The 52776-nt window shown below is 43.7% G+C and overlaps 1 long non-coding RNA gene across 1 annotated transcript; it reads left to right on the top strand.

The window, feature by feature from the left end:
• The first annotated feature begins 351 nt into the window (after nt 1-351).
• On the top strand, nt 352-47624 carry LOC138923512 (uncharacterized). The gene is made up of 3 exons (XR_011437196.1): nt 352-462; nt 46376-46433; nt 46548-47624. It is a non-coding gene; the product is annotated as an uncharacterized lncRNA (long non-coding RNA).
• The last annotated feature ends 5152 nt before the right edge of the window (nt 47625-52776 follow it).

Below are 52776 nucleotides of genomic sequence, written 5' to 3'. Positions count from 1 at the left end.
GGGGGCTTTGGGGAGAAAAAGGAAAAACATAAAATCTTTAAAAAAAAAGAATGTATTTTGAATAAACATTGAATAAACATTTGTATTTGAATAAACATTTGAAAAAAATTAATGGATATAATATTTGGATGACAGATTGGGGATTGGACTGATAAAGAATACCAGTTCTTTTCAGGGTTGGTTCCAAACTCTCAAATGTGGGCTCTGTTTTTCTTGATGTCAATGGTGTCTTTGTCCAAGACTCAATGCTGGGAAAACTTTATATTCCTTTTGTAACGTAATCTGAGGTCAGCGGGAAGTACCTAAGAGTTCCCTTTTCTCAGCTTCAAAATGCAAATGATTCAGAAAACACTCAGGCTGTTTATTTCAGTAAAAGAGAATTAATGACAACTCTGCATATCCCACATCCTGAAATTCAAGACTTGCTCTTCAACTTCTGTTGGATTGACACATTTTATTTTGGTAAGTCTTGGGCTTTTCAGAGAGTGGAAGAAGAATTTAGGGTTACAAGTAATATAAAAATTATAACAATTTTTTTTTTTTTTGAGGAAGATTAGCCTTGAGCTAACTGCTGCCAATCCTCCTCTTTTTGCTGAGGAAGCATGGCCCTGAGCTAACATCAGTGCCCATCCTCCTCTACTTTATATGTGGGACGCCTACCACAGCATGGCGTGCCAAGCGGTGCCCTGTCCGCACCCAGGATCCGAACCGGCAAACCCCGGGCCGCTCAGAAGCAAAACGTAAGAACTTACCCTCTGCGCCACTGGGCCGGCCACAATATAACAAATGTTTATTAAAATGCTCGATAAAATGAAAATTTAGTTATCTAAGGTTGACATATAAAATAGTGTTTATAACTTTGTATCTAATTACAAAACAAAATTTGGGAAATATCATAAAAAAAAGAAAATAAAAATCACTTCTAATTCCATCACCCAAAGATAATTGCCATTTTCATATTTTTGGTGTAATGGCAAACTTAATGCCTAACAAAAAGAAGGTACTCAAAAAGTATTAGTTCATTGACTATGTCCTCAAGTCTTTATTATTATGAATTGTATGTATTTATTATCTTTTTAATGGCAAGCAGAGCATGTGAACTGTTTTGCAATCTGTTTGTTAACATATACCTCAAAATAACAAGACAAAATGAGTTTTCTGTTTAAAAACAGTGCCCTTGGAAGTACTTCCATGACTGAAGCTGATAGATGATCCCCTTTGAACCAGCTGAAGGTGTCTGTGTGTTGTAGGTCAGGTTCTCTGGGTAATAGGCTCTGAGAAGGAGATTTGAGAGCAGGAAGTTTATTGAGGTGCTCTTGGGATCAACACTTCAGAAGGGGAGACAAAAGAGAAAAGAAAAGAACCTGTTTGGGCAAATGGAGAAAGGATGATGCTATGCAGTTTCAGCAAAGAGCTCAGCTGGTCCCAAAGGGAGCTGGGATGGCCCTCGGGTGGTCTTTCCTTGAGGCAAGGGTGGGAGCCAGTGACCAGTCAATAGCTGTAGGTTGTCCTGACTTTGTGTGAGCTCGATCTCCTAGCCAAGAGCAATTCTGGAGGGGACTCAGCTGAGAGCCATTAGCTGCCACCACTCCCAGCAGCTTGGGGAATGAGTAAGGAGTGCCTGGGGGCTGCAGAGCATCTGAGCAGCCCACGGCAGCATCCACTGTGCTTTGCCATGTACACCAGGAGTGCTGTGGCTCCACCTTATTTTTTATTTCTTTGGACCTTCTATTCATAAATACCCTCAGGATTCTGTCAATATATCCCAGCAAGTGGGTTGTGAATTGGTTAGTACTTTCTTTCCCTTCAAATTATCTTCTATTTGTTACTGTAGCCCAAATGCTACTGGCTCATTCTTTTGAATATCTTTTATGAACCTGATTTTTGTAAGTTGTTTCACTCCCAGTTTGCTAAAGAAAGGCAATCACATTGGGCTCAAAGAAACAGAAAAATGAGACACAACTCTAAAGGAATATGAATGGCTGACTATAATGGCCAAAAATCTAGATCCCAATGGCATTCTGAGAAAGAACTTCTAGAAATCATTCTAGATTATAAAGCACCATTGGCACAATGTGCATGGCCCTCCAGTCACTCTATTTGCTTTAAATGGATCGTCATAATTTAAACAGATAAAGGTGAGAACCTGTGTCCATTTTACCACCAGTGGCTAAGATGAATGCTTTTGGGTCCACTCATCCAAAGGCTGCTTGGCTGTAAAGATTACCAAGCATTTGTTTTCCACTGTCCTCTTCAGATACGGATGTTGGCTTCCTAAATATTAAATAAAAGTATGTTCAGGGAAAAATATTAAATTTAACGGGAATTCAGTGGGATGAGAAGGTACAAAGAGGGCTTTATGGTCTGGAAAACTATAGGAATGATTGAGCAGGACTGAGAAGACAAAGACCTACACCAAGTTGACAGACGTCCCCTTCAGCCCCGACCCAAGCAGAGTTAGAGGATTGAAGTGCTCATCTTCCAACAGTAAGACACACACACTCCCATCAGTTAGGCAATCCCAGATCTACAGCAAATCATGATTTCCAGAAACCTGGAGAAAATTCTAGTTTCCCCTTGGAGTGTACTCTGGAAACTACCCAGGCTTCCTTTACACACATTTTTATTCCGTAATTTCATTTTCGCTCTAGGATATTAACAATCATTTATGAAAATTACTAATTAGTCACACTAGCAAGAAATTCCATTTGACATTCTTGGTTTTCTCAATGCTAAATATTGTGAGTTGTCACTTAGCAACAAATTGGAACAACTCTTTGATAACACTAATGGGAAGAATCAATATTTCCTGGGTGTTTCCCTGGATATTTAGGACTAAAAGATCCCAAAGGCTGTGTCACACCTCAGCAACTGATTCTAAGTGCACATTTGGAGGGCCCTCACAGCACCAAGTGGAATGTACGTTTGACAGATTTCCAGTTAATTTGATTGAGCTAGCCAACACAGAAATGTGATTTTTGGAGCAAGTGATCAGACATAGTGTTTACCAATTACAAGTGTGATATTTTATTCTTCATTTGCCTTAACTCTTTGTCTATTTCTCGAGCACTTAAAGCCCCAAAACATGTTTATTAGAGGAAATTCAGAAATTTTAGAGAAGCACAAGAAGAAATAACATCCACAGTTTCACCACCCAAGAACTATAGTTTGGTATATTTCCTTCTGCTTATTTTTCTTTTTTAGAATAAAGAAAAAAAAATAAACTTATTTTCTTCTTTAGAAACTAGGTACCCACCTCAAACAATTTTGAAAAGTCCAGAAATAGATAACAAGGAAAATAAAACTCACCATAAACTTACTCCTGTTGATCCTTAGTAATTTTTCCATGAATTTGTTTTATTGGTTTCAAATAATTGAGGTCACACCATAGACATAATTTTCTGGCTTGATTTTTCCCTTCAGTTTTTATTTTTATCAGATTTCATAGATACACATAGTTAGAATCAAAATGTTTTGAAAGACGTAAAAATCAGTCTCTTGACTTCACCAACTTCCCTTTCCTCTTTTCCAGAAGCAAATTTCTTCAGCTCTTTTACTGTCTCTTACAATGGATGGTGTTTTGGATTTGATGAATTGGGGTATATATCAAGAAAATCTTAAAGAGTTAATGGTCTTGACTAAGATATTTACTGTAGTGTTATTTCCATTGAAAACTTTGAAACACAACCATAGATCAAACAGTTAGAGCATGAGACCCTCCATTGGAATATGTGGTTATGTGACCATAAAAATGAGCTTTAGGAAGATTTCCTAATAATTTGGAAAATTCTTATGTTGCCATGTTAAGAGATATAAAGTGGGCTAGAGACTTCTGGTGAAAGATGATGGATAGAAGACACGTATTTACTTTTGCTGACTTCCCAAACTACACCAAATTCTTATTTTTTGTTTGTTTGTTTTTTGGGGGGAAGATTAGCCCTGAGCTAACTACTGCCAATCCTCCTCATTTTTTTTGCTGAGGAAGACTGGCCCTGAGCCAACGTCCATGCCCATCTTCCTCCACTTTATATGTGGGATGCCTACCACATGATGGTGTGCCAAGCAGTGCCATGTCCACACCCGGGATTCGAACTGGCGAACCCTGGGCCTCCAAGAAGTGGAACGTGCAAACTTAACCGCTGCGCCACTGGACCGGCCCTAATTTTTCCTTGTAAATCAAAGAAAATGATGTACATGGTATTAGTTTCTTAGAGCTGCCATAACGAGGGTCAGCCCAGTGGTGCAGTGGTTAAGTTCACGAGTTCCACTTTGGCAGCCCGGGGTTCGCCTGTTTGGATCCCAGGTGCGACATGGCACCACTTGGCAAGCCATGCTGTGGTAGGCATCCCTCATATAAAGTAGAGGAAGATGGGCACAGATGTTAGCTCAGGGCCAGTCTTCCTCAGCAAAAAAAGAGGAGGATTGGCAGTAGATGTTAGCTCAGGGCTAATCTTCCTCAAAAAAAAAGAAAAAACCACACACACAAACACAAAAACAAAGCAAAAAAACCCAAACAAACAAAAAAGAACTGCCATAACAGATAACCATAAACTAGTTGGCTCAAAACAACAGAAATCTGTTCTCTCACAGTTCTGCAGGGTAGAAGTCCAAGATCAAGGTGTCCGCGGGGCCGTACTCCCTCTGAGACTCTGGGTAGAACCCTTCCTTGCCTCTTCTAGCTTCTGGGGGTACTCCAGCTTCTAGCTGTTGATCCTTGGCATTCCTTGGCTTACAGCTTCAGCACTCTAATCTCTGCCTCTGTCATCACATAATGTTTTCCTCTTCTCATAAGCCCATCTTATACACTGCACAAATCTCATTTTTTCAAGTTGTGTCAAAATTTAAGAAAATCCAACTCAAAAATCTCAGCTTCCCGGACAGAAAATGAGCCTGTAGCGCTTCAGTATCTTAAAAATGATTCACGCTGTATTGAAAAGTTCACTGTTGATTTTCTTTAAACAGAAACTTCCATTTCATTAAAATATGATTAGATTTGCATAGGTTTTTTTACATACAACTTTTAAAAGACTAGTTCTATTGTGAAAAGTAAGGCTTACCTATAATAAATCTAATGAATATATTTCAAAATACAGTCAGGAAGCACATTCTGTTTTGCTGACTTCTAAGAAATTATGAGTTGAAATCTGTCTGATCAAGTAATTAGAGAGCAAAGTGAGTCAGTATATAATTGAGAGCTGAAATGTTTGGTACCATCTAAACATGCTCATCCTTTGAAGCCTATCATTCTATAATTACAATCTTGAAATTCAAGTTCTTTATGGAGCGAGAATGAAGTGTGAGGAGGAAGAATAAGAATTTCATCAATGACGGGGAGCCTAGACTTGTATTCTAACTTCAGCTCTGCTATTCAGTCTTTTTGTGACTTTGGGTAAGATAATGAAGTCATCGGAGCTTCAGTTTTCTCAAAATTTAGTGGCTTAGAACAATAATCTTTTTATTGTGCACAATTCTCTGGGCTGAGGATCTGAGCAGAGTCCAGCTGCAACAGCTCATGCCTGCCCCCATGCGGTCTCAGCTGGAGGGGCTCTCCTGGGACTGGAGGATTCAAGATGGCCTCACTCACTTTGGGGCCCACCCAGTGGCACAGCAGTTAAGTTTGCACGTTCCTCTTGGGTGGTCCAGGGTTAGCTGGTTCGGATCCTTGGTGCGGACATGGCACTGCTCAGAAAGCTATGCTATGGCAGGCATCCCACGTATAGAGTAGAGGAAGATGGGCACGGATGTTAGCTCAGGGCCAGTCTTCCCCAGCAAAAGGAGGACGATTGGCAGCAGATGTTAGCTCAGGGCTAATCTTTACCAAAAAACAAGATGGCCTCGCTCACATTGTCTGGTGCCTTGGCTGGAGACACTTGAATGGCTGGGGACTGGCTGGGATGACTGGGTCTCACTTTTCTTGTGGTGTTGGCTGAAATCACTTACGTGTTTGGAAATTAGATTCTCCTCCACGTGGTCTCTTCTGTCCACATGATTGGCTGGATTACCTCTGAGTAAAAGAAGAATCTATGCAGCTCCTTAGGGTCTAGGCCCAGAAATCCCAGGACATCACATTGGCTGTATTCTGTGCATCGAACCAAGTCCCAAGGCTAGCCCTGATTTCAGGGATGGGGAAACTGACCCCTCTCCTGACTGGAGGAGGGGCATAGTGATCATCCTTGCAGACGATCCACCACAAAAACCAATCAGGAAAGTCAGCCTTTGCCACACTTCTCTACCAACTTGTCTTCTCTCAGTGTTAGTAGAAGTTAAAGATTGAAGAGGACTCAAAGCCTATTTGGGGAGAGGAGAGGGTCTTTAAGGGAGAGAAAGGGGATAGTAAAAGAAAAAGGAATGAAATGGAACTAAAAAATCATCGGACAGACTTGTACACATTTAAACCTGGGACTGCAAACTCAGAGCCACAGCTGCCTCTCACCAATCCTGTATTCGTTGCAGAAAGCGTTAATCAACCACCAAACTTCCTAACGCAGTCCATTCGTGTCCCTAGGAGACCATCACCAATTTAATAGCTTGAAAAAGAGAAGAAACTTATCTACTCCCCTGGCTGGACCTCTGCGGGGCAGGGATGTGACTATTTTGAATACACTCCGCAGGTGGATCCTGACATATGCTGCCCTCTCCTGGTTACTCCCTTAGCGTGGAATAGCAAAGTACCCTTAATAGAGTAGTTTCCTAATAGGATTGTATTTGGTTCTCACAACTCAGCTGAAAAATGAGGAAACTGAAACTCAAAGAAGTTGAACAATTTGCCCAAATTCCACAGTGGGATAGTGGTGGCCCCAGTGAATCTCTTTCTACTGCCTGTAAAGCTTAACACCATCTTAAACTCTCAGAATCATAGACCCTGGAAGCTGAAGTGATGGCATCAGGTCCAAGCCCTTTGTTTTACAGATAAGGAAACGGCCCAGAAAGTTAAGGTCTTTCAATGGTCAACTCCAATAGAACAAGTTGGCCTCAGGGCTAGAGCTCAGGGTTCCTAATTCCTAGGGAATTGCCCCTTAGCTCAATTTCAGCAGAGTTAATCAATGCAACTTGGCTGCCTTCAAACTTTTGGCTCATCCATTTGGCCGATCTCTTGTTATGAAATCAAGTAGAGAAGAAGGTAGTTTCTCACAGATTCTGACCCACAGAACTGAAGCAACTCTTGTACCTTAATTTTGCCATAAGGGCTGTGGAACATTTAAATAAATCTTCAGGTTTTTCTACTGCTTTATCAGATTTTGTTATTGCCCTTGATTTAATATTTTAATAGGAGGCATTTCAAGCAGTGTCCTGAAGCATTTTATTGAGTGGGATATTCTAAAAAGCTGATGTGTTGTTTACGGATAAACCTAACCTCACTACCTTTTTGAATTTATCTAATAGACACACAACCTCTCAATAGAGAGATTTCCAGAGCTGGAAATTGTGACTTACGGACAAGGAGACAAGTCAGGCGTTGTCGATTTTTTTTTTTTTTTTTTTTTTTAGCAAGATTAGCCCTGAGCTAACATCTGCTGCCAATCCTCCTCTTTTTGCTGAGGAAGACTGGGCCTGAGCTAACATCCGTGCCCATCTCCCTCCACTCTACACTTGGGACGCCTACCACAGCATGGCTTGTCAAGCAGTGCCGTGTCCGAACCCGGGATCTGAACTAGTGAACCCTGGGCCACCAAAGCAGAACGTGCCCACTTAACCACTGTGCCACCGGCCGGCCCCTTCCTTGGCGTCTGACACATTTGACCACTGCATCCTCAGTAATACCCTTCTTCACTTGTCTCCCGGGGGACAATACTCTCTTGCTTGATGTCCTACCTTATTGCCTACTCCTTCTTTGTCTGCTTTGCTGCTTCCTACTTTTCACCCAGATCTACTTGTGCTGGAGGCCTGGCTCTCAGTCCTTAGATTCCATCTACTCCCTTGCTTGCCTCTAATCTCATGGTCCACTAGTCAAAACAATTTAGAAAGATCAACATAGAAAAGCCTTGTTTCTTCTCTGCCCCCTCCCGGTCACCATTTTTATTAGTCTGGTTTATTTAGATATTTGTGGGCACTCAATGCTCATGGAACTGCTGCTAGTACTAATATCTTCCTTGTAAGCTTACGCTGTGTCCTCCTATTCATAGTGTTTTATATGGCAGTTTTTAAATGTGATAGAAAACTGCCAAATTATCCACATATTGTAACAAACAACCTTTCAATTATGAAAAAATTACATTTCCCTTTTCTAGGATGTAGATCTTTTTTAATGCAAGAAAATGATTTATAAGAAAGTTGAGGAGCGAAACTATGAGGAGCGAATGCCCGATCTTTAACTCACATCATTTGGGGGTGAGCTCCATGGGAGATTTGTTTGTAGTGTGCTTGTATACGTGGTCAGCACCCTCAATGAGATGTTTGGACCCCTCAGTCCTTGGTTTCATGCTCCATGGTACGGTATCAGGAGTCCATGGGAAGGTAACCCATTATTGCCCAAAAACATTTGTCTTCTGCTGGAAGGGAACATGAAACCTTGGTCTCAGGACAGAATAGGCAGCATGTGGTTTAGGGCATGGATTTCGCAGGTGGCAGACTCAGATTTAAGTCTTAGCTGCTCTGTTCTCTTGGGCATATTTGGCCACTCAGAGCCTATTTCATCTGCAAAGTGGGGATGAAAATGCCTGTCTCATATAGTTGTTGATGGATTGAACGAGAAAACTTATGTAAGGTGCCCGGCTTGGTGCTGTTACAGTATATGTCTTCCATAAGTAACAGCAATTTAAACCATTTCAACATGGCTTCTACCATTTGGGTGCCCCTATATTCTATCAGGCTTTCTTCTCTGGATCCAAACCATCTAAATGTACCTGGTAGAATAAAAGAAGTACAGACCAACTGAGATGGATTGGGCTTTTGTCAGATGCAAGGAATTCAAGAGTGTTCTCCTAGGCTATCCTGCGTGAGCAATGTAGCAAGGAAGGGAGCGTTAGACCCATAGAATCGTTCCTCCAAATCCTCTTGGCTGGTGTTGCATGAAGGAAAGTGGAAATGAGGCCAGGAATTTAAGAAAAAAAAGATCTGCAAGTTGGAAAAGGATTTCAGGGTATTATCTGATCTAGTTCCTTGCCTTTAGGTAAGCAGGATATTCGTTAACTCCTTTTTACAAATAAGGCATCTGTGGTCCACTTGGCCGAATGACTTGGCCTTGTAGTGGTGAAGACACTGCAAAGGAGATAAAACTCAGGTTTCTGTGAATCCTCAAAGCAGCAGATCCATTGTCACAAATTCAGATGCCTATAGGGGTGGATGGTATGAGCGTGTGAAGCAGGCGGTGGGGACTGGGGCAAAATGTGGGCAGCAATACTCAGTTCTAGGAGATTCATGCCCTGTGGCCTGTGGTGTTTCTAGATCTTCAAGGATTTTTAGAAAAGCAAGGAAGGAAGGGCATTTAGATTTTTATGTAAAAATTTTAGAATGTTGGTGACTAATTCACATGTTAAAAATACTGTGTAGGACTCCGAAACCCACAAGGCAGCTGGCCCCCTTTTGTTACCTTTGCACTAGCTGGCCTCCCTGCAGAGAAGGCTGTTCTGGTCTCTCACTAGACTCAAGTTTCAATGCACGCATGTGTTGGTAGCTTTAGTCTTCTTTTCTTCTTCTTATTTTGTGTGTATGCGTGTGTGTGTGTGTGTTTGGGGAAGGGGAGTGACTTTTTATTGCAACATAACACACATACAGAAAGAACACAAATCATAAATATACACTTTGATGAGTTTTCCCAAGATGAACACACCCATGGAACAAGCCCTCAGGTCAAGAAACAACATTGTAACCACCCCAGAGGCTTCCCACATGCCCTTTCCATTAACTACCCGCCAAGGAGAGCCACATCCTGTCCTCCTACACCACTGGGTAGTTTTACCTCTTTTTGAACTTCATATAAATGCAGTCACAGAACATGTGCTCTTTTGTGTTTGGCTTCATGAGCTCAGCATTGTATTTGTGAAATTCATCCCTGTTGCTTTACGTTGTATAATTTTCTCATGCTTATTACTGTATGGTGTTTTATTATGGGAAGATACCATAATTTATTTACATATTCTACTCTTGATGAGCTGTTGGGGAATTTCCAGTTTTTGGTTATTAGGGATAATGCTACATTCTCGTCCATGCCTCTTGGGGGACCTATGTACACCTTTCTGTTGGGTATATATTTAAGGAGTGGATTGCTGAGTCATAGGTTATGCATACGTTGCTAGCATTAGGAGTTGCTACCAACAAAGGTTTCCAAAGTGGTTGTCACGATATGCTTTCCCAGTGCGTGAGTTCCGGGTGCTCCAGGTCCTTGCCCACGCTTGGCATTGTTTATCTTTTCCATTGTAGTCTTTCCCGGGGGTGTGAGGAGATATTGCATTGTAGTTTTAGATCTGTTTTTCCTTTAAATTGGTGCAAGATGGCTCGTATTGCTAGTGGTACCACTACAACTTCATCTATTTAATACTTAAGGAATCAATTTATTGTAAATCCTCAAATGGTTCTCCACTGCTTTTAGGATAGACCTAAAACTCTATGAATTTTCTCGCACCATCCCCCTCAGGTGCCTTCATTCAAGTCACATTGAGCATCTGGCCTTCCTGCTTTCTTCCCAGGGTTTTCCTCTTTCATGCTCTTACCCAGATTTGGTCCTCCCGTGTGCTGCTCTCTCTGCCTGGAACTGCATTTTCTGACATCACCACCTGACTGACATGTATTCAGCCCTCAGGACTCAGCCCAAATGTTGCCTCTTCCAGGAAGCCTCTCCTGACCTTCATGACTTAGCTGCTTATACTGTGCCAAAATGGTCAATGTGCTTATTAAAATCCATCAGATCTTCAAGGGTAATTTATGTGGTTATCATAGCTTATGAACAGCAAATGTTTCTTGAATGAATGAATGAACAAATGAGTGCATGAATGTGGGAGATTGGAAATGGGACTAAGCAGAGATTTGACTGTGGTATTTATTGAAGAGGGATTTTTAACCACGATGACAATAATAATAATGATGATAAGGTCCTGTCTCTCCTTTTGCTCAACTGGCTTAACCAAAGGGTTGGTTCTGGAAAGCATAACAATACATTCTTCATTCAGTTAAATTCCAGTGTTGAAAGGATATTGAAAGATGATCCAGTTTTATGCAAAAATGAATTTCTTTAATCATAGCAGTTACTCAGTAGGCCACGGGAAAGTGATTAAAGCAGATGATTCATTATTAGGTTCAGGAAGAAGTTGTTTCAACCCCGCCCTGAAGGCCTGGTAGGTGGAAGGGTTTGATGTCCTTCCAGCTATCTTCAGGCTCAAACATGGTCAATACAAGTTTGATCACTTAGTATTTCCCTCCGGATTTCCTAAATAGGGAGGCTCTTATAATCCAAGAATCTTCTGTGGGACAATGGGCCACCAATGAGTCATCTGATTCATCTTTAAATGACATAGCACTGCGATTCTTATTGAACAGTAATACATTGATTGGCTTCAGACTTAAAGGTATTGGTGGATGAGTCTATCAACCAGACTTATGGAACACTGCTCTGAAGCAGTTACCAAGGTATGTTGGTGAAATCGGGCTAAAATAGAAAGAAGAAATCTTGAACCCATAACCCAGATGGGGCTGCCAGATTATTTCTCCAACTTCAATCAGGATTCATTGAGAGAAAATCACCTGCTAGCAATACTCATTTGCTACAGTTGTTTTAAAAACACAATCGTATTTTAAAATTATTTTCTTACTCTAAAAAGTAACAGGATGGAGAATTCAGTGCAAAACTCCATAACAGGAGGGACTGTGTCTACTTCATCTCTGCATGCCCAAGGCTTGGTCAGGTGCCTGGGTCTAAGGGACGTCCAACAATCATTTGATTGAAAAGGCATTTATATCCCATACTTTGTCTCTGACAGCAGATTTTGTTTCTGTTATGCAACTCTGAAGCACAACTTGCACTTTTTTACATTCATAAAGAATGAGTTGCATTAGCATACAATGTAAATTTGACAGAGACATTTTTAGGGAAAATAGAGAAAATGTTCACCTTACAGAGAATGTAGCACGTCATCCTCCAATTCCCCATCAAGCATGTACTTCCAGTCTCTCTCTTTCTCCCTTTTTTTTGGCTTTAGACACTGATTCTGTCTCTTCAGAAGTAGAGCTTCTCTTGGGGCTGGCCTGGTGGCACAGTGGTTAAGTGTGCACATTCCCCTCCCATGGCCCGGGGTTCGCTGGTTCGAATCCCGGGTGCAGACATGGCACTGCTTGGCAAGCCATGCTGTGGTAGGCGTCCCACATATAAAGTAGAGAAAGATGGGCACAGATGTTAGCTCAGGGCCAGTCTTCCTCAGGCAAAAGAGGACAATTGGCAGCAGATGTTAGCTCAGGGCTAATCTTCCTCCAAAAAAAAAAAAAAAAGAATTCAAATTCAGAATTAAGTCAATTTAGAAACAAATACTAATTGATAAATGATAAAATTAAAAAATAGAAAATGGTAGTATTTGGGATTTGGAAAATGACAAGATCAAGTTGGACTTCCTGTTATTGGTGTTGCTAAAAACAGAAAGTGTAGTATTGCGTAAGGGCTAATGTTTTGTGTCAGCTTGGTTAGGCCATGGTACCCAGATAGTTGGTCAAATATTATTTTAGATGTTGCTGTGAATGTATCTGAAAAGATATGATTAACATTTAAGTCAGTGGACTTTGAGTAAAGCAGATGACCCTCCCTAATATGGGTGGGCCTCATCCAATCAGTTGAAGGCCTTAAGAGAACAAGGATTGACCTCCCCCAAGCAAGAAGAAATTCTGTCAGCAGACTGCCTTTGGACTCAAACTGCAACTCTTCCTTGGGTCTCTAGACTGCTATCCTACGCTGAAGATTTCGGATCTGAGCCTCCACAACCATGTGAGCCAATTCCTTAAAATTAATCAATCTCTCTCTCTCTCTCTTCCATTTATATATATATATATATATATATATAAATAACCTATGGTTCTGGTTCTCTGCAGAAGCATGAGTGAAACATAGTGTTACCAGCATTTTAAATATGCGGCAAAAGTTAAGTGACATTCCCTAAACCACCGTATTTAGTGAGCAGCAGGGCAAGGACACAACTGTGGTTCCAAGTCTGTCCGCAATACCATGTGGCTTTTGCAATTACAGAAGAAAAAGAAGACAAACACATTTTCAAACTTCAGCGATGGCCTAAGAAAAAAAGCCATAATGACAGCAGTCAAGAGATAAAAAGATAAAAAGGATGTGAAACCCATGTGGCCAAAGAAGGACTTGGCACTTGAATGTCACTTTTCAGAAAGTCCCTAACAGCACGTGCGCAAGCACGTGCATACGTGCACACATACACACTCACAGAGCCCAGGTGTAGGATCAGTTACTTGTATTTATTCTCAAATGCTTGTGCCCTGAAAATACCACTGAAACAACTGGTTGATCGGTTCATCCGAGTTAACTGCCACCTTTGACAGAGTCTTAATAGAGTGTCAGAGTGGGGAGGGCAAAGTCAGGATATTTAGATATTTATGGGGTTGTGGGGCAGGTTTAAGGTAAGTCTTTCAATGCAGGGGCTTGATTAGGACTGGCTAAGGATCGTGACGTAATTGTTTATCACTGCTGGGCACAGCAGGGCAGTGATTCCCGGGGAAAGTTTCGAAGAGTCTTGAGGAATAAACAGTGATTTGATGCTATAAATGGGAATATTGAGCAGTCTGATGTTGGCTTAAATCAGTTTGATCTCAGGAAATTCCTGACACAAACAATAATCCACTTGCAACTTTTAGTCTTCTCCCGTTGGTTTCCTGGAATAGTAAAGTCAGGTTGCTAAAGACAGAGATGGCACAATTTGTTTTTGCCCCTCAGCAGCTTCGAAGGGTGACTCGGCAGTTTTTCACATACATAAAGAACTCACTGCATTGCTGCTGCTGGGGCTCAGGGCAGGCTGCCCCAAGATGTGCCACAGTGGCGTGCTGATTATTTTGAATTGAAGTTACTTGAGAAACAGCTGGTGCAAGCAGCATACTTTGACCCTCCTCTCTCTCCCTGAATGCAGGAAACAACTCTCCCCTGTGAAGGTGCCCTCCTTGCACCAGAGGGTGGAGAGATATCCTTAGCTCCAAAGACAGCGGCTTCAGGGCCCCCAGGCTCTGTACACAACCTCTGCTTAGATTCTTTACTAGTTAAGCATTCAAAGCCCAATCTTCTTTGTCTTGTCAATTCCTCACAAATTTATTGTTTCTTTGTCTAAGAAGTATAAAAGCTGTTTGTTTTAGTCATTTCTTCAGGTCTGCTCCCGTATGTGCAAGTTATTTTGTTTTCTCCTGTTATTCTGTCTTGTGTCAATTTGATTATTAGAACAGCCAAAAGAACTCAAGAGAGGTGGGGAGGAGTTTCCCTCTCCCTATCACTGTACAATGTTGATTTTACTGGGAGTTTTTTTAAGGGATAATAGAGAAAAAGGTTTGCCTTGCAAAGGCATGTTGATGAAGACAGTGATACTAAAGTCACGTCAAGGTAGACAGCATGGAGGCATAGATAGGTTTAGTTGTCATAATCAGCTCTTGGTTACAAGTGGCAGAAAACACAACTCAGACGGGGTTTTCAGAAAAAAGATTCTGTTGGCTCACGATACTGCAAAAATCCAAGTCCAGGCATGGGTAGAACCAGGGGTCACATGATTACATCATTTATTATGGACATATGACTAGAGAAAGATCTTGTATCTGCCTCCATTTCTCAACTCTGCTGTCCTCTATGTTGGCCCCATTCTCAAGGCAACTCTCCCTACTCATGAGGAATGTGGAAAATGAGGGTGGGGTGTTATTTTAGAGGGATCAAGAATGTCTCTAGGAAGACGTGAGTTAAATCAGCCGTGTGAATATCTCGGGCAGGCCTTTTTGGCAGAGGGAAAAGTAGTGATCAAAGACCTCCAAGTTAGCAATGCGTTTAGGATATGTGAAAACTATAAGAAGCCCAGCGTGATTAGAATGGAGTGAGCAAAGCAGAGAAATGAGTTAGAGATGTCAAAAATTAGAAATGAGTCCAGAGAGAGGCAGGGGTCAGATTATACAGGCACTAACAAGCCGTGGAGAAGAGCTGGGATTTTGTTCCACACGTGACAGGAAGAATTGGCGGGTATTGGGCAGGGGAATGACAGGTCTGTTTTATATTTTCTATAGCTCTCTCTGGCCACTAGGTGGAGAGTTACCTGTAGAGGATGGAGGAAAGACGCCCAGAGAGGAGACAAGGTGGGAGGTGACGGTGGTTTGACAGTAGAACCAGCAAGACGTGCTAAGGGGTCAGAGGTGAGGCAGAAAGGAAATACAGGAGTCAAGGATGGGTTCTAGGTTTATGCCCCGAATAAATGAGAAATGTGAGTGCCATTACAAAGGTGGGGGCACCTGAGGAAGGAACAGTTAAGAATCAAGAGTTCTGGACATGGTTACTTGAAATGCCTACCAGACATGCATGCAATATGTCTGATAGGAACTTGGACGTACGAGTCTGAACATAGAGGAAAGATTGGTCTTGGGGTACTTTGGGAAGCAGGAATGTAGATGAAAAGAGCAGGGTTCTAAGGACCGATCCCTGGGGCACCCCAACATATAGAGGCTGGAAAAAGGACGCGAAACCGGGAAAGGCAACTGAGAAGTGACCTATAAGGTAAAGCAAACCAGGAATGTGACGCTCTATAGCTATGTAAAGGGAGTATTTCCAGAAGGACAGGTGATCAGTGTGTCAGAAGGTCCTGAGAGCTTGAGTAAGATGAGCTCTGAGGGTTGACAAATAGAAATGAATACATAACAATTCAGATCTTCAAAACACACTTATGGGCCAGCCTGGTGCTGCAGTGGTTAAGTTCACACGTTCTGCTTCTCTGCGGCCCGGGGTTCACCGGTTCGGATCCCAGGTGCGGACATGGCACCCCTTGGCAAAAAGCCATGCTGTGGTAGGCGTCCCACATATAAAACAGAGGAAGATGGGCATGGATGTTAGCTCAGGGCCAATCTTCATCAGTAAAAAGAGGAAGATTGGCAGTAGTTAGCTCAGGGCTAATCTTCCTCAAAACAAAACAAAACAAAACTAACAAAAAAACCCCACACATTTTCTGTGACCTGCTGGCATTGTGCTCTGGAGTCCCCATTCCTGCTGGTGATGGTAAAAGAGGGGGCTAGCAAGACAATTAAAGTTTGCTTCCTCTTTTTTGGATTTTAATTATTGTCTTTGGGTTTAACTTGATTTCTTTGGGGGTAAGTAGTAAGTTCAAAGAGAAAACAGCCCGTCAGGGTTATTTTCTCCCTCCTCAAGGGGTTTCTTTACCACCTCATTCTCAAAAAGGTGTCTGCGGGCAGAAGGACGTGTGTGGAGCAGGGGTGGGGCCACTAGTCCTTGTCTTTGCTGGTGTGTGTGGCTCCTGCAGGCTGGTTCTCTGGTCCTGGCTCTGTTCCTGAGCTCTTAGCCCTGGGATTTCCCTCCTTGTCACCATCCCAGGCCTCTTCTGGGCCGCAAGTTCTCTCAGTGCCTTTGAACCTCCTTTTTAGGATGGGAAGCACAGGAACTCTGGATGGCTTTCACTGCTCTCATCAAGTCCCTTGATCATGGCCACCCGAATGTGAGTGCCATCCTCAATGAAGGCTTTCTCTCAGGGTCTTGCTATTTGCCTGACTGATGACAGGAGAAGCAAGAATGAAGCCCCCTTACATTATTTCCAAACCAATTCAGATGTTTCTATTGTCCTTCACTCCCCTCAATCCTCACAGGCTTTGATCTTGATGGAGGTATCCATGACACTTGCTTCTGACCCTTTGTCCTGTTCTTGTTATACTTCCTCTTCCTGTGTCAAGGTATGTCACTTACATCACATCTGGGGTCTTCCCTCTGGCCTGTGGTATGACTCTGTGGTCCTAGATGGCCAGACTTGGTTCTTGATAAGTAAAAGGGAACTTTTCCAAGATAGGGAAGCCCTTCTCTCTTGTGAAAAAGCCTAGTATTTAACTCAACTATCTGCCTAGGAACTCTAGAAAGTCAACTTTGAGAGTCAAGGCTAAGAAATGATTTCTAATACTGCTAATCCCAAAGCAGAGAAACCCATCGATCCAGGATGGTATGGAACCACAGGGCAATCTGCTCTCAAAGGAATGAAAAATACAATGATTTAATCAGGCACACTGTTTTAACAACATTTCCCCTTCTGTCTGTCCCCTTACAACGGCCCTTGGCGTAGTCTCATGAATTGCATTGCTCTTACTTCTCGTGTTCCTTTCAGTCACATCTGAGCAGTTGCCTCTCATTCCAAACTTCTCCTGGTGCCCACTCTCATTCTGCCACTCAAAGAATCCTTGTGCAGCCAGAGGAGACCTCAACACTTGCATTATGCTGCTGCCATGGCCAGACAGACATTGTTAGGCAGTCCTGAATTCAAATTTTGTTTTAGCCATCCTGCTACATGTGATCAAGTATAAATTACCTATGATTTCTGAGCCTTAGTTTTATCTTAATTGTAAAATAGGCATAATAATACTGATCTCAAAGGATTATTGTGAATACTGAAAATAAGAATATTAACACATCTAAGGAACTGGATATGGAGTTGACACTTCAAAAAATACAAATGATGAAGAAGCAATTACTTAGAATAGAATTCAAATTTCTCATCATTGCCTATAAGGTCCCTTGTGGTCTGGCCCTAAGCACTCTCTGCCTCTAATGGGTCTTTTCCTCTAACTAACCAGCTCTCCAATGCCAAGCGGGTGTCCTACAGCTCAGTTCAGTTCAGACACTAGCTTCCTGGAGTTAGCTTCAGACTCCACAGGCTTAAAGGCTCAGTCCCATGCAATTGTCCCCACTTCAGATGCCAGTCACAAGTATCAGGTCCCCAGATTACCCACATTCTGTCCAACTCGTCTATAAAGTTGAGGGTTCCCACAACCCCCCATCAGCTTTGATAGTTTGCTTCTAGGACTCACAGAACTGAGGAAAAAGCTCTGCTTACAATTACAGTTTGTTATAAAGGATAAAAGTGAACAGCCACATGAAGCGGTACCACGTGAAGGGGGAGGGCCAAAAGGATCCTGAGCACAGGAGCTTCTGTCCCGTGGAGTTGGGGTGTGCCATCCTCCTGGCACATGGATGTATTTGCCAACACAGAAGCTCTCTGAACCCTGTTCTTTAGGGGTTTTTATGGAGGTTTCGTTACGTAGGCATGCTTGATCAGGTCATTGGCCATTAGTGATTGAACTCAATCTCCCATCCCTGGAGGTCAGGGGATGGTGCTGAGTGTTCCAACCTTCGAATCAAGGGTTGGTTCCTCTGACAACCAGCCCCGATCCTGAAGTTATCTAGGGACCCTCTGAGAGTTATCTTATTAGCATAAACTCAGGTATGGTTGAAAGGGGCTTGTTCTCAATAACAAAAGATGTTGCTATCACCACTATCATTCAGGAAATTCCAAAGGTTTTTGGAGCTCTATGCCAGGATCTGGGGACAAGGACCAAAAACTTTTTTAAGATTATTATTACACCACAGGCTAACCCCTGGTCTTTGGCCACATATCCCTTGCAGCAAAATGATCGCCCCTGTCAGAACATTTATGTTTGGTGTAGCATTTATAGAAGAGATGTAGCAATAGCACCAACACACATATGCCTAACATATTTGGAGAAGCCAGCGTGGGGTGATGTTACCACCCAAGGTGGGTCGTCTTGATGAGGATTATTTTAGGCTGGTTACTGTTAAAAACTGCAGACAGGAAGGAGGCTCTGAGGAGTGGAATTTGCTTGCCCTTTGATGAGAGACATTTGCATTTGTAAAGGAAATCTCCATCTGTAAATGTGTCTCCCTCTCTGTACCAGGAAGAAGGGGGGGATGACCTTATCTGTAGAAACTCTTAATCAATGCCAAAGGCAGGGACTTAAATCTGCATCTTGCTTACTGTACTTGTGTGGTAATCTCCCATGATCGACTCCCCCTCCACCCCCAACATCCTCCTTTGTCTTTAGCTAAAAATAATATCTAAGGTGGTGGCTTCAGTCATTTACTTAATCCGGTTTGATTCTTATCTAAAAGTTATAGGACCACCCAATAACCAGACCCCACCTGCACTGATACCATTTTAACAACTTTTTAACATATTCTTTCCTTTGTCTTGTAAAAAGATAACTCACATACCTATGCCTTAAATTAGCCCTACCCTCAACCCATGTTTGCAGCAGCTCTTCCTGCCCATGGGTCCTGTCCCCATGATATTCCACACTATTTTCTAAATAAAAGAGCACTACTGCTAGACCTTGAGAGTCCAAGAAATCTTTCTTTTGACTCCTTGGATCACTGACCCCGCATCAGTCTGACTGCCGCATCAGTCTCCTGCCAATAATCGCGAGGCAAGGAGGTTGGAGAGAAAGGGTTTTCTTATAGCTTCCTAGCAAGGGAGAAGATGGCTGACTAATGTCCAAAAGAAACATCTACCAGAACAAAGCCTACAGGTCAGTTATACAGGGAGCTGGTCTCTGGGTGGGGCAGATATCTGGTCCCGATAATCTCCTGTTTTACTGGATATGCATCAGAGACTGGAGCAATGCCTCATACCCTGATTTAGTTAAAGATAATAAGAGGAAAATCTTTAATATGTATAGTAAATATTATTGAGTAGTGCCAACAGAGACAGATTTAAAGAAACAACTAATTTGTCCCATAAAGCCATTACATACATTTTCATATTCTTGCACTAATCTGGTTACTCTTCACCCCCATTGTTCTACTGCTATCTGTGCCTTTTGAGAAGCTTGTGCAGAACAATTTAGCATAGAAATCAGCTAATGGTTAGAGGTGATTCAGTTCTTCCTCAGGCCAATCATTTTCCATAGAGATTACATGCTGAAGAGATTTTAACTCAATCTTACGATACATTTGATCATAATAGCAGTATAATCACAAGACTTAACATGAGGTGTTGAATCTTAACAACACCAGTATTATACCATATTGCAGTGTGGTCAAGGTACAGTTCAGCTTTATTACAGGACAGATCAGTAAGAATTACACAGGGATTTCGTTTGTCTTGACAACAGAATCTACCCTTGCCCATAAGCCAGACATTACTCAGGACAGGCGTTGTTACAGTTGGCCACGGCTCAGTTATTTCTGGGTTCCAAGTTAACTGGGGACAAAGCCAATCACCCCGCCTCATCTCACAGGCTTGTACTAGACTGGTTTCCATTGTGTATTATTATACAGCAGGGCCACTTCCCTCCTGTGGGAAGGACAAATGGAATGGTCTTCAGAATAGTTTATAGCCCTACTAACTATATGGCAGGAAGTGTTTTATTTTGACCTGTTCTAGGGGTGAGGGCTGTCAGAATACATCAATGTCAATTCCAAGTGCTCCTGGAGAACTTCTATAAACCTGGAGGCCATAAGATCCCCATAGGTTTACCCCATGACCCTCAGCAGCTAAAATGGAGGACCATGGCCTCATGGCCATTTCAGCCTCCATTTGTATTAAAATAGTCAAGAGGCTCTGTTGGGTCAGGGTACAGGCTTTCCCAAGGCTGGGTTCTCACATTAATCCAGCTTTATTTGCTGATTCTGCCTCACCCACTTTGCTAAAGCCTCATTACCTTTCCATGCTGACTCTCGTCCTTTGCTTTCCTCCTGAAAAAGAAGTTCCTTTAATCTGCTTATCCTGGTTAACAAATATTTTTCCTCTGAATGCTGCTCCTCATGAAAAGCAAATTCAGCTTATCCCAGGATGCTTAGACTGACACCTATCTCTCTTAAGGCCCTTTTCTGTCTTGTGGACCAATGCTATTTAGTCTACCATGCACATTGGTGCCATTAGGTACTAATGGCCTGAGTGCATTTAGGATACATATTTTGCACACAAAAATGTTGGGTCCTGCATACTAGGGTTAGATGAGTGGTCATCCCACATAGCTGTAATTTACTTTGCATGTGCTGTATAGACTCCTGCTGCCTTCCTCATTTCAGGCCAGGGCCATTCACCCTGGGGAGCTCGGATCTATCACGTGCCCCCTCTGCCACTGCTGTAATTCCATCAGAGACCCATTGTTTTATTCTGCTTAATAGATTTCCATCCATAAAAACAAGGGTGATCTTGGGGCAGGCCCAGTGGTGTAGTGGTTAAGTTCTCGCACTCCACTTTGGCGGCCTGGGGTTCGGATCCCAGTGATCTGAACTGCACACTGCTTATGAAGCCATGCTGTGGCAGCATCCCACATACAAAATAGAGGAAGCTTGTCACAGATCTTAGCTCAGTGACAATCTTCCTCAAGTAAAAAGAGGAAGATTGGCAACAGATGTTAGCTCAGGGACAATCTTCCTCACCAAAACAAACCCAAAGCCAAAACAAAACAAAGGGTAGTATGAGTTTGCACAGAGCACACTATGGCATATTGGATAAACTGGTACTGTATTTTGTCCATTATAACCAGAGATCTTTCTAAGCATTCAATCACCAAAGTTTACAGCTATATCACATGGTCGGAAGTCCCAGAAGGAGGCAATTATTGGAAATTCCTTCCCAAATGATATCCTTTGTAGTAGATGTGGTCTAAAAAATAGGAGTCAAAAGATTCTGGCATACTATTAGAGTTTCATTTAGTCATTAACAGCTGGTCCAGTTCATCATCATATTGTATGACCAGAACGTCTCCCCGAGTGATCTCACTCAGATTTGCACGCTGCCATTTGACCTTGTCAGGTTCCCAGAGCAGGAGGAGTGTTGACAAACATAGCTTCGCCCTTCCAAGCATCTGGTACAACTGTGCTAAGAGATAATATTATTCTCTTGCTCTCAGCCTCTCTCGAGGCAGTAATATGATGTTGGATTTCCCTGATTGCATAACTCACTTATTCATTCCTTTACCCTCAGCTACTATTTCTCCTCTATCCATTTGTCATTTATTTTTACCCCAACTTTTCCACCTTTGGAAGGGACGTTAGGTTTGACCACTGTGCGGGTCCAGATTGCTGGCAGCATTACTAGTCCAGCAAGTGCCTCCTTCGCAGTCCACTCTCGCTCACATAGGGTAGGGTTACAGAGGGACAGAATTAGAGGGCTATCTTGATCACTAGGCTACACCACAGCATTTACTGTCAACTCGAACTTTCCCAAATGGGGTGGAGGCATAATCCACCCTATCAGGTCCTTAGGAATTCTTTTTTTTTTTAGGAAGATTAGCTGTGAGAAGATTAGCCATCTGCCACCAATCCTCCTCTTTTTGCTGAGGAAGATTGGTCCTGAGCTAACATTCATGCCTGTCTTCCTCTACTGTATATGTGGGATGCGTGCCGCAGGATAGCCTGACAAGCGGTGTGTAGGTCTGCACCCGGGATCCGAACTTGCGAAACCCGGGCCACCAAGGCGGAAAGTGTGAACTTAACTCATGCACCATCGGGTGGCCCCAGGAATTCCGACATAAAGGTTTAAAGGTATGGTTACAGTTTCCTGCTTAGGAATCATCTTTGCTTCTAGTACCCGCAGTTGGATCCCTGGCCTAGGGACCTCTGCATCAGGCAGGAAAAAAGAACGTTGAGGCAACATGGGGAAGAACTGTATAGTCGCACCAGCATCCTCCTCTACCCCTTGTCCCATGTTCCCCAGAAAATTGGGGAAACTATCCAGTGGCGACCTTTATCCCCATTGATGTTGAGTGTGAGCACACACTTACAAAGGTGTGCAAGCCAGCCCCTCATGTCTTTGTCTCCCTTTTTTAGACAGCAAATGCTTCAGAGAGCAAATGTTTCACCTGCCTGTTCCAATTCTCTGTTAAACCCCTATCCTGAGGATGATATGCAACACAGTATGTCTGTTTGGTATGATATCTCTTGGTCCACTGTTGGACGCTATGGGCCATAAAGTGCATCCCTTGATCTGAAGAAATGTAACTCGGCCACCTAAATTGGTACAGCATATTCTGTTGCAACCCGTAATAGCATTTTGAGCATTTGCATCTACCCTTGGGTATGCAAAGCCCAGTCTGAAGCAAGTGTCTATTCCTGTCAGGACCCATCTACAGCCCCTCTGGGGCCACTGCATTGCTTCAGTGTATCCATCTGTCAGGTGTGAATGGAGCCTTTCCCCCGGGGAATTTTCCCCATAGCCATCTGCAGCCTCAGTCTCTTTCGTTGGTAGACAGTACAGTTCTTGTTGGCATTTTGTGCCTCAGAGGGTGTAAGAGGAATATGTCTAGATCTGGCCACTCTGCATTGCTGCTGCCCCCCATGTCCACTCAGCTCATGGACCCACTTGGCCACTTCAAGGGAGTGTATCTAAAGGTCCAAATGCTTTATGAACCTGGAAGGGAGTTCTTCTGATGGGCATCAATACGTCTTACTTTAATGACCCCTTAAATTCCCAGAGTGATTTCCATAGGGCCGCATCCCATACGGGCATTCCTTTAATAGTTCAATTTTCCATTGCCCATTTACCCGACCATATGGCCAAGCCATTGGCTGCTGTCCATGAGTTGGTAAAAACCCAAACATAGGGGCTTTTACCATTGTTCAATTCTTTCATCACTGGTAAGAAAAGAGCATGAAAAGTCAGCCCATTGAACTGATTTATTCTTAACTTCTTCAATCAGAGTCTTTCCATCTGCTGGTCTTAATGTTGTGGCTTTCCAAACAGGATACTGTCCATTCCCCTTGGAAGTGCCATCCCATAAACCAAGCAGCTCTTTGTTGGTCAACTGAGTGCTGTTCACAGGGCACTGTCCATGTGGCAATCAGTTCCAGCAGCTCCTCAGGGGGTTCCAAAGTTGGTCCTAGGGGAAAGGAGACTACCCACCTGTGGATACAGTGGGGGCCTCCTCAATTTCCCTGGTAGCATGCTCCCATAGAAACCATTTCCATTTTATTATGGAACTCCTCTGGGCACTGCCTTTCTTATTAGAGTGTCTCTCTAACATCACCCAAGACATTATGGGTATCTCAGGCTTCTTGGTTATTTCGTGTCCTTCAGTCATTTACGCAGTCTCAAATGCCCAATAGCAAGCTAGTAATTGTCTCTCAAATGGTGTATACTAGGTGGCAGCATGTAGAAATTTTCTGGTCCAAAATTAAATAGCCACCACTGGGAGGCACACATAGGCTTTTGCCATAGGCTTCAGTCTGCGTGAGTATGAGTGGTAGACACTTCCAAAATCATACCTGAGTGGGGATCATAGGGCTCAAAGGTGCTGAGAGAGCTCATGCTTTTTGTAATTCAAACATGGCTTGCTTTTGTTCAGGTCCCCTCTCAAATACAGCCATCTTTCAGGGAGTCTTATACATAGGAACTAGCAATATTTCTAGAAGTGGGCTATATTCTCCAAAATCCAAATAAACCAATCGACTTCTGGGCTTCTTGTTTGGTCCTAGGTGTTGGTAATAACAGCAGTTTATTTCTAGTCACTTGTGGAATATCACAAGTGGCTCCTGCCCAGGTTATTCCTAAGAATCTCACTGGTTGGGTGGGCCCTTGGATCTTCGCTGGGTGTATTAACCAGCCTTGGTTAGCTATGTAAATCACCACAGCATTCAAGTCAGTCCTAACTTGCTCTTAGGTTTCTGATATTATCATAATGTCACCAATATAGTGTTATTACACTTGGGACCTGATTCAAGTCCAACTCCCTTTTGATTAACTATGATAGTAAGCTGATGAATTCAGATAACCCAGGTCAGTAAAGTAGAAATTCAGATCCTTCCAACATAAGGGCGAACTGGGGTTGGCTCTTTTCTGAGACTGAAATAGAGAATAAAGCATTTGAAGGATCAATCACTGAGTTTTCTATGATCTGTTTTCACTCGCAACATTTCTTTTGTTTTCTTTTTGGTTTTTGTTTTATTTTGTGAGTGTGAGGAAGATTGGCCCCCAGCTAACATCTGTTGCCAATCTTCCTCTTTCTGCTTGAGGAAGACTGTTGTTGAGCTGACATCTGTGGGAATCTTCCTCCATTTTTTGTATGTAGGACACCACCAGAGAGTGGCATGATGAGTGGTGCAAAGCTCCATGCCTGGGATCTGAACCTGTGAACCCCAGGCCGCCAATGTGGAGCGCACGAACTCAACCACTATGTTGCGGTGCCAGCCCCTCACAACACTTCTGACACCAAAAGTATAAGGCTTTTTCCCCCACACCAAACAATTCTCCAACTCTCTGGGCACCAATTGGGTGCCCTATAACTTAATTCAATTCTGACATTAACTACCCGGAGTTAGCACAGACCTCCCAGATTTAAAGGCTCAGTTCCACAAGACTGTCCTCACTTCAGATGCCAGTTGCAAGTATGAGGTTACTCACACTTCTATCCAACTTGGCTTCAAAGTTGACGGTTCCCACCCTCAGGTTCAAGTATTGGCTAGAATGATTCACAGAAGTCAAGAAAATGCTATACTTACCATTAGAGTTTATTATAAAGGATACAATGAGCAGCCAGATGAAGAGGTACCTAGAATGAGACCCAAAAGGGTCCCAAGTGCAGGAGCCTCTGTCCCGTGCAGCTGGAGTATGTTACCCTCCCAGAATATGGATGCATTCAGTGACTTGGAAGCGCCCAAATCCCATTGTTTAGGGTTTTTATGGAGGTTTTATCATGTAGGCATGATTGGCCATTGGGGATTGAACTCAATCTCCAGTCCCTCTCTCCTCCCCAAGGTTGGGAGGTGCAGCTGAAAGTTCCAGGTTTCTAATCACACAGTTGGTTCCTCTGGCAGTGAGCCCCCATGCGGAAGCTATGGAGGGACCCTCCATGAGTCACTCCATTAGCATAGCTCAGGTATGATTGAAAGGGCTACTTATGAATAACAAAAGACACTCCTATCATCTCTGTCACTCAGGAAATTCCAAGGATTTTAAGAGCTCTGTGCCAGGAACCAAGGATAAATATTATATATATATATTTATTTATTATTATTATTATACCACAGCTTCTTTTCCTACCATCTCTCACTCCAGCCACACTGTCTAGTTGTTTGAACACACCAGGAACATTCTCCACCAGGGACTCTGCTCAAGCTTTTTCCTCTTCTCTTCTCTAGAAGTCCACATGGCGAGTTCCACTTCACTCTGGTCTCTGCTCAAAGGTCAACTTCTCAGGAGGCTATTCCAACTACTCGGGCTCTCTAGCCCCTCATTCTGCTTTGTCTGTCTTTGTAGAACTTATCACTGCCTGACGTTATTTTATTTACTTTATATTTGTTCATATCCCATCCCCATCCTCAAAAAGAATCTAAACTCCATGAAGGTAGAAACTTTGTTTTTTCCACTGTGACCCGACAGAATTTAGATCAGCCTCTGACACACAGTAGGAGTTCAACAAGCATTAGTTGAATGGAGGAATGACTGATTTCTCCTGGCTCTGAAAGATGGATGGTCTTTGGGTCAAATGTCCTGTCAGATGAGTACTGGGATTGGGACAAGGTGCAACTTTCCAACCTTGCATTTCATGGTCATGGGGATGAGGATGAGGAGGTCTTTCCCGTTCTTTTCCTTTCTCTTTTGCCAGGGGAGGTACAGCTGCTTTTTTGTGTCACTCAGAAATGGGTCTTCCCCACTGCAGACTTAGCCAACTGCCCAGAGCTCAGCAGGAAATTTCAACCTGAGCATTCCCTCCCACCCATTTCCCTGGCTTAAAGCCCCCTGTGGCTTAAATCAGGACCTAGAAAGAGGGGACACTTAATGCATGCTTGATAAGCATACAAATGGGAAAATAAGCAAATGAATGAATTTTACAAATGGAACATATGATTGGAAGATGCTGCAAAACCCAATAAGCAAGGATCTATCCATCTGCAGGATTTGCCAGAACAGGAGATTCAGGATCTGTTCTATCTTCAAATTCTCTATCAGCTCAGGCTTCTCCTCACCTCAAGTTTTATTGTGAATGTCTTCATACAAGAAAAATTGAAAGAATACAGAGTGAACTCATTGTATATAGAAATCTTCCACCAAGATTAAATGAGTTAACATTTTGTCATAAATACGTTATTTCTTTCTCTTTCTTTATTCTCTCTTTTTCTCTCTCCCTTCCTTCCCTTCATCTCTGCCTTCCCTTCTTCCCTTCCTTCTGTTATTTTTTTCAGAACTACTTGAAATTAAGCTGCAGACACTATGATACTTTACCCCTAAATATTCCAGCAAATATTTCCCAAGAATAATAACATTCTCCTACTAACCATGATTTCATTATCACACCTAAGAACATCAATAATTCTATAATCTAATCTATGGACTATAGAAATTTCTCCATTTGCCTCAAGAACGTTTTTTAAAGTTTTTTTTCCCTCTCTTTTTTTGAATCACGATCTAGTCAAGTATCACACATTGATTTTGGTTTTGACTCTTTCTTCTATTTTAATCCAAAGCAGCCCCTCCTGGATTTCTTATCCTTAGCATTGCTTTTTAAATAATCTAGTCCAGTTTTCTTCAAGAATGTGCTACATTCTTGGTTTGTCTGGTGTTTCCTCCTGGAGTCATTTAACTTGTTCCTTTAGCCTCTATATTTCCTGCAAACTTGTACAGATACTTGATTAGATTCACGTTGAAGACTTTTGCTCAGAATATTTATTATTAATTTCCTATTGCTACAGTAACAAATTATTACAAATGTAGTGGCTTAAACCACACAAATTTATTATCTTACGGTTCTGGAGGTCAGAAGTCCTACATAGATTTCACTGGCTAAAATCAAGGTATTGGCAGGGCTGCGTTCCTTTCTGGAAGGTTGAGGTAAGAATCTGTTTCCTTGCCTTTTTCATTTTCTGGAGGCCACACACATTCCTTGGCTGTGGCCCCCTCCTCCACGTCAAAGCCAGCAACATGGCATCTCTCTGACCATTCTTCTGTAGTTATACCTCCCTCTGAAGGTTCTCCTCTTTTAAGGTGTCATGCGATTTGATTAGGACCCCCTGGATATTCAGGGTACTATCCCCATCTCAGATTTCTTAACTTAATCTGCAAAATTCCCTTTGCCATGTAGGATAGTATAGGCACAGATGTCAGGAATTAGAATATGGACATCTTTGGGGTGCCAGTATTCTGCCTACCACAACTTCATAGCTGATACTTTGTGTGTCATCATACAGAGAGTCCCATTAGGAAACTGTCCCTGCACTAGTGAAGCTGAGCCTCAGGGGTTTCAATGTGAACTGGAGAGGGAAGCAGGTAGCAAAGCTGTGTGCCTCAGAACTACCTGGGTGTCGAGGGAAAGGGATGAAAAATGTAGCTGCCAGAACCTCACCCCAGAGATCCTGATTCAGGAGCTCAGGGCTGGTGGCTACCATATGAGGTCCTCTTTCCTCATCAGAAGTGGGTGAATCACACTCGCCCAAGCCTTAGGCCCAGCTCTGGAGGAAACAGATGAGAGATAACAGGTAGAAACTCATTTTCTTGATCTCCTTCTGAGGTCTGGCCTTTCAAGAATACCTAGTTGGTGGAGTCATTTTCCAATTTGTCTACAGTCACCAGCAAGAACGAACAAGCAGGGGACGGTCAAAATGGGTGAGCTTCCTCAGGGAAATGGTTACTGACAGATTTCCTTCTTCAGGGGCCAGCAGAATTATTCATCCAGGTCATCTACAAAAAAGGGGGTGATAAAGTCCCCTTGCAAATTTGTTTTGCAAAATTTAATATTTAAGTTATATGAATATATTTTATTAACTAATTTTTTAATTAAAAAGCAAATAGAGAGGGGCCAGCCCTGTGGCCTAGTGGTTAACTTTAGTGCGCTCCACTTTGGCAGCCTGGGTTGGGTTCCCAGGTGTGGACCTACACCACTTGTTGGTGGCCACATTGTGGCAGTGACCCACAAACAAAATACAAGAAGACTGGCCAAGATGTTAGCTCAGGGCGAATCTTCCTCAGCAGAAAAAACAAAAAAGGAAATAGAGAGCCAGCCCTGATGGTCTAGTGGTCTGTCAGTTGCCATGCTGTGGCAGTGGCTCACATAGAAGAACTAGAAAGACTTACAACTAGGAAATATAACCATGCAGTGGGGCTTTGGGGAGAAGGAACAAAAAAAAGAGGAAGATTGGCAACAGATGTTAGCTCAGGGTGAATCTTTCCCTGCAAAAAAAAAAAAAAAAAAAGGAAATAGAAAAATTGAAAAGATTCAAATGTGTATAAAGTAAACAGATAACCTCCCCCCCCAGTACTCCTCCTCAGAAACAGTTACTGTTGCCAATTTCTCGTGTATTGTTCCAGAAATATATTATGTATATCCAAAATATTTATGTAGATATGTCTATATTTTTGTTATACAAGTGAGAGCACCTTGCACATCCACTGTTCCGTATTTTGCCTTTTTCCCTTGGACCCGATTTCATATCAGCATATAGGATCTAGTGCATTCCTTTTCACAAGTGCACACCTTGCATCGATGGCTGATTTATTTTGTCACTTTCCTACAACTGTCCTTTTAGGTTGTTTCTGGATTTTGCTACTACAACCCTCATGTAATGATGAATCTTGCATAAATGTCATTTCCTACACATCCGAGTCTATTTTAGGGCAAATATCTAGAAATGGGTTTACTGGGTTAAAGGATTTGTTCATGTATAAGTTTGATTAGACATTGTCAAATTGCTTTTCAAAGAGGTTATGGCAATTATCCTACCACCAACAGAATGTGGGAATGTCTGTTTCAAAATGTCCTTTTCTGTACACACTCTTGGGCAATTAGAATCTCAAATTGGAGTCTGTTTTAGAATACCTTGGTTGCCCAAAGCTCAGCTTTATGAGTGTGAGGGAAAGAGTGCCAGTCTAAAAATTAGAGTAACTAAGTCCTACTCTTGACTCTCTAATTCCATAAAAGGCCTTGGATAAGTTACTTCCCCTCTCTGGGACCCAAGGTTCTCATCTGATGACAAGATCTTTGAACTAGAAAAGTGCTGACTCCATGAACCCAAATCTGTGATTCCCATCTGGCAGGCCAACGGTCAGTCACCACAATGTACAAAAGCAGCTCAAGCAACAAGCTCTGATCAAGCCCATTAACAGCCAAGCTCTATGTGTTACGTACCCTTTGAGCTACCGCAGATAGAACAGGAGTATTCGCTTTTAAGAACGATAGCTAGCAAATCTCGAGGAAGTAGCAAACCACAAATGACAGCCCATCATCAGCTGTCTTGTTTGGTAGCATAGACTATACGGGCTGAGACTGCTCAGAGGGGGGAGGCCTGACACTTGGCACTTAATGTCATCAAAGGGTTCACAGAAATGTGCCATTTAGCTAAGATTTTAAAGATAAGTAGAAATTTACCAGGCAGCAGTGGTAGAAAGGAAGCTGAGAGCTGGTGGTGGTGTGAAAGCCCAATTAACATGTGAAACAGTGTGCTGGAGCATGGGGAAAGCCCCCACACCAAATGTGGTTGTGTCCTATCACTCGTTTGCACAATTGCTGAGAAATGAAAGTGAACTCCGAATCCCCACCACCTACATTCCTTCCACAGCATTTCCTGGCCCAGATGTAGCAACTCTGTTCTTTCAGTTTAGTCAGACCTTCAAATCACCTTTGACTCCTCCTGTTCACAGCTCATGTCCAATCCATCACCAAATCCTGTTGATTCTTCAACATACATCCAAAATCGAAGAGTTTCTCTCCACCTTTCCTGCTCCCACCTTGGTCCTTGGCCACCATCATCTCTTGACTGGATTGCTGTGAATACCTCTTATGTGGTATTTGGCTTCCACCCAGGGCTCCTTGTATACTGTTCTCAGCACAAGTGTAGAGCAATCCTGTTAAAATGAAAGTTGGACCATGTAACTCCTCCAATAGCCTCTGTAGGGGAGGAAGACGTTTCCTTCATCCACTCTGGGTCCTTCTGGCCGGACAACGAATTAAATTCACATGAGACAGAACAGCAGGAGAAAATTAAACAAAGCTTTATAACATGTATACATGGGAGAGACCCAGAAAAACTGAGAAACTCACCAAAACGGTGGAAGCTCTTACCTTAAATACTATCCTCAGCTAAAGACAAAGGAGGATGTTGGGGGTGGGGGGAGTCAGTTGTGGGAGATTACCAGAAAAGCACAGTAAAAAAGAGTAAAGCTATTGTGCAGATTTAAGCCCTTGCCTTCTGCATTGATAAGAATTTCTAGACATAAGGTCATCCCCACTTCTTCCTGGTTCAGAGAGGGAGACAACTTTACAGATAGAAATTTCCTTTACAAATGCAAATGTCTCTTTACAAAAGGTTAAATTCTACTTTTCAGAGTTACTCTCATGTCTGCAGTTTTTAAAAGTAACCAGCCCCAAATAATCCTCATGCCAAAGAGAGTATCTTGGGGTGGCCAATTCCAGCCCCCTACACCTCCCATGGCACCCAGAGTGCATGTCAGTCTTTATAATGACCTACAAGATCCTAAAAGGACATGACCTGCCCTACCCGCACCTCCACCCTCTGGACCTCACATCCCATCATGCTGTCCCCTTCACTCCCTCCCTCCCTTCCCTCCAGTCCCACTAGTTTCTTAGTTGCTCCAGTTACAGTCGAGCTTCAGAATCCTTGCACTGGCCATTTCCTCTTCCTGGGAAACTCTTTCCTAAGACAGCAGCAAGCTCATAGGCTCTCTGTCTTCTCAACGAAACCTCCCCTGAAAACCCTACTTATAATTGCAACCTCCTCCCACCTTCCCTACCCTCTCAGTCCCCCTTCTCATGCTCAGCTTTTTCTCACCACACTTGTTCTACCGTATAATTAAACTATTATTTTCTTACATTTGTTGCCTATTGCCTCTCTCCCCCTACCCCACTAGAATGTCAGCTCATGAGTGCAGGGATTTATGTTTGCTTGTTGCACTTGCCTTAACACAGTGCCTGGCTCAGAAGGACTCAACACACGTTTGTTGAATGAATGAATAAATAAATCATGGGATTGCTGCTGTGAAGACAAAATGGGCTGGATGGTCACCATTGAATGGATGTTTTCCCTGCCCTGTGGTTGACCTTTGCCCAGGAAACTACTATGTCCTTTTCTGACTCTCAGCTGATGTCAACCGATCCGTTATGGAGTAAAAGATGAAGAAAAGCAGAGGGGTTACAGAGCGTGGCTTCCCAGCTCTGTCACCGTTGTGGAAATCACCTTCCCTGGACCTTGGTTTTTTCATCTGCTAATTGGGGGCAATGAAACAAACCTCCCAGGAGAAAAGATGAAATGAGGTAACAATGTAAAATGCATTTTAGCAGGACGCATGCCATTTTATAAATACTCAAGAGATCGCAATTCATTACTGGTATTATATACCAGAGACATGTCTTTGCCCCAGAATCATCTTAAAGGAGGGCTCAGAGTCAGATGAAGTGCTCGGCCCTAAGGAAACTCATGGTGGAAGTGGGTGGGGTGGCCTGGCAGTCACACCTTGGGGACCTTGCCCATGACACCCTCCTCCCACTGTCTCTTCTTAGAACCAGCCGATTTCCCCAGGTTTCCATTTCCTCTTCTGTACAGTTGCCTCCCTGTGACAATGTTTCCCAGCAGAGTGGAAAAAGCCTGTTTGGGTCTCAGGGAAAAAAATTAAAAAGCTGGCTCAAGACCAAACTTGTAAGAAATGCCCTCCTGCTGGTGGCCCCCTTCCTCTCCCACCCCCCCTTCCCTCTTAGGAATCAAGGTAACTGTCTTTAACGGGAGGGGGCCGACAAAAGAAGTGGGATGGGCGAGCTGGGCGAGATGACAGCCAGGGCGGGGGTCAGGCTCCAGGAAGGCTGGGTGAGCCAGCGCAGGTGATGGAAGCGCGGCCGGAACTCCCGCCTCCTGCCTCCTCCTTGGCCCGCGGGGCTCTCTGGAGCAGGGGCCAGCCAGGTACCTGCCGAGGGCGGCGGCCGCGCTGATTGGCCCCGCGCACATCGGGCGACATCAGGCGGTGGGGCTGGAGCGGGCGCGGGAGGGGCAGGGCTGGTGGGTCTGGGGCGCCGCCCCTCGGCCCCGGTTCCGAACAGCCCAGGGGCAGTTTTCCTTGCCCAGGTGAGATGAGGCAAGCGTGTGAACAACCAAGGCTGCGGCTGCCAAGTGGGTGACTAAGTCTGTCCCGGGTGGGAGAGGGAAAGTAAATTTAAAAGGAATGATAAAAGTTTCCAGACCGAGAGATAGCCACCTCCAAAAAGAACTTCCCACCACTCCCTCTCCCCACACCTCCATAAAAAAGACAGTTTATTAACACATTGTGTTAAGTATTTTACATGCTTCCTGCTGGTTGGATTCTCACAACAACCCTAAGAAGTAGGGGTGCTATTTTTATTTATTTATTTATTTTTTGATGAGGAAGATTTAACGTCTGTTGCCAATCTTCCTAGTAGGGGCTATTTTTAATTCTCATTTTATAGATGAGAAAACTGAGGCCCAGAGAGGTTAAAGAACTGCCCACCCACTACAGCCAGTAAGTGGCAAAGTCAGGCTTCCGGTCCACAGCCCTTTGCTTCCAAAGGACTGAAATCACTATCCTGTACTTTTTAAAAAAAATTCCGTTAATAAAGGCTCTTCTTTTTTTAATTGAAATATAATTGGCTTATAACATTATGTTTGTTTCAGGTATACATGATGATTCAGTATTTGTATATATTGTAAAATGATCACCACAATAAGGCTAGATAACATCCACCACTACAAATAGTTCCACATTTTTTTCTCTTGTGATGAGAGCTTTTAAGAGGTACTCTCTTAAGCATCTTCTTATATATCCCAGATTTGCTTAGCGACTTGAAACCAATTTTCTCCATTGTACGTGGTAACAAGGAGCCCACACACACCTCAGACCACACTCTGCGTCCTTCGATTCAAACCTGCTTCTCTAGAATTCTTTACATCACTGAATCAGCAAGTTAGAAATTTAGGAAGGGGCCTCACTGCCCACTCCCTCCAGACTATTCTGAGGGCCGAGAGAGTGGGATCTCTAAAACACCATGGCAGCAGGCTCACCTTTCTTTACGCACTGGGGGCTTTCCTTGGCAGGTGTGTTGGGAGACCCTCCTGCCTCCTTTGCTCACTTGTCGCCCCCCTCCCCCACCGCCCCAGCCCAGACTCTAGCCCTGCTGGACAAGCCAGGACCATCCAGTCCTTACCGAGTCCCTTTGGGTGGGAAGTAACCCTGCCCTCTTGACTGCCAGGTACTGTGGTCTCAAAAATTTTGTCCTCAGGACCCCTTTACGCTCTTGAAAATTATTGAGAAGCTCTAGAAGCTTTTGTTTCTGTGAGTTATGAGTATCAATATTTACTGTATTAGAAATTAAAACTGAGAAAGTTTAAAACTGTTATTTAAAAAGAATAATAGACTCTTGACATGTTAACTGAAACATTTTTATGAAAAATAACTGTATTTTGGAAAATAATTAGAAGAGTGGCATTTTTCACATTTTTACAAATCTCTTTCGCGTCTGGCTTGGGGAAGCCAGCTGGTTCTGCTGACCGCTGCTGCGTTCACTCTGTCGTGAAACGCCTGCAGCCTCTGGAAACCGCCAGTGTCCACTCCCGAGGAAGTGACTGAAAAGCACATAGCATCTTACTGTATTAAGATAATAGTTTTGACTTTGTGAACCTCTGAAAGGATCTCAGGAACCTCCCAGAAGTCTCCAGATCACAGTGGAAACAGTGGGCTATTTTTAGAATTTTGGGCCTTGCTTTGCTTTGTCTTTGTCAGGGAGGAAGGGGGACAATCTGCCCCCTACCCTTCTAAGTTCTTCAGGTTGGTCTAAGAATGAAATTGACATGAGACAGATTAACAGGAGAAAATCAAATTAAATTTTGTACATATGGGGAATCCACATAAGCATGAGAGATTCCAGAGACTGTCAAGCAAAATGAGGTGTGTATGCTATTCTGAGCTGAATAGAAGTGGGTAGGAGTTGGACTTCAAAAGGAAGGAAGACAATTCTTGGGAAGATGGAAAAGCCAATGCGTGGTAAATAAACATTTGCCATGCTATGCAGAGACAATGGGACACAGAGAGGACTTTGATCAAACTGGCCTTGCTAAATTTCTCTCTGTTGACCACACCTAGCTCATATTCTTTGTAGACGTGTCTGGTGATAGCTTTCTCCCTGGCATAGGTCCTTTATCCAGATGGTTTTAGGCAGTAAAAGCTCTTCTTGAGTCTTTTGTTTCTTAAAAATAATCAGCCTGAAATAATCCTCATGCTAAAGAGACACATTTTGGGGTGACAAATTCTGCTCCCCTTCAGAACCAAGATGGGTCCCTGCCCGTGGCAGGCGGAATAACATCACCCCTTCCCCAAGATGGCTGTGTCCTAATGTCTAGAACCTGTGAATATGTTGTCTTACGTGGCAAAGGGACTTTGTAGATGTGATTAAGGTTAAGAAGATGAAGTTGGGAGAGTATCCTGGATTGTCCAGATGAGCCCAATCTAATCACATGACCCCTTAAAAGGCAAGAATCCCTCCCAGCCGTGGTCAGAGGGAAATGTGACTGTGGAAGAGATGCACCGAGGCTGGCTTTAAAGATGGAGGAAGGGCATCATGAGCCAAGGAAGGTGAGCAGCCTCCAGATGAGGAAAAAGGCAAGGGAACAGGTTCTCCCCTGGGGCTTCCGGAAAGGAACGCAGCCCTCCTGAAGCCTTGTTTTAACCGGTGAGACCTGTTTTGGACCTCTGACCTCCAGAACTGTAAGAGAATGCATTTGTCTTGTGTTTAGCTATTAAGTTTGTGATAAGTTGTTACAGCAGCCGCAGGAAGGTAACACCCTGCCTCATCCCCCTGAGGCCCAGCCTCTCTCTACCAGGTGAGGAGTGTGTGGGGCAAAGGGGCTTTGTCCACTAAGAGCTAGTGTCCACCCTCCTTCTAGACCTGTGGGACACCCAAGACCCAGAAGTCATTGCCCAAATGTCCCCAGCCCACTTCTCCACCTGCATGGGCCTGTTCTCGCAGGGTAGGCCATGCTGCTGGTGTGTGTGCCGCCAGGACAGGACTGCGATGCGCAGGCTGGGATGTTCACACGTGTGCACCTGAGGCTCCTCATGCCAAGGGGTGGGAGCTGTGGGTGAGAAGAGAGGGGACAGACTGAGGACCGAGGGCTGGGGGCTGGGCCCTGGGAGTGGAGCAGGAGCTGGATGGTGGTGGTGAAGCGGGGACAACTCCCTCCTGTCTTCATGCTTCTGTTCTCCAGCTTTGAGCTCTGAGGAGCCCAAGAACTCTACATTTCCTCCTGACCTTCTAAGCCATAGAAAAGCATACTTGTTAGAGGATGAATAGAACGTATTTTATTTAATAGTTTCCCAATTTGATCTATGATTTCTACATATTTAAACATATGGGACATGGGACCCCATGTGTACTCTTGCCTGGACTATGGAATTATTGGGGGGCAGTCCTAGTGTGTACTTCAGATTATTTTCCGAGCATCTACACATCCATACATGGATATAAACATGGTGCTTCCTCTCCCTCCCTCTCTCTCTGTCTCCCTCAAGGGGCAGAGGGGACAACTGTAGAAACAAGCAGAATTAGTCCATCATGGTTGAGCTGGCTTCCTGGGAACATGCTCCATCCCAGAACTCTTTCTGGAATACCGAATCTGTGTCAGGTGCTGTGCTCAGGCCTAGCGACACAGGAGAATAAAACACTATCCCCAGCCTAGACTTGTAGGATGGTAAGATTAGGAACCCCAGGAGTCAGTCCACAATTCAGTCAACTTTAATGAGCACCTGCTATGATCCAGGTATGGGCCTACAGAGGTGAAGGCGGCTTTTCTCTGCTCTTAAGGAATTTATAGCTATATAAACGCTTGCAGGAAGCTGTTGTGGGTACCATAACAGAGACAGAGGGCTTTCGGGAGATCTGAAGAGAGCCACTGTTCAACTTGCCTGGAGGGATCAAGACTCAACAGAGAAATTACGAAGAGTTTGAAACTATGTTTCTAAGATGAGTTGCCACCCATTAGAGTGGGCTCTCTCATCCACTTTTGGTAGGAGCATACACTGGGGTGCTTTTCATAGGTGGAGATTTGGCACAACCCACCAAAATGAAGGCTGCAAATATCCTTTGGCCCAGCAATCAATCTGATAGGAATTTAGCCTGTGGATTTCCTCGCAAAAGTTTGCCCAGATGCACGTGTAATGGTGTTCCCTGTCATTGTAACAGTGAAAGCATAGGAAACAACCAAAGCATGCATCCTCAGGGGCCAGTTCGATAGAGTCAGTTCCTCCTTCTGCTGGAGTGTGCAGTCGCCCATAAAGAGTGAGGCAGATTTGTACATGTTGCTGTGGAAAGACAACCAAGCTATATTATTAGGTGGGAAAAGCAAGATGCAAAACCCTGGAAATTATGATCCTATTTCTCTAAATGGTTTAATGAGAAGGAGAGGTTGATATGCTGGTCTGTGCATATAAATTAGGTGGGTGGGAATCCCAAGAAAATGTTCATAGTGGTTTCCTCTGGGGAAAGCCATGGGAAACAGAAAAATGCATTGTTATTATTTGTATCTTCTCTTCCTCTGGAATTGTCTAACCATGTGTTATGGGCTGAGTTGTGTCCCCTACAAATTTCATATGTTGACGTCTTAATCTTCCGCTCCTCAAAATGTGACTGTATTTAGGGATAGGGTCTTTAAAGAGGTGATTAAGTGAAAATGGGGTCATATGGATGGGCCCTAATCCAACATGACTGTCTTCTTTGTAAGAAGAGATTTGGGTGGAGACGGACACAGGGGACACGGACACACGCAGGAGATGCGGGGAGAACACGGCCACCTACAAGCCAAGGAGAGAGGTCTCCGAAGAAACCAACCCTGCTGACACCTTGATCTCAGACTTCTAGCCTCCAGAACTGTGTGAAAATAATTTCTATTGTTCAACCTACGCAGTCTGTGGTACTTTGTGATGGCAGCCATAATAGACAGATACACCCCGGGAATGTATTACTTTTGATATATGTATAAATACATCCCAACAGGTAGTGGAGGTTTGTTTTTCATTATTGTTTTTGTTTTTTTTTTGTTTTGACATCTCTGTATTAAAAAGAAAATCCTAGTAAGCGTTATGTTAAAAAATGAACTGGGGGAGCTGGCCTGGTGACATGGTGGTTAAGTTTGCATGCTCTGCTTCAGTAGTTCGGGGTTTGTGGGTTTGCTCATCAGGCCATGCTGTGGAGGTGTCCCATATACAAAACAGAGGAAGATTGGCACAGATGTTAGGTCTGTGACAATCTTCCTCAAGCAAAAAGAGAAAGATTGGCAACAGATTTCAGCTCAGGGCCAATCTTCCTCACCCCAAAAATAGAAAATTAAATTGGGCATGGTGGCCTGGTGTGGGCGGAGGGGAGGAGAGGAGGACAGCCGAGGGAGCAGAGTAAGGAAAAGCACAGAAGTTCAAGGTCCTGGGATGATGTCATGTGCTGGGCATGTGCAGGGGGTGGTAGTTGTGGGGAGAGTGTGTCTTAATGAGATCTGAGCCTGCAGAAGTTGTTCGAGGGCAGGACTTGTTGGCTTTTAGGTTCTGATGGGGAGTCTGGCCTTGATCCTGAAGCTAATGGGGAACCGTTGGAGGGTTGTATGCAAGGAGGCACACGGGCAGAGAATTGGGTGGAAAGACCACTGAAAGGGACAAGAGTGGTGGCAGATAGTAGACAGGAAGCTGTGGCTGAAGTTGTGGGAGGGTCACTGGAGAGCCTAAAACTGTGCAGGGCCATGGGCCACAACTCTGGAGCTGGACTGGCTGGTTTTGAATCCTGGCTCGGCCACTTAGTAGCTGTGTGACCTTAGGCCAGTTGTTTAACCTCTCTACAACCCAATTTCCTGGCTGCGGGCCAGGGATAGTGAGCGTGCCTACCTCATAGGTGCTGTGAGGGTAGCTGGGTTAGTGTGTGTCAGCGACTCATGCTGCCTGCTGTGGTAACACTGCCCTGTGTCTGGGATTGCTTTGTTTGCTCTTCACTTGACCTGGGGCTGGAGACCTGATATGTGGTATATGCCTACTCCACTCTTGTTGGGTGATGGAGAAGGCATGCCGTCTCAGGATGCTGGCTGATATTAGATTAGAGAAGGTAAGTGGCTGTCCTGAGGCCACAGGTCGGTTAGGAAGGCGATGGGCTGGAATGTGAACCCAGGTCTGTCTGGCTCCAAAACCTATACTCTTGACGTCTACACTGTGGGCCCTAGCCTGGGGCCTGGTACTTAGCAGAAGCTTCTGAGTGAGTTGACTGAAATTAAGGTTCACAGAGATTGGATGACTTGCCCATGGTCACACAGCTCCTAAGTAGCAGGTCTGGGAATAGAACTCAGCCCTCTAGCCCCACAACCAAATCTCAGTACACTAGAAAGTGGGGTGGTCTTACCGGTTATGAACCAAATCTGCTGTGCTGAAGAGGCGAAGTGAGTTCGAGATCAGTCACTCTGAAAGACTGCTGAGGTAGAAGCGCTGAGGCAAAGGTTTGCACAGCTCTGGGTCTCTCAACTCCAAAACTCCAACCAGGCAGGCCCTGGATTCTCACTGAGACAAGCTCTTCGTTAGGCAGTGTTGGTGAAAAACTGCTATGCGTGACATTTGGGAAAATAAAACAAAGCAACAAAAAGCAGGATAAACGCTCTCAGAGTTGGCGAAATTCTCCCGCAGGGAAATGTCTGTGGAGTACACTCTCCCTAAATGAGTGATGATAAGGTGTCGTATCGGGAAGTGTATCATAGAATCTACTAGTTGCAGCTTGACTCCGCTACTCTCTAAATTTTGCGGCATTTCGTTTCATTCCACCAGCATTACGGATGAGCAGTGCTTTAGGGAAAACTCAGCAACACGCCAGTTGCCACAAGTCACAAACCTGACCATGTTAGTTCAGTACAGACGTGAGATGAAGAAATTAGGCTTTGGCAGCCTGGTTTCTAATCCCAGCTCCATTATTTTCTATCCATCAATCTTTTGGCACTTAGCTTCTTTAAACCTTATTTGCCCCATCTGTAAAGGAGGATGGGGGAGTCACTAAAGACATCTGACTCTTAATTATACCAATAAAAATTAGGATCACTGTAACTTTCCAAAAAGCTAGAAAAAAATAAAACAAATGACTCAAACTATCAAAATAGGTATTATCTGGATACGAAAGCTCACGTATTCTTCTGACAGGTGAGAACATGCTTCAGGCCTTCACTAAGAGCGTAAGTATTCTTATCTTGGATGTTTGTTATATGACCTGCTGTGTCACCTCTGAAGTAACTTCACTTAAGAAAGCAGGGATGTATGTACTCTATTTTCAAATATATTTATTCAAAAGGATGCAAATTTCATAGGTCGGATCTTGTAAGATAATAGAATATATGTATATTGGTCTCTGCCCCCAGTCCCTGGCACAGAGCTCCCTGTGATTTCCTGAGTGATAAGAGCATTAGGAGCATCTTTTGGTCAAAATTTTGGCTTTTGACCCCAGTTCCTGATGCAGGGCTCCTAAATCCTTTGGAATTTCCTAGGTGATAGGAGTGTCTTTTGGTCTAATAAGGTAACTCTGGGTGGGCTCCTGGATGAGGGCTGGTCATCTGGAAAACCAAGCCATAATTAGGAGCTTCGAATTTTCAGCCCTAATCTCGTTCTCCAGAGAGGGGAGATGGGCTGGAAATGGAATTAATGATTGATCATGTCTACACGATGAAGCCTCCATGAAAGTCCCAAAAGTACAGGCTTTGGAGAGCTTCCAGGTTGGTGAACACATCCACATACTGGGAGGATGATGCCTCCCAGCTCCATGGGAACAGAAGCTCCTGCTGGGGACCTTCCCAGACTTCGCCCTACGTATTTCATTATCTGCGTGTTCATCCATATTCCTCTTCTTTTTTGTGTGTGTGGGGGGGGTTTTCAAACTGAGAGGCTTTTTTTTCTCCTGAGGAAGAGTAGCCCTGAACTAACATCTGTGCCAATCCTCCTCTGTTTTGTATGTGGATTGCCACTACAGAATGGCTTGACTAGTGGTGTAGGTCTGCGCCTGGGATCTGAACCTATGAACACAGGCTGCTGAAGTGGAATGTGCCGGCCTCAATCACTACAGGACAGAGGCGGCCCCTCATCCATATTCTTTAACATATCCTTTAATAAACTGGTAAACATAAGTGTTTCCCTGAGTTCTGTGAGCTGCTCCAGCATATTAGTCACATCTGAGGAGGGGGTCGTGGGAACCTCCAGTTTGTAGCCAAGTGCGACAGAAGTTGTGAGTAACCAACCTGGAGACGTACTACTTGTGATTGGCATCTGAAGTGAGGGGCAGCCTAAGGGGCTGAGCCCTCAACCTGTGGGGTCTGATGCTGTCTCCAGGTGGATAGTGTCAGAACTGAGTTAAATTGTGGGACACCCAGCTGGTTTCGCCAAACTGCTTGGTGTGTGGAAAACCCACACTTCTGGCATCAGATGTGTTGTGAGTGTGGCAGTAGTGTGAGAGTAAAGGAGACACACAGGAGGAAGAGTGGGGTCTTCCGACACAGATCTTGCTGCTCTTTGACCTGTGTTGTAGACACCTCAATTTCAGAAGGCTGTGGGATTTTATGGAGAGAATGTACATAGGCTTTGGATTCTGACAAATTTCACTGCAGAGCAGAGACACATGAGAAACCCTTACAAGTGTTAATTCTCTGTGTTTCAGGACCTGCCAAATTGTCAACGACTCACCTCTCTGCCCTAGGCCTTTCTTTGATTCTGTTAATCCCACAGAAACAGAAGCTTCAGGACATCCAAAGACTGAGAGCAGGCAAAGACCCTTTGTCCCGGTCTAAGACAAAGCTAAGCAATTTCCAAACATAGCCCAACCACTTCCAGCCTTCTGCCCAAGGTGGGTGTTTTAAAATGTGGGTTTCATTATTGTTCAGATACAGTGAGGCCCAAGGACACAGGAGATGACAGCCCTTGAAAAGATAGTTTGTTACTGACAATTCCCAAGAGGAAGGGGCACATCATGGCACACAGAGAAGCATCAGAGTCAGTCAGGAGGCAGAGAGAGGGGGAGAAAACATGGCAAGAGCCTGTACTGTGGTTTCTGTGGAAGCAACAAATGAGGCAGGGTAAGCAGGCTTAGAATTGGCTAGGCTGAATAATTTCAGCAGGCTCTGGGTGTAGGGGCTGTCCTGAGTTGTCTAGGACCTGGATCTGGGGTGATAAGGGCAGGGGAATATTGGCCTGGAGCATAACACCCTGTGAGAGCCCAGTAAAGGAGGTGTTTGGACTGTGGGCTTTGGATGTGTTGGTTTGCATGTGAAAGGAGCATTTGCACGGGGGTCCTTTACTATCTCTAGAAATTGGCTAGCCCTGGGAATGGCAGTCTCTCTTGAGTCAGCAAGGCCCCATGATGACAAAGCATCAGAAAATATAGAAAGAAATGTGATTAATACAGTGGGGCAGTGGCCTTGGCTCTGTGATGGCCTCAGGGCGGTTGGTCTGCAATGCACAGCCAAACTCTGCTGCTTAGAGCAGGTGACCACCTCGAAGGAGTGAGATATCCTGAGTCATGTTATGTCCTCCTTGGACCAGAGTCCCAACTTTCCCACTTCATTTGCAGTACAGAACAGCAGGGTTGGGTGTTGTAGGGGAGGAAGACATTTCCTTTACCCACTCTACGTCCTTCGGGCTGGACAATGAATTAAATTCACATTAGACAGAATAACAGGAGAAAATTAAACAAAGCTTTATAACATGTATACGTAGGAGAGGCTAAGGCAAACTGAGCAACTCGCTGAATGGTGGAAGCTCTCCCCTTAAATACCATCCTCAACTAAAGACAAAGGAGGATGTTGGGGGTTGGGGGAGTCAGTTGTGGGAGATTACCAGAAAAGCACAGTAAAAAAGAGGAAGGTTATTATGCAGATTTAAATCCTTGCCTTCTGCATTGATAAGAGTTTCTAGAGATAAGGTCACCCCCCCTTCTTCCTGGTACAGAGAGGGAGACATCTTTACAGATAGAGATTTCCTTCACAAAGGTAAACGTCTCTTCACAAAGGGTTAAATTCTGCTTTTCAGAATTTCTCTCATGTCTGCAGTTTTTAAAAGTAACCAGCCCCAAATAATCCTCATGCCAAAGAGACCTATCTTGCAGTGGCCAATTCCAGCCTCCCCCAGTCCTGCCTTTGAAACTTTTAAGTTTTACAGTCCTTTGAAACTTTAAGAAGTTTCATAGTCCAGAAGCTGAGTGGTAGATTGTTTCATCTCACGGAACACATTTCTTAGCCCTGATAATAGATCAGTTCAGTTAAATCCATTTTAGAAGGCAGTGATGCAGGTGGGCTCTGAAAGTTGGGCGTATACTGTGGAAGCAAGCCATCAGGTATTTAATAGTATTTCTATGGAAATAAAAAGAAAAACAAGGTTAATTGTTGGAGCAAATTATAAACCAGTTCCTGAGCCCACGGGGCAGCCAGTCAAGATTTCTAGATGTCAGAGTTGAAGCATCTTTTGCAGCTTGAAATGTCTCTGATGATGTCATCAGGCATTCAGGTATCTTTCTGAGTGGCTTACAGCTTACACAGCAACAGACAGGAATCTCAAATTTATTTCAAGTTGTTCAGTTTTAGTTTGCAAGGCTTCAGGAAAAAGGGCAGGTTCAATTCTCAATGATTCCAAATGAAAATGAGGGAAAAGATCGAAAACGATACTTTGGGGATTTGTAGCCAGATATTTCAGACAGGAAGAATCCAGGATCCAGTCCAGTTTACAGGTAGGAAAAAACCCTCAAAGACAATGAGCACAACTAGGATCTAATATCCAAAAATGTGTATTATAGTTTTTTACTGAAACATAATTTTTCTCTCTAAAATCACCTTCATTTTTACCAAAGATAGCCAAATTAAGACTAACTGGTTTGCACAATAAGTGTAGTTTCAATAAAACTTGGTCCAATTATTTACATAAGTGCAGCAAGAATAGCAATTGATCATGCAGGCTCTTAAATCTGCTCTCCTGGAATTTTTTTATGAGGAATTTCAGATTGAACTTTAAAGGCCTCTTGAGGCCAGAAAAGCCAAGCCAAGGACTTGCCATCAGATTTTGCCTGCAATACCCACAGATTTGGGTGGGCTTCTCTCTTCTCCAGGTCCCCCCAAATATTTCGAGGTTCCTTGCACCTGCCAGATAAGCGAGCTTCCTTACTTAGCAGGTAAGAGTGCTGGAATCTCTGTAAACAATGTACCAGGCCAATATTTCCAAGCAGCTTTATTTCAGAAAGTCAACCCTATCCCTCAAATGCAGTACTGTCATATCTGAGTCTGTATGTTTCTCTCAAATATGACATTCCAGTCAAAGCCTTGGTAATATTACCAATGCTTCCAATTGTGTCCCGTTATAAGGGGAACAGATTCTTATTGAACTTATGCAAATAACTATATTGCCATGAAATAACCATACTCACTCACTCACTAAGTTTCCAAATTCTGGAGGGATAAGGTAGGGAGAAAAATGTTTCCAGTTCTGCTCACAAAGGTATAATTTCACCAAGTTGCTATAAGTCATAGTTAGCATAAGAGAAAAAGATTTCCTTAAACCTGAGAAAACAAAGCAAAATATCAAAAAATCAACAATATTTCAAACAGTCATAAAAAATTATAATCATCCTCATCAGTTAATACACTCCTGTATAATCGATTCTTGATCTTAATCTTCTGTTAGCAGATTTATGAGGTCACCAGTTTCTTCATTAGATTCCTGTAATTTCTTACCCAGTTCAGTTTTATAATCAGAAAGTTCATCAGAAACCTGCATTCCAGAGTAAAAGTGTGAGAATCCTTTCCATGAATCTCTCTGAAGATGAAACATATTTGCAAAAGCAAAAAGCATCAGAGTGAAACAATAACTCTGCAAACAACAAGACTCAAAAATGGAAATTGACAAAGAAATTTGGTTAATTTTGTGACATACAACACCTTAAAATAATAACCAGAATTATGCTTGACAACCAGGACAGATCAGAATTTTAGGAATGTTATATAATTTTTTTAAAAACACTTATATCAATAACATTAACTCGTATAATACTGTAGGTCCCTTTGAAACAATGTTTGGTTATCCTTTTAACGATAGTGACAATTAACGATTTTTAGGAAAATCCAGAAGATTAAATAGCTGTGAGACTTTAACACCTGTGATTAAAGACTTGATAAACAGTACAGGAAACTTTGATAAAACAGAAAATCCCTACCCTTCTGCTAGACTGCTTAAAGAAAAAACTTTCCATAATCTCTTTACCAAGAGCAGACTGGAAGTTCAGGAAAATTCTCCTTCGAGAGAAAAGCAAATTTTCATTTCTGCACCAGCTTATTTTTTTAACATTAAAACTCATTTACTTTAATATTAGTCAACTTGACCAGCATCACCCTCAGGCTTAAGGTACTGGTTTTCTTCAGGCTGAATGCCATGATTTGCCCCATAGAATAGCCATGGGCAGCTCATGCTGTTCCCTCTGGTTGTAAGTCCCTCCCCATCTCCTCCACTCACTCCCCTCAAAGCCCAGCTGAAGTCCCAGCTTCTCCACATGGCCTTCTCCCGCCTTCCCGTTCACATTCTTCTCCCCAAGATTGAGATTCCATCAGCACTTGACCTTCAATCTGCTATATGGACTTAACTCTTTCACCAGTGAGTGTCTTATCTCCCTAATTACACGAGACATACCTTGAAGGCATTGACCAGCCTGTCTCTTGCATCCCTCCTCCAGCTTGGCCCAGTCTGAGCTCTGTCTCTTATTGAGCAAGTGGCTCTGGGCACATCCCTTCACATCACTATGCCTAATTCCTCTCCTATACACGTGGGGAACCACTGGAGGAGCTCCGAAGCTTCTCCTGCTCATGAACCCTAGGTGAGCAAATTCAGCTGGGCTGAGTCCACAAATAGGAAGTGGCCTGCAGGAACTGATTGGGTTTCCTGAGCACCTCTGTGGACCAGGAATTGTATCCAGCGCTTTGTACTTTCTCTAGTTGTCAGGACTCTAGGTCAGGGGGTGTTTACAGACGAAGAACACCAAACTTTGAATGGATTTGGTAACTTAATTGGCAATAATTGATTGAGAATAATTTCTTATTAATAACCAAATATTTATGTGTGAGGGACTGTGCTAGGGATTCAGAGAGATGAGTGAGGTAGATGTGGTCCCTGGCTTCATGGAGCTCATGGCCCAGCAGACAAGTGAGACATCCAATGATCATTCTGTTAACTCTCCTCCTCTCGGCACATTCTTGTATCATTGTGGTCCATGTATGAGGAACACCATCATCACTGCAGTTACGTCTGATTCAGCACCTTTTATGGATTGTCACCAGGTAAGTCTACATATACTACCTCAGTAACTCCTTCAAACTTTCTGAAGAAGGGGTATTATTATTGTTTGCTGATGTTCTGTAAATGCCTTGAACAATGTGTGGCACGCTGCAGGGAGCAATTAAATTTTAATTGAACGAATTTCCATTTTACAGATGAAGGTCATGGAGGTTTGCCCATACCAGTGGGAAATGTGGAGCTGGGACCCAAGGAGTGAGTGCATTTTGTTCCTCCATGTTGCTTCTCAAAAGAAATACCAGCTCTTTGCTGCCCCATTTACCCTCATCCTCTTCCCCAAATGACCACGTTTCTTGTTTTGTTTTTCAGCATCTTCTCAGCCAGCCACCGTGCATGTGACTTCCCTGGTTGATCCAGCCAACTGCAGGACCAAGATATTTCTAGTGCAAGATAGGAGAGATGAGTAATAGAGACCACAGCCCTTGGAAACCTTGATCAAGTAGAATAAGAACACCTTCCTCAGCTCTCTTTGCAAGTGGCCAAAGCTTAGTGGCTCTGGGAGAAAAATTCAACAGGAAAACCTACAGAAGTGCCTTGAGAAAGGACCACAGTAGCCTCTTCTAAGCCAAATTGAGTAAATAAAAATGAGTGCTATTAAAATATCCAATTAATCTAAACACAAATATTGTTGGTGTCCAGCCTCTCTCAGTCTAATCCAGCAACTCTCACCGAAGAGGCCTTCATTTAGCCTGATGTAGTTGGAAGTTTTGTTTTTACGTGTGTATCTGTAAAGGAAATCTTGAAGAATTCCTCACTGCAGACCATTATCTTGCTCGAGATGTCTGGAGCCCTGCTGGATGAGCTCATGTTTTAAACCTTAGCCTTCTCATGCAAGTTGCTGACCATGTTGCCTCCCTACCTAAAACCCTTCTATGGTGCCTGTCATTAATGGGATGAAATAGCAACTCCTTAACCTGGAAGTGCTGGGTAGTCTCCATCTCTCTTTCCAGATCCACTTGCCACCTTTCTCCGCCCTTCTCTGACCTAGAATACTGACCTCACGGACTGACTCAGCTGGGCTCATTTGCCCTCTGGCTTCTGGTTGGGTTTGGCCATTGGGAGGCACCAGAAGGATATCAGAGAGCAAGAGGAGAAAGAAGCTAAGATTATTTATTCTCCAGTCTCCCACCCATGGATTCTTCTAACAAAGGCTCCAGCTCCAGTGGTGGTGGGATGGGGTCTCTAGTGTTAAAGCTACAGCCGCTGTTCTGTCTTGGGTTCTGGTAATTGTCTCTTCCTCTGCTCCTTCTGGCCTAGGGGAGGTGATGGCTCCTTGGCTAATTTGCTAGCCCAGGTGTCTTATCAGCCCTTCATGGTTTCCCTTAACCCTCCCACATCCTTGTAATAGTCCCTTCATTAAACTCTCTTCAGTCGCCCTGCATCTTACACATGTTTCCTGTCACTACGGTCACTCAAGTGCTGACAAATGAAGTTCTCTGCAGCCAGGCCACTGCTTCTCCTCCCCCATTCCAACCTCAGGCATGCATCCCAGAGATATCCCACTGCCTGGGGTTCTTTGCGGGAGCCTCCCTTCTCCTCACCTACACGCCTTTGCCCATGCTAACCCCTATCTAAAGCATCACCCTCTGAGGCATCATCTCGTCCTAGAAGGTTCTATCTGTCCCAAGCTAGGTTTAGGCTTCTGCGTGCTTTTGTTTCATTTGTTGCATTCTTATTAAACTCTTCATTTATCTTGTTTCTTAGGAATCTAATGACAGAATCTAATGACAGATGGCCTGGGTTCAAACTGTGATCCTACCTCAGTCTTCTCCTTTGAAAAACAAAAGTCCCTACCTCGTAGGACTGCAGTGTTGGTTAAGTGAGGTAATGAGTGCTGAAAGAATAACATAGTGCTGGACGTTTAGAAATGTTTGGTAACTGAGCTTTCAGTCTCTGTCTGCCTCTTGCTCTTGACCATGAGCTCCATGAAGAAAAGGACCTTTCTTACTCAACTTTCATCCCCATGAAATTGCTGTTTTGTGGGTCAAAAGAGACAGAATGTTGGTAATTTCATATGGTTCAGCCTAATGCACAGCATAGTGAACAAGCTTAAAAAGTACCAAGGGTACACGGATCTCTGTCTCATTCCCCCACTGCTTTCTCTCCCCAAAGGCAATGGCTGCTGCTAGGGGTTTGAGAAACACTTGTACACAATTTGAGAAATGGTTTATACACATACTAATTTATAAGTATATGGAAGCATAATACGTACAGTGGGTTTTTTAAACTTTTATTTCTTTAGCTACATCTCTTAGAAGTGCAGTTTAGTAACTGGTATAGAGTAGGTGCTCAATGGAAATGTATCGAAAGAAAGAAGAAATAAAAGACAATAGGAAGAAGGGAGAAGGAGGAAATCAAGACAGAGAGGGAGGGAGAGAGGAAGAAGGGGTGCTGGCCTAGAGGGAAGTGCAGGGGCAACAGAAGTCAAGAAAAGGACTCCTGCTCAGCTGGGGACGGAAAGAGTGGGGGGCAGGGAAGGAGCATGAGAGAGTGGTCCTACAGTGGGCCACATGCTCAGTGTGGGGGAGGGCGATCAAGGCAGGAAAGAGCACATGCAGTAGCAAAGACAGGAGGCTTGAGAGGGCACAGGGCACTCTGGAAGGCAAGGTGGTCGGGTTCTTCTGGGCAATGGCATCCAGTAAGGGGTGGAGGTGATGGAAAGCGGGGAGACTGGCAAGGCAGGCAGAGCCCAGGGCACCCCCTGTACTCTGTGCTAAATTTGGACTGTATTCTGAAGGTGGTGGAGAGCCACTAAGGGTTTTGAAGCAGGGGAATGAATGACCTGACCCAGATATGCTGCCCACCACCTCTTCCCATCCCCCAGCAGCCCTTGCCCCACAAACGACTCCACGCCAGCATCAGCTTTTCCTAGGTGGCACCATCCATCACCAGCTGTCATCTTCAACATTTGTCACGTCCCAGGTGACCACTGGAAAAGCGAACTTTGGAGTAAGACAGACCTAGGTTCTAGGTTATTTGGCATCCTGAAGCTTCATTTTCCTGTCCTGTAAAATGGGTACAAAGTACTGCACGTTCTTAGTGCTCCACCAACCTCTGCCGCTTTTCTTGGTCTTATCCTTACCCACTTCTGCACTTTGCTGTTCTGCCCCAGCACCTCCCCGACCCCCTCCTGTGCAATGCTCCTGGTGAATCAAAACAAGTCTAGTCATCCATGGGCCGGCCCTCCTGGCAGGCTCTGGAATGTGAAGGGCCTTAGGCTGTCCTTCATCTAAAGCTTGCGTAAGTTTCTTTTTATCTATCAAAGTGAAGAAATTTGCACTTAAGCTCTGGGCACAGCATCCTCAAACAGCAGCAGAGAGATAATTTGCTTCCTAGTTTGGGTTTGTTTTGTGCATCTGGCAGCATTCAGAGCTGATGGAAAAATGGGCAGCTCCAAGCTGCCTCTCAACTCTCCTTCATTTTAAGCCTCTTTGAAAGTTGATATTGGCTTGAGAATCAAGAAGCCTTCCTCGTATAACTCTTCTGAAAGAATCCAGCTCATAGGATGTCACTGGCTTTTCTAACTTAACTGGGAGGAGACATGGAATCAGCCTGACACTGGGTGGGGTGACATATCACCAGTCACCTCCTTATCTTACCGAAAATGTCAACTCCAAGCTCACATTCCAATGTCATAGCTGATCTTCCAAAAATTAGTTCCTTCTTTCATTGAGAAAGGAGTGTTCGTTCAGACCATATGAAATTGCTGTTTTGTGGGTCAAAAGAGACAGAATGTTGGCAATTTCATATGGTTCAGCCTAATGCACAGCATAGTGAACAAGCTTAAAAAGTACAAAGGGTACATGGATCTCTGTCTCATTCCCCCACTGCTTTCTCTCCCCAAAGGCAATGGCTGCTGCTAGGGGTTTGAGAAATACTTGTACACAATTTGAGAAATGGTTTATACACATATTAATTTATAAGTATATGGAAGCATAATACGTACAGTGGGTTTTTTAAACTTTTATTTCTTTAGCTACATCTCTTAGAAATCATTCCAACTCAGTCATTTGTGTTTTTCAACGAGTACCTATGGATTTGTCAGTTGTTTCCAGTGTTTTATTATTATAAACAATGCCATAATGAACATCCTCACACACATATCTTTCTTATGTGCCAAGTTCATGTAGCATAAATCTCTGGAAGGGAAATTATTAGGCTGAACAGCTTGTGATTTTAAATTTTGAGAGGTATTGATAAATTCCTCTCAAAATGCATTGTACTAATTTACATTTTCCTTAATAGTGTGTGTCTTCTTGTTCTGTAGTCTATACTTATAATATTGTCAATCTCATACCTTTCCCTCATGACTTGGAGATATTTTTTGGGCCCATCGCTCATATTCATTAACAAAGCTAAACCAAAGTGGCAATGCCAGAGTGCTCTCTATTGGTCTGTTGGCTCTCAGATCCATTCCCCGGCTTCTCCCGACCTGCTTTGTATTGGGTAGGGGCGGGGCAAGGGGATGCTGCAGCCAACTCATTTTTCGGACTCCCGTGCCCACTGGCTTCAGGTTAGGGTTGGCCAGTGGAGCAAAGGGAGGGAAGAAGCCAGGACATTCCCTCTCTCTGTTTCTGGTGGCATTTCTAGCAGCCACTGTGACTTCAGTTGCCCCGGGAGGTTCCTCCCTCCAGGATCCCAACTCTAGCCTGGTGCCCTGGCCCCAGCGCTCTGGCCACTCTAGCTGCCCCCTTGTCTCTCCAGCTCTAGGGCTGCTAAAGGAAGCTTCTGGCTGTTGGGCTGCCTCACCAGGCCTTGTATCTGCCATTTTAGCTTTTCCAATATCATTGTAACTGGTTTTCCGTCTTTAATCACCTCTGCTGGACTGTCTGCCTGAGCTTGGTGTGTTTGAGTCCTCTCTCCCGTCATCTTGCTGGACACTGACGTGTACACCTAGGGTTGACAAAAGTGAGGAGAAATAGCCACATTCCTATGCTGTTGGTGGGAATGGAAATTGTTCCAGAACTTTTTGGCAGGCAGTTTGGAAATATGTTCTAAGAGCTTTAAAAACTAGTATGCTCTTGCCCTGTCTTTTAGATGTACATGTTGAAATATAATGAATGAAATGATGTATTTCTGCGATTTGCTTCCAAATAATCCAGGGGAGAGATAACTGGAACCATATATAGATAAGCGAGATTTGTGACAAGTTGACGGTGGTTTAAGCAGGGGTGAGGGTATTTCCACATTCCTTACACTTGGCTCTTTACTGACCAATATTCAAATTTTTCAAAAATAAAAAATGTCTGTCAAAAGACCTTGCAGTCTACTTTATAGGAATTTATCCTAAAGGAAAAAAAATCGTAAATGTTAAAAAAGAAAGTTTATTTTTAAGGACGGTTTCTAATAGCATTGTTTATAATAACAAACAATTGGCAACAGTCTAATTTTCCAACAGTGGGAAGGTTTTACCTTAATTTACAATGTATCACACACTGCACACTATTTATGCTTAAACAGATGTAGAAACAAGTGTGTCGTCAAAGATGCCCATGAGGGGCCGGCTCTGTGGCCGGGTGGTTAAGTTCGCGCGCTCCACTGCGGCGGCCCAGGGTTTGGATCCTGGGCGCGGACATGACACCACTCGTCAGGCCACGTTGAGGCAGCGTCCCACACCTCACAACTAGAAGGACCTGCAACTAAGATATACAACTGTGTACAGGGCAGGTTTGGGGAGATAAAGCAGGAAAAAAAAAGATGTTCATGATAATTTAAGCGAAAAAAGAATTTATAAAAGCATGTGACATTATAATCCAATTAGAAATCTTTTTACATGCATCTAAAAGAGGATGCATGGGATATACACCCACGTATGAGCAGTGTAGTCTCTCAATGGGTGGGCTGTATTCTTTCTTCCTTTTATTTGTTTGCACAAATTGGTTTGTCGCCTGTTCTTGGTATCATATACATGTATTCCTTTTGAATTGTCAAAAATGAATGGCACATTCTTTCTCCCTCACTCCTTCTTTTCCTTCATTTAATGTCCCTTTTTAAATGGACTCTACCCTTGGTTGAAGGTGTGAGGTGAGGGAGGTGAGAGGGCGTCACACCTGAGCTTCTTTTTAGCAAATACCTGTTATCTGTTAACCTTTGCCACGTAGGGCTTAGGAGAAAATGGGCACAGGCTGAGACAGAGGGAGGAATGAGCACGGAGAGTGCTAAGGCAGATGGAGGCAGCCAGAAACCTTCACACTTGACTGGTGCTGTGTTTACCCTGCTCAGGAGTGTTGGGGTAGGGGATGGGTGACAGGAAGGCACTGCCTGGCATGGGCCCCTTCTATGGCCCTGGCTGTCCTGGGCTTGCCCCCTCTGACATATTCTCTGTCTACTGGGCTATTGGTGCCTCCCTCCTGGAATCAGCCTCAGTTTTGCCACTTTGCATTCTATTCTTGACGACTACCCTTCAGCACGTCAATGTTTCGTGTGATGCTCCTATTTTCAGAGATGCTGCCTTCTCAGCATCTGCTGTCCCAGCTGCTGACTCATTTTTTTGCCACCTGGTCTAATAATATGGATAAATAACCAAGCACTGAACTAT

Source organism: Equus caballus, chromosome 3, assembly GCF_041296265.1.
Source record: "Equus caballus isolate H_3958 breed thoroughbred chromosome 3, TB-T2T, whole genome shotgun sequence".
NCBI classification, from domain to species: Eukaryota; Metazoa; Chordata; class Mammalia; order Perissodactyla; family Equidae; genus Equus; species Equus caballus.
Note: the sequence above shows the minus strand (reverse complement) of the source record. Positions and strands in the feature narration are given on the sequence as shown.